The 65,016-nt window shown below is 33.7% G+C and overlaps 1 protein-coding gene and 1 long non-coding RNA gene across 2 annotated transcripts in view; one reads left to right on the top strand and one right to left on the bottom strand.

Annotated features, from left to right (window-relative positions):
- The window catches only part of LOC129314158 (uncharacterized), a 1,818-nt gene extending 415 nt beyond the window's left edge, over positions 1-1,403 (bottom strand). Inside the window, exons 1-4 of the mRNA XM_054957525.1 lie at positions 1,339-1,403; positions 909-993; positions 483-662; positions 12-133 (exon numbers count right to left, since the gene is read on the bottom strand). Coding sequence (XP_054813500.1) covers positions 12-133; positions 483-662; positions 909-971 — 365 coding nt within the window. The 5' untranslated portion in view covers positions 972-993; positions 1,339-1,403. The remainder of the gene's footprint in view (positions 1-11; positions 134-482; positions 663-908; positions 994-1,338) is intronic.
- Positions 1,404-5,099: 3,696 nt separating this feature from the next.
- LOC129313116 (uncharacterized) lies at positions 5,100-34,245 on the top strand. Its single transcript, XR_008593865.1, has 3 exons — positions 5,100-5,360; positions 5,735-5,805; positions 33,881-34,245. It is a non-coding gene; the product is annotated as an uncharacterized LOC129313116 (long non-coding RNA).
- Positions 34,246-65,016: the final 30,771 nt, after the last annotated feature.

The raw sequence follows: 65,016 nt of genomic DNA, 5'->3' as shown, positions 1-65,016 counted from the left end.
CATTGGCTAGCTCTAGCTCTTTGATGTCAACCTGTCTCAGTACAATTTGTTTTGTCTCCCCAATTTCTGGCCTTAGCATTTGCACAAGCTCTTGAGCTTCATGTAATTCTCTCTTCAACTCAACCCATTCATTCTTATAAACATAAAAAGATACCAATCAATAGCCACTTAAATAGTTCAATCTATCCAAAATAATTTTCAAAGGGCTTGTAGTATCTTATTATAACTGATCACAAAAGTACATAGAATCATTTGGAGAGGGATTAGATTAGCTATGGGTAAAATTTGAATGACAGATAAAAAACCAATTTTAATTTTGGAATTCTCAAATTTAAGAGTGGCGCAAATAAATTATCATACAGCCTTGTTAGTCTAAATATTGTGAAAATTTTAACATCAGAAATGAAGAATCCTGTAATACAATGCCTTGTAAGATTGTCTAAAACATAATTGCGGGGAGGGGGGATCAAGACAAGCCAAACCTCAGCAACATCAGCTCTGGTTGTAGTGTATTCAACATCTTTTTGAGCCTCTGCTAATCGTTGACTCGTCCTTTCAGATTTTCTCTTGGCCATTTGTGCTTCATCCTCTTTTTCTTGTTTAAGCCTTTGCACAAGCTTTCTCTCTTCTTCCAGCAGCCTCCTCAATTTAGCACATTCACTCTGTGAAGTTAGCAACAGCTCTAACTATAAGGGAGTGACAGAGTTGAAGTATCACATAAAATTCAAATGGAAAAGCAAGATACAATTATCAACACGTATACATATTTCTTCACAAATTACAAATAAATCCCCCCTTAGTCCTATCACCTCCCCCCCCCCAAAAAAAAAATTGGAACAAAATCAAAATTAAAAACTACTGACGTAATCCATAAGGAACATATTCATGAAATAAACACCAAGAAATACCTCAGCAGCAGCAGCATTAAGGGCATTGACGAACTCTACAGCCATCTCCTGAACGTGTCTCATCTCATGCAACTTATCTTTTCTCCTGAAATTCCAGCTTCAGCAATTCGATTAGCTCTTGTTATTCTTGCAACTTCCTCTTTGCCTTAATCTACTCATTCGGAAATAAAACAAAGGTAAAAGCCAATGTCAATGTCGTGAAACGAGGAGAAAAGGTCCATAAAACCCGATTTGGGTATGTACCTAAAAAGATCACGTAACAAAGTTACGAGAGAACTAATTGCACAAACACCACACCAAAAGAAAAAGGAAAAAGAAAAAACTCGATCACTCTCGTCAGTTCTTACATGTTTGTAATAGCAGAGCGCATCAAGCAAGTAATGTGGTAGAAATATTACAAATATTTAATCTACCTGAGAAATATACTCACGAAGACAAATCCGAACTTGCAGTTTTGCCGTTTCTGACACTCTTGGCCGCGAAAAAACAGTTAACTCTTCAGTAAGTGGAAAGCTTAGAGTGGATAAAGCTTCCTGTTTTTCTGGCCAAGAAATTATTGAAGCTTCCTTAGTGGTGACCGTGATCGAAGCTAGAGAAAGTAGGGAATCAGAAATAGCAAACTGTAAGTAAAAATTCCTACAAGTTTTCTTTTAGGCCTGATTCCTTCCTACAGTTTACAATTACATAGACTGCATTTTACAAATTAAATTGGGTTTAATTATTGTGACGTGATTTATATTTAAATATTGTCATATATAAATGTATGTCACTCCCTCACACACACATCCATACACACATGTATAAATATGCGATTTGATAAATTTTAAAAAATATTATAATTATAATTATAAAAAATTTAATGTATTAATATAGAAAATATTTCTAAATATTTAAAAACTTAATTTGATTTACTTAAAGAATATATATATATATATATATTATAAATAATAAAAAATATCAAATTTTAAAAGGAAGTGTGAAAAGATTAAAATTTATTCAATAAATTTAAAATGCATTAAATGTGTTAACTTAGATTTTAATTTAACTAGTATAAAAGTTTCAAAATTTAGCTTTTGGTCTAACTTTGGCGAAGAAAAGTTAAAACTTGTTTGGCAACCTGTTTTAAAAATAATTTTTTATTTTCTAAAATAAAAGATAAAAAAATTTGTTTAGTAATGTATTTTTAAAAAGTGTTTTAAAGAAAAAATTAAAATATTATTTTGAAGAATAAAAAAATAAAAAAATATATATTTTATTATTTTTTTATTCTCAAAACATGCTTTACAAAAATACTAATTTTTAGAATAATAAAATAAAAATAGTTTTAAATATTCCCTTGATTTGTCAACTACTCTTACCCAACATAGTTTGTTATCCATAACTAACTTTTAAGCCTACAAATTATAGTTTAAGTCAATTAAATAAAATCCCAAACAAGCACTAAATTAAATTAGGATGTACAAAGTATTCCCTAATTATATATACTCATTTAGTTATATCTTTAAACTAACATTAACTTTTCATATTTACCCATATTTAATAAAGCATTTAATTTAAAATAAATAAAAAGTAATTTATTTATATAATATTTTGAAAAAAAACACATTAATTACATTTTAAAATATTAAAAATGTCTTATATTTTTGAACATTCAACTTTTTAAAAGATTTAGACAAAAAATTTTAAAAAAATACCTTACATTTTTAATGAAAAAAGTATATATTAAAAAAAACAATTGCTGAATTGTTATTGAATTTTTTTATATTATTTTCAGTCATCTAATTGCACCACGACCGAATTTTATCGTACACATCAATTGATAAGTAAATTAATAGGAATATATAGAATTTGAAATGGGTAAATTAAATATATTTCAAATTTTATATATTTTTCAATCTACTTTTAATTATTAGTTATGAAACTTTATTAAATAGAAACATCCTTACTGTTAAAAAAAAAGCAGAAACATCTTTTAAATAATTAAAAAATCATGCTTTGAGTATGGGAAGAAAACTTTAATGTTGTCCAATGGGGTAGAGCTTACAAGAACAAACCGATATTACATCAATATTTCTAAATGAAGATCATTCTTAAATAGTTTAGGTGAATTTATATGAGCATTTAGAATCCTTACAAGGCAAATTACATAATAAAAATTCATTCCTATTATTGACCAATGGAAAAAAGCCATTACTCATGTTAAGAAAAATTAAAAACTATTTCATAATGAGAATTTTATTTTTAAAATTGATTATAAAATGAAACAAAAAAAAAAGAAGAAGAAGCAATCCTTCACCTAATGTGATTACAAGAATATCCAATTGTTGATTGGATTGAGGTGCAGCCTAGTTCATTAACATCAAGATTGAGACAACGTTTGGGCTTTGGCATGAGGCAGATATTAGGTCTTGAACTCATCATCAATTCAACATTTGGGAGAAAGGTTATTATGGGTATTAATAAATAATTAATAAAATTTATATTGTTCCTAATCACAATATACTCCCTTCCTAGTGTTCCTAATAAATATTCCTATATTTGAAACTTTAAACTCACCCCCGGCTGCCAAAGGCCAATAACAAAAATATAATAGGTTTATTTGAACTTAACAAAAAAAGTAATTTTTATATACTTTGAAGATTTTTTTTTATTGCCCATATGTATCCTGCTATTGGATTATTGAAGATAATCCTATTTAAAGTATAATTAGATACAAAATATGAGCATCTCTTTAAAAAAAATTTCAAATCCTAGTTTGCTAAGTTGTGAGATATTATTCCCTTTTGTTAGATTCAACTCTAGTCGTTTATAGTTTTATAAAAAGGACTACTCCTTCCAAACCAAAAATATGGGTCATTGATAATTAATTTATGATTTTAAAAAAAAATAATTAGTTGAAACTTAATTCTTAAACATATTACACTTGTCTAATTTTATCTCCATTAAATACCTTATATAAGTATTTTGATAATGATAATTAAAATTTCAATGCATGATTTTTTTTAGAAAAATAATAAATAAAGTAGGGGTATAGTTAAAAAATAATTATAAAAATTGTTCAATGTTTTATATTTTGGACTAAGCAAGATTTTTAGAAAATGCCTTATTATTAGTTTGAAAGGAGTATTTTTTATAAATTTTATAAAAATTTAAAAAATATTTTTTTATTATAATAATAAAAAAATTATTATTTAGTGACTTATGAATTTTATTATATCTTGTGGGTATTTTTTTTAAAAAAATAATTATCATTTAATTATTTTAAAATTTTATAATATATTTCAATATTTTTATATATATGACATTATCCATCATCTAATTATTATTTTTAAACTTACTCTAAATAACTATTCAAAATCAATCCTTATTCAGATTATTTTTAAAAGTTTAGATAAATATTATAAAATTTTGCAAAATTTTTTTTTTAATGAGTGATTATTTTATAAAAAGAGCTTAAACAAAGCCCATACCATATCACATGTTACAAATTATCAAGCAATATAATATTCAAATATGATATATTATAATTTAGTAAAGAAATTAAACTTCAAGCTAATGAGAAGATAGTCATATAAAAATATTAAACTTCGGGCTAGTAAATATTACTTTTTTTATTAAAAAAATATAAAAATATTTTAACTGAATTTCACTTCTAATTAAATAGTTATTTATTTTTAAATTAACTCTATTTTTTTATATATATTCTTATTAAATATTTTATAATAAATGTAAGTTATTTATCAATAGAAGTATTTAAAAAAAATAATTACATTTAAAAGATTAAAAATATCTGTATATTTTTTAACATTTACTTTTTTAAAACATATTATATTTTTAAATGAGGGAGAGTATAAATTTTATTGAAGAAATTAGACATTTACTATGATAGAATTAAGGTAACAATCCATTAAAAAAGACTTAATATGTAATAATTTGGGAATTTCAAGGTTAAAAAAGGAGAGAAAAAAGTCTGAATTAAATAAATAATAATATTTAATTAATATTAATTAAAGTAAAATTAAATTTTATGATAAGTTATTAAAATATATTCTAATTTTTTTATCTATATTATATAATAGATTATTAAATTGTATTATTGGATCTTTGTCTAAAAGACACATTTTTGTCTATTCAGCCGTTTAAATTACTGAAATGCCCTAATTGCTATTTGAGCAGCAGGATTGTTTTTAGAGCGGGGAGAGACTGAGAAGCTCCGTCCATTCTTCCGTCGATCTTCCTCCTCCGTCCTTTAACTTGTCGCCGGGGGGGGGGGGGGCGTAAGCAGCTTCCTCCATCGCTGCTGCTGCAAATTCTAAACGCATCGCTGGGTTCCTCTTCTTCTTTCCGTGTTGCGCGTACTTCTCCGTTTTCCTTCTCTTGTTTGGCGTCGTCACTGATTTGGGTGAGGGAGGGAATTTCGAAGCCTTTATCCCTCTCGTCTTTTGCTTCTTGGTGAGTCCAATCTTGAACCTCTCCCCTTGTGTCGGTTCTGAGTGGGTTTTGAGTTTAGGGTAGATGCTGAATTATTTTTTTCCCCTTCCTTTTGATTTAGTTGCTGTGCGTGTAGGGATATAGTTATTTAAATATTGGTGATTGAAAATTATTGGATAAGATATTGAAAGTTCAAAACTTAATTGGGTGATTTTAAAATTGTGCATACAAGATGTTTGTCAAAAGAGCTAAGAGGGAATCATATTCCATTTGGGTAATTATTTCTAGCTGCAATCAAATAGAGAAACTTTGAGATATAGAAGATGGTGATAACTCTGGGAAAGAGTGTATTTAAAGCTATGGAAAGTCTATTGAAACTTTATTATATTTGATAGGTCCCTAGGAGAAGAGGAACTGGTTAGTTAAAGTTGGAAGGGGGAAATTTCAGAATTTGGTGGCATATTAGGTAAGTGGATAACGTTTCTCAATAAATGAAAATGATGGATTTCCACTTACCTCATTGTCTTCATTTTGAGAAGATTTTCTTACTCTACCTTTATGGTTAAGTTCATTTAGAGTATGAAATAGTTTATTCATAATACGATTGATTTGTGTTGTTTTTCTTATGGTATTTTAATTTCCTAGTAGTATTATATGTGCATTGGATTGGACAAATCACTTTGAAAAGATTATTTATACCTTACAAATAAAATAATAGTTTGAACTATAAAGACTTTTAGATTACATGCATGCCATAAATGTTTGTAGGACTAGATTCAGATCATTGGTTGCCAATGATACTTTTATTAGCTTTGACGTACCATGATATACCTAGCTAGTAGGGTGCATAGGAGGGCTAGTCCCATATGTTGGCCAATACACGTAAAATAAAGGATGTAGTTTGGTGGATATAATTTCACGCTTGTTTATTCTTGAGTTTTATACTTGCATTTATTGTTCGTGACTTCTTGCCACGTTGGATGTTATTTACTCTCGTGGACTTTGTAACTATGCTTGTTATTTATTCTGTTCAAGTCCTAGTAGAAAATAGGTTTTCTAAGTTACATTTTAGCTTTTCACTTTCAAAAAGATGAACTGTGTTTTTTTTAAAATAAATTTTCAAAAGATATATTCTTATTTTAGTGGTTATGATTCTCCATTGTTTATTTACTAATTTGTTAATTATTGAAAATAAATTGCATTGCTATCTTTCCAATACCATTGATAATTAGATTAGTCATTATTTTCAATTTATATGTTCATGATTATCATTTATTATTATTATTATTATTACTATTTGGGGACATTATATACGGGAAGAAGAAATTTTGGCATTCAGATAGTAAAAGCAAACCTACCTTTTAGTAGACCTTATAGGACTCCTTGGGACAAGAAGTATTTTGTTACTTTTGATTACCTTGTTAATTAATGTAAATATTTATAGTATTTTGGTTTTTTCCCTAAAGTCACTCCACGTATCCTATAGGCAGATCTTTGGTTTTAAGTATTTTAGCTTTTATACACACACACATACACTCTTGTGAAGCAGAGTTTTGTATGTTGTCTGAATATTTTTCTTGGTAGGTTGTAGAGGTTTTGGGAAGTTTAATTTATAGGTATTTTGCTGAAATTTTTGATGAATTTCTACGATTGAATATTTGTTCCTATTAGCATATGCTTATTAATATAAATCAATATAGTATGATAAATTTGTAATTAAAGTGCTAGGTGTTATATGAGTTCAAGCTTATAGAATGAGTTTCCTTGTATTCCAGCTGGTCACACTTCGAAAATTTCATGTTGTGACATGATTGTGTCATCCAAGCTGTAGTTATTGAGCCGAATAATACTTGTGTATTGAGCAGAAGGTATGTACAACAATATATACATGAGCAAGAATAATCAAATCTCCGAGAATAAAGGTGACAGAATCAGAGGAGAATATTAGGGAATGAATCGCGTAAATCCCTCTATTTTAACTACCCAATATCTCTCCTAATAATAACATATATTACATTAAATAATCATTATTTCTAACCATACTCCCCCTCAAGTTGGATCGATGCTAATCATGTCCAACTTGCTAATACAATTATCAAACACTAGTTTGTGTAATCCCTTGGTGAGTACATTTGCAGCTTGGAGTCTAGTTGGTAGACAGATGAGGCACATGATCCTTCAACTTTTTCCCTAATGAAGTGTCTGTCAATTTCACATGTTTAGACCTTTCATGTTGGACAGAAATTAGCGCCATACTTACCGCAGCTTTGTTATCATAATAGAGCTTTAATGAAGGATCAACTCTGACATGTATCTCATCCATGACTCGTTTTTACCCATAATACCTCTAAAATGCCTTGAGCCAAAGCCCTTAATTTTGATTTAGCGCTACTCCTAGAGATTACTCTTTGCTTTTGACTTTTCCATGAGACTAAATTTCCCCATACAAGGAACAATATCCTGACATTGACCTCTTATCCTTGTATGTTCCTCCCCAGTCTGCATCTGGATAAATTTATATGGATTGTAGGTTTTGTTTTTGAATAACAACCCTTTTTCAGGTGTTCCTTTCAAGTATCTCAAGATTTTATATACTGCTTTCGTGTGCCTCTCCATAGGGTCGCACATATATGACTTGCAATGCTTACCGCAAAGCTATATCTGGCCAAGTGTGAGAGAGATAGATTATTTCCCAACTAAACTTTGGTATCTATCTTTGTCCACTGACTCATTCTTCTCTTCTTCCTTTTCACAGTCATCTTCTTCAAATCACACTCATCTTCGTTCTCTTTCTCGGTTTCTTCCCCTTTTCTTAACCACGACAAGTGTGTTTGTAGGTCTACCACCCTAACGTACTTGTCTCAGGAAGCAAATCAATGATGTATTTCCTTTGGGACACATTGATCCCTTTCTGTGACCTTGCAACCTCCATACCCAGAAAGTACTTCAAATTCCCAAGGTCTTTACTTCAAATTCTTTCTAAGAGCCATCTTATTCTTTTAACTTCCTCCTCGTGATCACCGGGGACAATTATGTCATCAACATATACTATGAGGATACACTTTTTTCCACTTTCTATCTTCACAAAACATAGTATGATTAGACAACCCCTTGTGTGTACCTTTCTGCCCTCAAAACTTTAGAAAATCTGTCAGACCAAGCCTGGGGTGATTGTTTTAAACCATACAACAATTTTTTCATCTTTCACACCTGATTTGTTCACCTTGCCTCAAAGCCTGGGGGTAATGTCATAAAGACTTCTTCCTTAAGATCCCCATTCAAGAAAGCATTTTTAATGTCTAGTTGATGCAAGGGCCAATCTAGATTTACAACTACAGAAATCAAAATTCTAATTGTATTCAATTTGGCCACGGGAGCAAATGTCTCTTTATAGTCCAAACTATATGTTTGAGACCCTCACCACCAATTGTGCCTTTAACCTATCTAAATTACCAATAGCATCATATTTAGGGTTAAATATCCATTTACATCTCATAACTTTCTTTCTTTTGGAAGTTCTACTATCTCCTTTTGCATCTCACTCTCATGTACTGTTTTTATTTTTTATTTTTAATAACAAAAAATATTTTTTTTAATACATTGTTAATAAGTATAATTATTTTATCAATTTCTATTATAAATTATTATCATCTACTGCTCTTAAGTCAGCCTATTTTTAATTTAAAACTGTTTGTAAAGTAACATAACTAATAAATTTTATTTTAGTTTATTTTGAAAAAAAATTCTAAAAACCATATTATAAAATTACAATTTTTAAAAATAAAAAATGAAATAGAAATTAAACAGGCCCTAAGCTCGACGCCTGAATTATGTGTGTGTAGATACGTATACATGTTGGTTCAGAAGGAATAAAAGTCTTTTTAGCAATTCACCAAAAAAAAAAAAAAATCTTTTTAGCAGAAGGAGCAATGGGAAATGCTACACGTTTCCTATAATGCTATATATGCAACCCCACACCCCCCCCCCACACAGTATTTATATATAGATATTTGTTGTTTATTTTGTTTTATTAGTATGTATTATGATATTATCTCATTTTAAATTATTTTATAATCGGGCACGAAGTGTTTAATTTGATAGTTATTTTGTTGCATGATTTTAATATTTAAACGATAATAATATATTAACATGGCACAGGCGTCTGTAAAATCATCTTAACATCAATGTAATGTCACCTCTTATTGGTTGGCCTAAAAAACATGACCTCTCACTAAACAATCCATACCTATACAATCTATACCTGCATTAATTTGGAATGCTTGCATGAACAGTGACTGGACAGTAGTAATTTACCAAAAAGCCTCCACTTTTTTCCTTGTTTATTAAAAAAGGATTCAATCTAACAACAAACGTTATATTAATGCGTTTGTGTGAAATAGAATAAGTAAATTAAGTTAGCTGAAAATTAGGTAATTACTTTATTAAGAGGTGAGTTTCGATTAAAAATGTATTATATTTTTTAATAGAGGGAGTATGTTTTTTCATGTTCAATCTTACTTGTTATTTAATTATTGTTTTGATTTGATAGGATGAGATTACTAATTATAATATTTGTTATTATTGTTAATTATAATATTAATATAAGCACTTGTAAGTTTCTACCTTCCATAGACTTATACTGAAAGGAAAATGAAGCGAAGTGTTTTGACAAAATATTTACCCATGCTTGGTGGGATGTTGAGTGGTTATGTTTAGGTGGGGGTTCATTTTTAGAGAATTCTTTTCACGTTGTGAGAAGGGTCAATTGATATTAAAGATGTATCGAAGACCATCCGAAAAAACAAAAAGTCAAGACAAGTGTAAGGTGATAGGTGGTAGAGGATACTTTTAAAATTTTGAATAAAGAGTATGTAATAGGGCACAATTCTTGAAGCATGTTGCAGTAGCTGCGGGCCTACAAGGATTAGAATATTGAATCCTTCCTTATAGCATAGACATACTGTTATAATATAGGCATACTGTTATAACATAGGCATATAGACAAGACAAGTATTTTATTTTATTTTGATCGACAGAAAGTTTTATACGTTTTATACGTCAACCAACCAATGGTTATATTTTCTATAAATTCTTCAAAGAAGTCTTCAATACTAAAATAAAGTGTATGTTAATGGTATCATAGAAATAATATCATATGTAACTATCAAAGTCGAAATTGTAATTGTATATATTATCACAATTTAATTTAATTTGATTAATTATTTAAAATATAAAAACCTGATATACATTTCATACCTGCATCTCTTCTTCCTTTATTTTTTCATTATCAAAACCAAAAAAAATTAAATATTTAAGTGTTAGATTTTAAATGTAAAATCCAAATCTATTAATACAAATACCATCTGAAATTAATTTAACTATTCAAATTTCAATAATAATTTTGTAAAATATAAGAACCGTCCAACTCCATTTAGTGATTTCAAATTTATAATGTTCTCTCTACCATAAAAGCCTACATGATATAAATTAATAAATAAATTCAAAATATTTAAAAATTATTCTCTAACATACTCCACTCTTTCTGTTAAAAATGTAAGATATTTTTTTGAGGTTGAATGTTAAAAAATGTAAGACATTTTTAATATTTTAAAGTATAATTTATATTTATTTTGAAATAAAATTTTTTATTAAATAAAGGTAAATATAAAAAGATGACCTTAGTTAAAAGATATCTTATTTATTTATTTATTAGAAAATAAAATTTAGTTAAAAATATTTCATCTATTTAAACAAAGGGAACATGATTCAACTTTTCAACACTTTAGTTTTTCATATTTTCGCTAATTTTTTTTTAAGAACCTCATATGTGCACATAATGAGGAAGGTTATTGCAATAGTGAAGAAGAGGTAGAAAAGTGAAGAAGAGGTGGAGTAAAATGAAATGAATTTTAATAGTACATGTTTTTAAGGAGTGAAATGAAAGGAGAATACCTTAAGTTACAATTACAAGGCCAAGATCATTGCATTGGTTTAAATTTTTTTTTATTTTTTGCCGACACATTGCATGAGTAATTACAAAGTGTAATAGCAACATACAAGAAGAGTGGGAGAGCATGGGAGGAAATAAAAGGGTGGGGAACAAGGGAAAAGAGTGCCAAAACATCACATGAAGACAACATGAAGTCTGGCTGCTACATAGTCAACAGGCAAATGCAGGTGTGGCACCCGTCCTCTTTCCACTTCCTTATTCACATCGTACTCTACTCTTTTTTTTTAATTTTTTATTCCCCTCATATTATTCTCTTTTAATCTACTACTTTCCCTCCCCACCTCGTCTTAATATTTAATGTTTTGCATATACGCTCCCTCTTTTTGGTTTGACTCCATGCACTTTCCTTTCTATAACCTTCCACTCCACTCACATCTTCATCTCATTCTCATTTTTATCAATTTAATATCTGTTTAAAATGGTTAAAATATATGGACGAATTAAATTAGATATGATAGTAGCATCATGCAGTTAAATTAGAGTGAGAGGTCATGTGAGGGAGTGGGGGTGGTTGTAGATGTGTCGCGTAGATGCCAATACGATGTAGAGAAAAAGAAAGGAAAGGAGATCTAAGGAAAGGGAAGGCATAGGTCTTGGAACTATTGAAGGACACTGCCACTTTGTCGTCCTCTCACTTTTGTTTTCTTCTTTCCTTTATGTAAAATCAAGGGCTGTGGCATTTTCTATTTAGATCACTTTCTTGTTTCCATATCCTATCTTGGCTTTAATTGTTAGCTACTGTAGTAATCGGAATGCTCAAGACATCACATGCAATTTTTGAAAGAATTGGAAACCCATGTTGATTATTCTTTCAATAATCCAAACATTTATTTCCAAAAATGCATTAAGATCAAGAGTTGCTTCTTCTAAATAATAATCTAATTCAGACTTTGTAATGGCAGAAGCATCATGAATCTTCACTCTAAGAAAATCCTATATTGAATTGAAATAAGTGTTGATAAATTATCAATTAAAATAAAGTGCTAAAAATAGATAGATGAAATTAAAAAACTTACACCATAAGCTTGAGATAATGCTTTTTTTTTTCATCCTTCCTTTTCTCCACAGTGTTATGTGGACTCATAGATGATTGATGAGTTGATGTTGATGACCCTGGACCTAGAGATGATTGAGTAGTTGGAGATGATTGTGGTGCATCACTCACTATTTTGTATTGATCAATTATATAAATCAACTTGTGCTTGATAGTTTCAATCTTTGCATGGCCATGCAAAGGATCAATCAAAGGATAATAATGTTCAAACACTTTAAATTTCATTCATGGATCAAGAACAGTCCCAAGTGCAAGAATCATACTATAATCACTCCAATACTTGTGAAATTTATCTTCATTTTGCTTGCCATTTCTTAAAGTATGGGGTCATCACTCATCATGTGTTCATTCAATAAGATTTCAATTCTTGCTATTTGCATGAAATAGATGTTTGAGGTTGGATAAGATGCCCCTGAAATCAAGTTAGTAATCACATCAAAAGGCTCCAATAAAGTACATATCTCCTCCGCTCTCCTCCATTTTTCACTAGAAGGACTAAACTTATAATTTTTATCAGTTATAGAAAAGCTATTCAAAGCCCGTCGATATTTAATCGCACTTTTCAACATTGCATATGTTGAATTCCATTTAGTGGGACAATCTGTTCTTAAGCCAATTGATGTGTCAACACCCCCAACTTGCTCAAACACCTCTTGAAAGTAATTGTCCTCATCTCTGATTGTTTAACATATTTAATACTCTTCTTGATCTTTTGCAATGTAGAACTTGCCACCTTCAAACCCTTCTGAACTATTAAATTTAAAATGTGGGCACAACATCTCACATGAAAAAATTCTCCATTGCATACCAACCTATTTTGCCAACTCAACCTCTCTCTCAATATTTCTTGCATGTTGTCATTTGCTGAAGCATTATCTAGTGTAATAGAGAACACTTTTTTATCAATTTCCCACTCTATTAAACATTCATGCACTTTTCTAGCTAATTCCACCCCAAAGTATGGTTGGCTCTATTTTACAAAAAGCAAGTATTTTACTATTTAGCCTTCACTTGTCATTAACAAAATGAGCAGTTAAACATATGTATCCTTGTGAAGTTATTGTTGTCCAACAATCAGATGTTAAACATATCCTACCAGGACTTTTTAGCATTTCTTGCTTCAAAATTCTTTTTTGATTGACATACAATTTCCTGACATCTGAAACAACAGTTTTTTTAGAAGGAGTAGTATCGGGATTTAAATACTGTTGTATTTTCCTCACCCATTTGTATTCAACCTAAGAATAAGGAAGGTCATTCTCAATAATAGCCATAGCAAGCATCTCTCTTAAAACTCCAAGATCAATTTTTCTAGAAACAAGCTTTCTTTCATGATTTAACATCATTACACCAACATCATGATATTTTGTAAGAGGTTGATAGGTTTGAACATGACGGCGAAGAGTAGAAGTCCCATGTGATCTACTATCTATTTTGTACAACATTCCATAACCATGACATTTTGCTTTTGGTATTCCATTAACAACTACTTTAGTAAAAGATTTCTAAACAACAGATCTTTCTTGTTTTATCTTCTTTTTTTCTTGTTTTTTCTCACGAGTGTCACCACATCCCTCTCTTTCTCCATCATCAGTGTTAGCACCAGCAACATTAACAACACTTGTATTTCCTAACTCTAACTCATTATCAGTTTTAGACTCATCTAGATCTAACTCATCATCTAGAGAATCAATCCTTTGAGAAGCAGCAGACATTTTATCTACAAAAATATAATTTATATAAATCAGAAATGATCAACTATAACCAGTCATATATATCATCTATGGTTCAGTAATTAAAGAAAACAAATGGAACTAAGGAACAAAATCATAAGCATTAAGCAATATAGGTACAGTCTATAGAGGAATGGCTTACCTGAGTGGCTGAGTCTTAAGTGCGAGACTGCAAGTGTGAGAAAGGAAGGAAGAGGAGACAAAGAGGAGACTAAGTTGGCAGAACTAGTCCCTGAAGACGTGATCGAAGGGCGACGAGGCGAGTGGAGAATTGACTTTTTTCGACTGAAGGTTGAAGCGATTTCAAATTCTGTTCACTATTCAGCAAAGAATGAGAGAAGAGCGAAGGGCAGTTCTGCAAGCCTTGACCGAAGGGTGACAAGCCGATGAGGCGAAGCCAAAGACAAGAAGACAGTAGAGATCAGAGAAGAGCGATAGAGCTAATTAGCTGAGTGAGTTCAAGGCACTAGGGTTCGTGACTTCGTGTTTGAGCGACTCTACGGCTAAGTCTGAGACTCTGAGTGTGTCTGCTGCTGTCTGCGTATGGTGTGGCATGTGCGGTACTGCAATGTTTCTTTTCTTTCAGATTGAGATTGGGTTGTGACTCGTGAGTCTCCTCGTCCGTACTGTCAACTGTGGCTTGTGTCTGTGTGGACTGGGTCTGGAAGTTTGGACTGGGCTTATGTGGACTGGATTGTGCATCGTTGATCCATGCATGCCTCCAAAGTCCAACTGACCAGACATAGACTCTGTGTCAAAGATTTTAAAAAAAATATTAATATCAACGGGTTTGTGGGCTAGCCTGTTTAGCTCGCACAATTTGATGGGTTGAGCTAGCCTAACCTATTTTTCATAACGGGCTCATTTTGCCAACCTAAACAGTAAAAAATGGTGGGCTAACGGGCTGGCCCATTGGTTGAACCCGTTTGCCTGGCTCTACTGAGAAATGTATAAATTTTTTTTAAGTAATATATGATAAAACATAATAGTTGTTATAAAAGCTTGTTTTATTATTGATAGCAACCTACATCGTAAGTGTCGAGTCTACATGGCAGATATATTATTCTAATTATGTTGAGTACAATTTTACCTTTTCTTGCTTTTTGTTATTTTACAATTTCTCATCATGGAAAAGAAGATAGAAAAAACACATAATTACATAAATAAAAATTAGTTTAGTTAGTAAATATTCAAATCCTATTTCTTTGCTATGATGCAAGAGGAAAACCAATAATATGAGTACATATTCATCCTAATTTGTAACTTAAAAATATAATTCTTTTGCTTCCATTCCTGGATACATAATAAAGAATAGCCTATGAAAAAGTACTATTTTAGTAATTAATATTCCTATTACTGGATGATACAATAGTAAAATTATATGTTTTTATGGAAAAATGTGTGACAAGGCTTGAAATAAAAGGACAAAGGTAGGGAAAAAATTAATACATTTTCATTTATATAAGTCATGGGAAAATGAATGTGTACCATGATGAAATGAAATGAAAAAAATATAACAAAATAATTTTTTATATTAAATTTGACAAGTTACTTAATCTATCTGGACAATTTTTAGAAATAGAAATTAGCAGATGGAGCATGATGAAAGATGAGTGTTGAAAAATATTTAAAATAATTATTAAAAATTAAATACTAATAAATGTCTATGAGTATAGAAAAAAATTAAATCCTAAAAATTTTAATTCTAATTATATAGCATTGTCTTTTTCTAAAATTTAATATGATTAATTGTAAATAATATTTTTAAAGTCATGTATGTGCCATTGTTTCGAATAGAATTGAAAAAAAAAAACATGTGTGACATAACTTGGAGTTAAATAAAATAGGCTTAATTATATGTGGGGCGGTTTTGGCTTGTCTCGCATAACTTAATTTATAGTTTTTAGCTCACGTAGGATCTACCCTACACATCTGATTTATTAATTTATTAATTTATATTTATTAATTTATTAATTTATATTTATTAATTTTTTATATGATATAATAAAAAAGGTAAGGAATATAGTACGTTGTAGTACTCAAATTTATAGTATCAATTTTTTTTTTACTTTGTTAGGCAACCATTTTCTTCTTTTTTATTTTATTCTTTAGATGGACCTTAGATGCGTTATATAAGTCATCCTTAGTCCTCACCTTCCTTTGTGTTGCTAAACTCCTTTCTAATTCGCTGCTTATTCGACTGATTCACTGCTCTTAATTGACTAGTCCTCCTCCTCTCTTGACCATTACTCTCTCTTCTCATTCGCTCTTCTTATATTCGACTGGTTCTCCTCCTCAAATGACAGCACTTATATGTCAAATTTCATGCAATGCGCCGCAGCACAAGTGTCATTTTCTATACAGAATTTGTTTTTGAGATTTAAAACTCATTATTTGGGTCCCAATTGATTTCTAAGCTTATGCTTTGTTTTCAAAACTCTGATTTGGAATTATTAAAGCATGTTTGAGATTTGAAGTATTGAGATTGGGATTCCCTTGAAAGTTTTTTAGAAATTCCTTTTATAAAACCTCACAGTTTGGTAATTCTTTGAGGGTTAAGCCCTAGATTACCATGATTTAGAATTAATTGTGGTTTAACCTCAGGGAGGTTATAGTTTGGCATCAATTTCTTTGGTTCTTGGAACTGGATCGTGATTTGTGAATTCGGTGTGAGCTTGCTTGTGAATGGTGCATTTACATATAGAAAGTTGGCAATTAACATTATACACATATTCTTTTCCCTTTTAAGCTAGTGTTAATTATTTTTCTTTTATGGGATAACTTCCATCTTTAGGAGGGGAGAATGGTGCAAACAAGAAATACTGCCGCCAACATTCCAGCAAATGTATCAAGATAAGTGTGGGAAGTCTTGGTATAAGAGGAGAACATTGTCCCTAGTGATTATGTTGAGATGGAACAAAGCTCAAGACAAGCCAGAGAGTAATCGAGAGCTACAACAGGCAATGAGAATATATTATTTGAGTTAAAAAGCATGATAGAAAGGATTGAACAGAGAATAGATGAGCATGATGAGATTTTAAAGAAAAGATCGAAAGAGTCAACCAAGATTGTAGAAAGAGTTGGCAGTCGTGGTGAAGTAAGATTAGAGAGGGAAATACTTGATCAACAAGAGGAGGAGTATTATGAAGAGAGTAGACCATAAAGGCCTGAACTAGTAAGGCCTAGAGGATTAGAGCAAGAGAGCTCTATTGATTTAGCCTTGAAGAAGTTGATAAAGTTGAATCCTCCATCATTTGAGGGTTCCATGGAGAATAGAGCAGCTGAGAAGTAGATAGATCGGTTGGAGATGATCTTTTTTGTTATGACCTGTACGTCTGAGCAGTAAGTATTACTTACTACATTCCTGCTTAAGGATGCTGCCAAGTAGTGGTAGGAGAGTGTGAGGTCGGTGGATAGGTCTCAATTGACATAGAGTGAGTTCAAGAGGAGATTCTTCTCCTATTATTTTCCTGCCTCTTTCAGAGCTGAGAAAGAGGCTGAGTTCCATTGGCTTCAGTAAGGGAACATGAACGAAGAAGAATTTATAACTAAGTTCAATGAGTTATCTAAATACTTGACTTACTTGAGGAATCATGATGATGAGTACTAGAAGCTAAGCAGTTACTTGAGAAGATGCGGCCTGATTACAGATAGCAATTAGCACCCTTTGATATTGTCACTTACAGTGACATGTGTAGCAAGTTGAGAGCAGTGGCTAGATAAGGTCATGAGGCTAAGGACAGCCAGAGGAGAGATGGTAGGGGCCGTTTCTCTATATATACAGGTCCTACTGGAGGTGTTGGCAAGACAGCTGGATATAGTTCTAGATTATCTAGATTGGGTAGCAGTGATAGTAAGAAGAGAAGTTTTCAGAGGTGTTCACATGCTAGAGGTTCTCAGATGATGAGTAATGCCCTCAGGAGTATGGGTGGGCAGACTCAAGCTTTGAGATAGGATTCTGCTCCTACGGTAGCAAGACCGATTAGAGCCCCACAGTGCAACAAGTGTGGGAGCCACTATGTTGGAGAGTATTAGACATGTTTCAAGTGTCACAAGGTTGGACACATCGCTCGGTATTGCCCAAAGAATGCTCTTCACATTGATCAGATGTTTGTTATTCTTGGTCGTGTGTTTGCTATGATGAGAGAAGAGGCTGAAGCTTACTTGAAGCTTATCTGAGGTATGATTTCTTTAAGCAGTCAACAAATTTCTGCTTTGTTTAATTTTAGTGCCACTCATTCACTTGTTTCTGATGAGTGTGCAAAAAGACTAAGCTTGCATGTTGTTGAAATGCCTTTCTTGATGAATGTGTTTATACTGGTTGGTGCTTCAGTGCGAACCAGTTGGGCTTGCTTGAAAGTAGAGTTGAAATTTGGTGAAATAGTCACAAGTATTGATCTAACTTTTTTGCCCATATTGGGAATTGATGTGATAATTGGCATGGATTGGTTGTCCGCTAATGAAGCGACGTTAGATTATAATAGAAAGACAATTTCATTACTGATGTACACGGAAGCTACAACGAATGATAAGACTACACCGTCTGTACCTATTACTACTCCGAAGATCCCTAAGTTCTTATCAGCGGTACAAGGAGAGAAGTTGGTGAAAGAGGCATGTCAAGCCTTTATGGTGTTCTGTTCAGTACACAAAATGTATGATGGAGTAATAGATAAGATTAGAGTTGTCAATGAGTTTCCTAAGGTGATTGCAAACAAAGTGTCAGGATTGCCACTAGAGAGAGAGATTGAATTCTCAATCGACTTGGTACCTAATACCGAGCCAATCTCGAAGGTTCTGTATCGAATGGCTCTAATAGAATTAAATGAACTTAAGAAGCAGTTAGAGGAGTTATTAGAGAAGGGGTTGATTAGACCTAGTGTTTCACCTTAGGGTTCCCCTGTTTTGTTTGTCAGGAAGAAAGATGATAGTATGAGATTGTGTATAGACTACTGACAGTTGAACAAGGTGACAGTTAAGAATAAGTATCCGTTACCCTAAATCAATGACTTGTTAGATTAATTGGCTGGAGCAGTAGTATTCTCTAAGATCAACTTGGGATTCAGCTATCACCAGTTGATAGTGAAAATGGATGATGTGCTGAAGACTGTATTCAGAACGAGATATAAGCACTATGAGTTTCTTGTTATGCCCTTCTCACTGACTAATGCACCTCTAATCTTTATGGATTACATGAACTGAATCTTTAGGCCCTACTTGGACAAGTTTGTATTGATCTTCATTGATGACATCTTAATATATTTGGTTGATGAGGAAGAACATGCTAAGCATTTGTGGATTGTATTGCAAATTCTGAAAGAGAAGAAGCTTTATGCGAAGTTAAGCAAATGTAAATTTTGGTTACGGGAGGTGAAGTTCTTAGGTCACGTAGTGTTGGCTAAAGGTATTACAGTTGATCCTTATAAGGTGAATGTGGTACTATAATGGGAAAGACTGACTTCTGTGACTGAAATCTGAAGTTTCTTGGGTCTAGCAGGATACTATAGAAGATTCATTCAGGGATTTTCTCAGATGACATCTTCTTTGACCAAATTGACTAAGAAAGATCATCCTTTCATATGGACTGATAAGTGTGAAGAGGCTTTTCAAGAGCTGAAGCAGAGATTGATGACTGCACCTGTGTTAACTATTCTAGATTCAAAATCGCCATTTGTGGTGTATATAGACATTTCACTTAAGGGTCTTGTATGTGTTCTAATGCAAGATGATAGAGTTGTGGCATATACTTCGAGATAGTTGAGACCACATAAGGAGAACTATCCTACCCATGATCTTGAGCTTGCGACAGTGGTGTCTACAATTAAAATATGGAGACATTACCTTTACGGTGCGCAATTTGAGGTATACAGTGACCATAAAAGCCTCAAATATCCAATTGATCAAAAAGAGCTGAATATGAGACAGTAGAGATGGATGGAGTTCTTGAAAGACCACAATTTTGAATTGAAGTACCATCCTGGCAAGGCTAATGTAGTAGCTGACGCATTGAGCTGGAAGACGCTACACGCAGCATTCTTGATGATGCAAGAGCACAAGATGTTAGAGGATTTCTTTAATGAGCACAAGAATGTTCCTAATTTTGTGTCATACAACTTGAATGTCACGGTGATTACAAGTGAGTTTTGGAAAGAGCTAAGAAAAGCACAATTAAAAGATGAGTACTTGTTGGAAATCAGAGAGGACATTGAGGAAAACTGAACGACGGCTTTTGGCGTCAGTGATGATAGTTTTGTGTTGTATACAATAGTATGTGTGTTCTTAAGGAGATTAGAGAGACTATCCTAACAGAAGCTCACAGGAGTAAGCTAACAATCCACCCTGGTGCTACTAAGACGTACCAAGATATGAAGAAGCGGTGGTGGTGGCCCGGAATGAAGCAAGATGTGACTAAGTTCATTTCTAGGTGTTTGACATGTCAGAAAGTCAAGATAGAACATCAGAAACCACCTGGATTGTTACAACCTTTAGAAATCCCAATGTAGAAATGGGACAACGTGTCTATGGACTTTATAATGGGATTGCCTCGTATTCAGGCTAGTCATGATGCTATATGGGTGATTGTGGATAGACTGACTAATTCAGCTCACTTCCTAGCCATTCAAGCAGATTATACCTTAGAGAGATTTGTGGAGGTTTATGTTCAAGAGATAGTACAATTGTATGGGGTACTGAAAGAGATTGTGTCAAATCGCGATCTAAGGTTCACATCAAACTTTTGGAGAGCTTTACACTAGGCTATGGGTACTAAGTTGAAGTTTAGTATGGCCTATCACCCACAAACTAATAGTTAAACTGAGAGGATGATTCAAACTCTCGAGGACATGTAAGCATATACTATTGAGTTTAATAGAAGTTGGGATAAATACTTACTACTTGTAGAGTTTGCCTATAACAATAGCTTTCATATAAGTATTCAAATGGCTCCGTATGAAGCTTTGTATGGTTGAAAGTATAGATCACCTCTTTGCTGGACTAAGTTAAGTAAGAGGAGTATTTTTAGTTCGCACTTGATGGATCAGACCATAGAGAAGATAGACGTAATCCGACAGAAGTTGTTGAGTGCTTAAAGTTGGCAAAAGAGTTATACGGATAAGAGAAGGAGACCGCTAGAGTTTGTGGTCGAAGACCATGTATTTTTAAAAATATCGCCTGTGACTGGTATTGAAAGGTCTATTCGAGCCAAGAAATTAACTCTTAGATACATTGGTCTATTTAAGATTCTAGAGAGAATTGGGCCTCTGGCATATCAGATTACATTACCCCCACATTTATCAAGTGTACATGATATGTTTCATGTCTCACAACTCAAGAAGTACTTACCTAATCCGTCTCACATTATTGAACTAGAAGAAGTAGAGTTATGAGAGAATTTGACTTACTGGACTAAGCCAAAAATGATAGTTGATATGAAAGATAAACAGCTCAGAAACTAGATTATCTGCTTAATGAAAGTGATATGGAAGGGAATGACTCCCAGTGATGCCACTTAGGAAATGGAGGAGAAAATGAGACAACAGTATCCCCATCTTTTTTAATGAGGTAAGATTTATATGATTTACTAAATTTTGGGGGAAAAATTCCTTAAAAGGAGGGGAGAGTTATAACCTCCGAAAGATTTTAACCCTGGTTTATTAACCTCATGAAGGTAATTAGTGAGTTAATGAGGTGTGTGGCTAGAGGGGCTTAACTTGGCATAATTATTATGATTTCAACCTTAGAAGTGGGTCCGAATTGATAGTGGGCCACCCGGGTAAGGAAAGAGGATGAAAAAGTAAACAATTGTTTTCTGTGCCACACATTGTGCCACGTGGTTGGTCCACCACGGCTCATAGAGGCAATTTAAACGTAATAGGCTCCTCTATGCTATACGCCATAGTAGAGGGCATCATGCGCCACAGTGGAGCGCATCGTGTGCCGTGGCACACGGCCAAAAATTATGTATCCGATTCATTCTATGCGAGAAAAACAGAAGAAAGAGGAAGAAGAAAAATGAAGAGCTCAATTTTGGCTCTACTAGGGCACGGCATTGGGTTCTATTAAGGTTAGATTGAAGCTCTCAAACACTCAAGGTAGGTAATCTAAGTCTTATTCTTCCTTTCTTTCCCTCTTTTATGATGACTTATGGTAGGATTTGAGTTGAAAAATGGATTTTTGATCTATAGGAATATGGATCTAATACCATTGGTTAAAATAAGTATAATGAAAGTTGTTTAATGTATTGGAACACCATATTGATGATTTTGGAAATGGTTGGTCTATGGGAGCATTTATTATCCAAAAATTAATATTTATGAGGTAGTTGGGAGAGGTTAATGTGCATTAATAATATTTTAAGGTGTTATTAATGATAATGTGTATTTATGGAATCTAATGAGCCCATTGGGTATGAATAGGTAGTGATTATGAGTTGATAAAATAGAATGTGTGGAGTTTTTATGTTGATAAAGCTCCAAGAGCTAGTTGATGATGATGTTCTTGTGGAAGGGTTGTATAAAGGTTTGTTTTGGCACCATTCGAGCTTGTTGAAGCTTTTGGAAGTTAGTGTAGTGAGGGGTAAACCTTTGACCTCTTAAAGGTTTGAGGTAACCAGGGAAAATTTAATTTTTATAGTTGTATATTAATTATGTTTGTGAAATGTGATTTATGGTTAATTTGATGATGTATGTTGGCAAGTGCTTGATTTGTGAAATAGTTTTTGAGAAAGAAAGCCTAATGTTTTGTAAAATTTATTGTGATTTATTATTATAGATGGAGATTGTGTTATATAATGCATCAAATTATGGAGTATTAAATTATGTGAGTTTATGTGTTATGAATCAATTGTCAAAATGCATATTATGTGAAACATGTGAATAGCATGATCATTAGCGGGAGTTTGCCTAGGGAAAGGAGTAGATTGATTGAAAACCCATGTGGTATTGGCAGCGGCTGTTGAAATCGCGAACTAGCCTTGGCACCGATTGTTGGAATCGGGAGGTAGCCCTTATCCTATGGTTGTTTCGAGACTGTCCCACTTATTCTATGAGGGACTCAAACCTAACTAGTCTCCACCGGTTTAAGAGGAGGCTAGATTAGAGGTACGACACCCTATGGTTATTAGTTTTGGGGGAAACCGGATTACATAATTGAGTGAGTTAACCTTAGGCCGGTAGCTCCTCACAAGTGAAAGGCTAGGTTAGTCCGTGAAGGATGTAGCCACAAGATAACCGTCGGTTTCGTGTCAGAGGTAACAGGAGGATATAAGGTTGGCATATGATCATGCACATAAGTCTGGCCACATGGTTGTTAGTTTTATGGTCCGACATGTGTTGAGGGTGCATGGTTGTTATTTTTGCCACCCAGAGTTATGTTTTTACAAAATATCATGATATAGTTTGTGGCAAGTCCAGTCATAGTTTTATGAACCGTGGCTTAGTGCTATGTGAAATATGTGTTTATTTTCCTAATTGCATCTATTTACAATTGATATGCAACAGTATGGGTTAAGTTAAACTTGGTTATTGAGTGGTTGTACTCATCCCTCAATTCTCAATATTTTCAGGACGTAGCTCATTGAATCTGAGTCAGGGAAAACATACAGAGGCTTAGGATTTATGGAGAAAATCCTCTATATACCTCTCTTTATTTGTTTTCATGTGTATTTGTTAATGTAATTTGCCAACTAGGACTAATTGACATGATTTATGCACTACTTACATGATTTTGTGTATAACTAGTATATTTTGTGCCCTAGGTTAATGAGTTTTGGTTGTGAATCTATGGATAGGGTCAAAATACTTGTGCAAGTAGAAACATATGTATTTTGTGAAATTTGGAATGAAATGGTTGAGTTTGTGCAATAATTCCTCCCCTTTTATGTTTTGTGAAAATTAAGGGTTGAGTGGTGGTTTTATGAAATAAGCATTTTTGATTGTGTGTGGTGTATTGCATAAGTCTGCAAGAGTCCATTGAGTAGGGTTGGATGGTTTGTGTAAGCTATTAGCATGTGTGATTGAGTTATTAGGAGATTTTATAAAAAAGTGATCAAAATGAGTTTTGGTGTCTAACTTTTTATAAAAAATAAGTTTGAATGTGATAACGGTGCCATTAGCTAGAGTTAGGAGAAAGCTCCGTGTAGACACCGAAATCACCTCAATTCAATGTCGAATGGAGATTGGGGATGTATCAGAAGTTGCCTCTCGAGTTGTCAAATGACAACACTGATCTGTCAAATTTTGTGGAATGCGTTGCAGCACACGGCGCCTCACGCCACAACACACGGCACAGAGAAAACACACTGTGGTGCACATGTCATTTTCTATACATAATTTTTTTTTGAGATTTAAAACTCATTATTTGGGTCCCAATTAATTTCTAAGCTTTTGCTTTGTTTTCAAAACTCTGATTTGGGATTATTAAAGCATGTTTGAGATTTGAAGTGTTGAGATTGGGATTCTCTTGAAAGATTTTTAAAAATTTCTTTTATAAAACCTCACAATTTGGTAATTCTTTGAGAGTTAAGCCATATATTACCATAATTTAGAGTTAATTGTGGTTTAACCTTAAGGAGGCTACATCTTAATTAACTAATACCCTTTGTAGGATCTAGGTTAGCGCGTAGTTAGGCACCATCACTCGGCTTTCATTTCATCTTGCATCGCCAGTTATGCTTACGAAAAATGGCCCACTTGAAGCTCTCAATTCTGTGGCACGGCACAACAGAGTAGCAGTGTGCTCAGTGCTTAAGCACTTTGTGAAGGCTAGGATGGTGCTCAAAGTACCCTTACAGTAGATGAGTCATAAGGGATGCCTTAAAGAAATTCCTATTGAGCGGTGGGTAGAATCCTTTGCAGATGACTTAAATTCATGACTGGGTATTGTAAGTGGCAGAGTGGCCTTACTACCATAATCTATTAAGATTCATCCCAAGTCGCTTTGATTCGTCCCTCCCACCTTTCGTATCCAAATATGGGCCGAAGGTTATGGCATGCTCGTGACGCACGCTGGCAAAGCCCTGAGGAAGATTGTCGAAGTTGTTGGCAACCTTGGGTGAAGCTCGTGGCATGTGATGGAGTGTTATGGCAAGTCTTAGCAAAGCTCTGGTAGGGATAGCGAAAGTGTTGGCAACCTTGGGCAAAAGCCCGTGGCAAGTGATGGAGCATTGTGGTAGGTATTGGCAAACCTCGAGCAACGCCCGTGGTAAGTGATGCAGTGTTGTGGTAACTATTAGCAAAGTTATGGCACGGTCGAGGCAAGGGTTAAACCTTGGGCAAAAGATGTGGCAAGTATTTGCCAAGGTCTAGACCTACCATGGGAAAAGTCAAGACAGGCCCAGGGCAAGTCTTGGCACGTCCGGATCGACTGCAAGCAAGTCCTGACACATCTCGGGCATATCCTGGCACGTCTAGGGTAAATCCTGTCATATCCAGGCACGTCCTGGCATGTTTAGACCTACCACGGGCAAGTCCTGGAACATCCAAACCTACCCAGGGTAAGTCTTGGAGTGTCCAAACCTACCACGGGCAAGTCCTGGCACGTTCGAACCTACCCAAGGCAAGTCCTGACATGTTCAAACAAGTCGTGGTACATATAGACTTGTCACGGGCAAGTCCTGACACATCTTGGTACAGCCAGGGCAAGTCCTAGCACATTTAAGCTTGCCTAGGGCAAGTCCTGGCATGTACGGGCAAGTCTTAACACGTCCAGACCTGTCATGAGCAAGTCCTGGCATGTCTAAACTTGCCACGGGCAAGTTCTTGTAGTGCCAAAAAAAGTCATACCTATTTTAAAATGAAATCTACTTATTACATTTGTAATTTTTTGGTTTTATTAACTCAAACTCATCCCTTTTGACATGTTTGGGAGTCTAGCCACTGGAGCTGCCACGTAAAGGCCACACTCTTTAGAGCAATCAAAAAATCTTAGAAAATTTTGTAGGTGTCCAAAAATTATGAAACTTGGTAGAGTTCATCCTCATATCATGCCCAACTAGCCTACAAAAAATCGTGCAAATTGGAGGTCTCTTGGTCCCTCAAATAGGGTGTTGTTTTTTTAAGCAAAAAGTATGTCTGTTCGTGCCAAAATGGAAAAAACCCATATTACTCCTTAAGGCGTCCTACCCTACTTTTTTATGAACCCTCGTGACAAACGCGCATTTAATGTTACCTTTTTCCTAAGTAAATCTATCACCAAAGAAGTTTAGTTCAAGGAGGTTGGAAGAATTTATGCATTGTCTTAATTGTTTCATAGACTTCCAGTTAACATTGCCCCCATTACTTTTATCATCACAGGAAAGAGAGGAATTTTGAGCATGTTAATGATGATATCATTTGGAACAAAAGGCGATGCATTATTATAATCTTATTCGAGACGCATTTGTTTAATTTTTTCATGAAAAAAATTATTTTGTAAATTTTATGATCCATTTAAACTTTTAAAAGATAATTAAAATTAATAAAACATATTTTGAATATTTTGAGAAGCTACCACGACTAACTTCTAAAAATAAGATGATGTAGTAGAGTAGAGAGATTTTATAAAAATATAAAGATACATAAAGATATCATTAAATTTTAAAATAATTAAATAATAATTTTTTAACAAATATTCACAAAGATATCATAAAATCTAAAAAGGATACATGAACAAATTACTCTATGAAATTTAGATCTAATAATAATATAGATTTTGAACTCGTTTCCTCAACTTAAAAAATGATAGAAAATGACTTCAAAAAATCTAGAAAAATACCTAAAAAAATATTTGGTCCTTTTTTATAATCCTTTTGGTCCTTGTTTGTAATCTTTTTATAATTTTTGAGGTTCATCTTTATCATTTTCTAGTTAACTAATTGTCAAAGTTAAATTTTATTAATGACAAGAGCCAAATTATATTGTTTTCAAAAATTGAGGGAACAATTTGCACAATAAATAAGTTTAAAATTTATGGTGTTATTTGATCTAAAGTTCAACAAGTAATTTATTCTATTCCAAAAAATGTTGGGGCAACATTGTATCTTTAAATATTTTAAGATACCAATTACACCTCGAAAAAAACTTCAAGTGGTAGATTTATACTTTAACTCTATAAAATTTTATGAACTAGATCTCCATCAAAACATATTTTATTCATTATTTTAGATATATAAGAAACAAAAAAGCAATAGAGAAGAAAATAGATAAGCATGGAGCATAATATAATTTCGACATCAAATCATTTTATTCTTTATTGCAAATAAGAAGCAAACAAGCAAAAGAGAAAATAACTATAAAAGCATGGAGCATAATGTCATAACAACATTGCATCATTTCCATCATTATTGTAGATAAGTAAACCGATGTAGACGACATAATATAGAAAAGCTTGATTAAGTAGAAATAGATTGAGACCGGGCATACAGGAACTTGAGAAAGTTTAGAAAGGTAAATTCATCAGCTCTATATTGCCACTGAGTGAAATTCACTAATTCAGACCATGTGAAATTAGGATATTTCCTTTCCCCATCGAGGCGCAAAATTTCTGAAGGTGGTTCAAGCACCTTTTCTCCATTAAGTTTCATAAAGAAAGCCAAGGACCTCCTCTCAAAGTGGTTATTTGCCACTGCCCTATTTTGACTACTCTTATACCTTCCATTTGTTATTGCCCATACAATCAATATTGAAACATACATATAATTGTGGCCAGTGTTGGTAAGGTACGGGTAAGGGGTGGAACGTTCGAGAAAGCTCAGGAAAAACCTCAGGAAAGCGTGTGGCAAGGTTCGAGCAAAGCTCGTAGCCAATGTTGGCAAGGTATGGGCTAGAGTTGGAAGGTCTAAGAAAGCTCGAGCTAAACCCCAAGCAAGCATTTGCAAGGTTGTCATAACTATTGGCAAGCCCCGGGCAAAGCCCGTGACCAGTATTGGTAAGGTACTGGCAAGAGTTGAAAGGGTCGGGAAAGCTCAAGCTAAACCCCGGGCAAGTATTGGAAAGGTTTAGGCAAAGCCCGTGGCCAATGTTGGCAAAGTACGGGCAAAGGGTGGAAGGTTCAGGAAAGCTCAAGCAAAACCTCAAGCAAGCGTGTGGAAAATGTTGGCATAGTCTGGGCAAGCATGTAGCAAGGTCCGAGCAAAGCTCGTGGCCAGTGTTAGCAAGGTCGTCGTAACTGTTGACAACCTCGGGCAACCAAGCCTATGGCCAGTGTTGGCATGGTACAGGTAAGAGTTGGAAGGTTCGGGCAAGCTTGGGTAAAACCTAGGGCAAGCGTGTGGCAAATGTTGGCATGGTCCAGGAAAGAAGGTGCAAAGTTTGGCACATCATGATAGGCCTTTGGCATATCCAGGCAAGTCTATGGCAACTCCTGGCACGTCCGGACTGGCAATGGGTAGGTCTTGGCATGTCTTGACCTGCCACGAGCAAGTCCTGGTATATCCAGACCTACCATGGGCATGTCCAGGGCAAGTCCTGACACATCTAGACCTACTCGAGGCAAGTCCTGGCACGTCCAAGCAAGTCCTGCTACGTCTAGACCTGCCACGAGCAAGTCCTCGCACGTCTAGGCCTGCCCAGGGCACGTCCTGGCAAGTCTTGGTATATCTAGACTTGTAATGAACAAGTCCAGGCACATCTTGGCACATCCAAGCCAAGTCCTGGCATGTCCAGACCTGCCGAGGCAAGTCCTGGCATGTCCAGACTTGCCATAGGCAAGTCCTGGCAATTCAAAAAAAAGTCCTACCCATACCAAAATAAAATTTACTCATTACATTTGTGATTTCTTGATTTTATTAACTCAAACTTATCCCCTTTGTTCGGCCACTGAAGCAGCCGCCCGTGGAGGCCGTACTCTTTGAAGCAATCAAAAACTCCTATAAAATCATGTGGTTATCCAAAAATTATGAAACTTAGCAGAGTTCATTCTTATATCATGCCTAAGAAGCTTGCAAAAAATCAAACGAATCAGAGGTCTCTAAGTCCCTCAAAAAGGGCATTATCGTTGAGCAAAAAGTATGTCTATTCATGCCAGAGTGAAAAAAGCTCACATTGCTCTTTAGGAGGGGAAGTCTAACACCCCCTGCCCCAGCCAGGTGGGGCCCCTTACCTGGCAGCATGGGTCCCCCATCTATTGAAGGAGCCCCGGACCTACGTGACCGGCTGGCGGTTGGTGGCAATCGGCGGCGGCCCTCCGGCAACTTTTCCAATGAACCCTCAAAATCAAATGTGGTACAGTGCGGGTTGTGTGTGTGTGTTCGAGGGTTTTTTGGTTGGTCGTTTAGAGGTCATTTAGTGCACGTAATGTCTCTTGGCTTCTTCCAATGAACCTTTTCATCGATAGTTGGTTTTCTTTTAGGGGTTCATTGGTTGTTGTTGAAGGGCCGCAAAAATCATTTTGGAAAAATTTGGTTTGCCCTCCCTCCTTCTGAAAGGGGGTTGGCAAACTAGAATCCCCTCCTTAAATGTGCCTTTCGCATGCGAGACTCCTTGATCGTGCTGGTGAACAAGCTTGCTTTATAGGTATTTGCCTAAGATTGGTTGGTAAGAAATAGCGAGGGATAGGTGTGCCCCAGTTTGTGAAGGAAATGACGGGCCTTTCTCATATTTGATTCCCGTTATATGCATGCGGATAGGCATAAGGGTTGGCATTTCATGGGCCTCCTCCAATTGCTTGGTCTGAGGCAAGTCATGATGGGATTCTTTGTTAGGAGGCACTTCGTGGAACTTTCATGCTTGGCTTTCTCCCATCCTGAGCGAGTCCTAAAAATGCATGCTTGGGCATCTTCCTCTGTTTGCTTGGTGGCTTTTACCATTGGGCAATTATTGGTCTAATAACTTTGAAGGCTGAAGAGGGGAAAGGTTTCATATGAACGGTACTTGCATATGGGCTAGTCGATCTTAAGAGACGGGAGAAGCCCATCTGATAGTGTGCGACACGCGTACTTTGAAAGGGAATCTGGTTAAAATTCCTAAACTGGGATGTGGTGGCTGGCGGCAATGTTAGGGCATGTGGAGACATCAGCGGGGGCCTTGAAAAGAGCTCTCTTTTCTATTTAACAGCCTGCCCACCCTGGAAATGGCTCAGCCGGAGGTAGGGTCTAATGGCTGGAAGAGCATCGCACGTCGCGTGGTGTCCAGTGCAACACCGGTAGCCCTTAAAAATCTAGAGGACTGAGTGCCTCCTATACCCGATCATACTCATAACCACATCAAGTCTTTAAGGTGAACAGCTTGTGGTCAATAGAACAATATAGGCAAAGGAAATCGACAAAATGGATCCGTAACCTCGAGAAAAGGATTGGCTTTAAGGGCTGGGCACAGAGGTCTCAGCCCTGAACTTGTCAGCTGTCAATGGATTGCTTGAGGTACTCTTGTGGTAAGAGCGGGTTGCTGCTTGTTGGATAAGGGATGGACTAGGAACGGGCCTTTCGGGGTCCTTTCCTCAAGCGTCGAACAGTCAACTCAAAACTAGTACGAATAAGGGGAATCTGACTGTTTAATTAAAATAAAGCATTGTGATGGCCTCTACAGATGCTGATGCAATGTGATTTTTGCCTAGTATTCTGAATGTCAAAGTGAAGAAGTTCAACCAAGTACCGGTAAACGGCGGGAGTAACTATGACTCTCTTAAGGTAGCCAAATGCCTCGTCATCTACTTAGTGATGCACATGAATGGATTAATGAGATTCCCACTATCCCTATCAACTATCTAGCGAAACCACAGCTAAGGGAATGGGCTTGGCAAAATTAGCGGGGAAAGAAGACCCTGTTGAGCTTGACTCTAGTCCAACTTTATGAAATGACTTGAGAGGTGTAGGATAAGTAGGAGCCAAAAGTGGTGAAAGTAAAATACCCTACTTTTAACATTATTTCACTTATTCTGTGAATCATCTTTTTAGACCCAAGGCTCGCCCGATAGGCTTATCCAGGATTTTGACTGGGACAGCACATCTGTTAAAAGAAAATATAGGTGTCCTAAGATGAGCTCAACAAAACAGAAATCTCGTGTGGAGCAAAAAGGTAAAAGCTCATTTGATTCTGATTGCTAGTACGAATATGAACCATGAAAGTGTAGTCTATCAATCCTTTAATCCTTCGAAATTTAAAGCTAGAGTTGTCAGAAAAGTTACTACAGGGATAACTGGCTTGTGGCAGCCAAGCATTCATAGCGACATTGCTTTTTGATCCTTTGGTGTTGGCTCTTCCTATCATTGTGAAGCAGAATTCACTAAGTATTAGATTGTTCACCTACTAATAGGGAACGTGAGCTGGGTTTAGACTATCATAAGACAGGTTAATTTTAGGGAAAATGACAATCAAGTCCCAAAAGACTAATTTTATACTAGTTAAGTCCCAAGTAATTCTAAAAGGCCAATGAAGTCCTCAAGTCCTTAAGTAGTATTTTGATATAATGGAAAAGGATGAAAATACCCTTATTTGGCCAATGAATTTGAGCTTGGTCGTTCTTTTCTCTGCCCTAGAGATCTCTTGCAATTAAGTAGAGAAGAGCTGTCCATTCCTTCCCTGTCGTACTATCAACAACATACACTGGCGATCATTCTCTTTTCTGCCTTAAGCGATCACTTGCAATTGAGTAGAGGAAAGCTGTTGATCTCTTCTTTGCCATAACCACTAGTGACAAACACCAGCGATCAAGTGAATAGGGAAGTTGTTCGTCTCTTCTTTATATTCTCTCTACTGTAAGTCTATATGTTCGGCTGGACATTGCGAGCTGGTGCTTCTCATCTTTATTGTTTAGGGAAGAGATTTTGCATCTATCATTTTGTGTGCTATTCCTCCCAATTATATTTCTTTTTTTTTATTGATTCTACCTGCATAATTTCTAGTGCATTTGCTTTGTTGTCTTTATCGATTCTGCCTGCATAATTTTTATATGGCTGTCACTATTATATGGCTATCACTATATAACATTATATACCTGAGATACGGGGCAGGTCCTGATAAGAACTATATAAATTTTTCAATATAAAAACTAAATTTTTGTTTCCATTTGTTAATATATCATTATACTCTGTTTCCATAATCACCAACTGTCATTGTTGATACCATCTTTGCTTTCATCACCATTTTTTTGTCCACCACTACTGTTGCAGCCACAAACACCATACTTATAAGCAAACCACTGTCACGGCTACCGCCGCCACCACTATCACCTTTCCCTTGCATTTTTCTAATGTTGCCTTAAATCTTTTTTAACATCACTAGTACTTTTGCCTACATTTGAATTTTGTGCTGACTAGACTTGTGCTCTTCATCTCCACTTGTTATGCAATTTGATGTGTTTTACATTGATACACCAAACACATAATAGTATGTAGATTTGTATAATGAATAGCATACATAATACTATTCTTTGCTGCTTGCTTATGCTATTAGGTCTTGTTTTATATTGTTTAGTTGGGCTATTACAAAGTGATGTGATGCCCTATAGTTGCTAAGTGTTGCTTTTGGACTAGTTTATGGATCTCTATGGTGGCTCATGGCTCTGATTTCCAAGTAATTGCCTTGGATTTTGCAGTATGCTGGATCATCTTGGGATGAGCTGAAGCACATAAGACAAGCAGTCGGGTTCTTAATAAGTGTATCTTGTATTTTCTATATGAATAATTTCAAGAGAGCTGTAGAATATAAAAAACATTAAGGAGATGAAAGTAATTAGGCACATATTTATACCATATTAGATTTCGAAATTGAAGTCATCATAGGTCCTAGTGCTACTGCATTTGCACTAATGTTATCTCTTGCCCATTCCATCGCCAAGTTCTTTGTGACTTTGTTCATAGCCCCAGAATGAAACTATGTAGATTAGTTACCTTTGCTTTTGATTTTTGATACATAGGCTACGAGTTTAAAGCATAACATAATGTAGATAGCGCATTAATTTAAGACATATAGTGTTTGAAGCTAGCTTGAAGTATTGTATCATATCTAACATAAATGATCAGATACACTACTTTGTTTTTTGAAATATGGATATTTCTTAGCTTTCTGTGTCAATTTTCTCAAGGTTATCTTGATATATATATTATAGACAAGTATGGTGAGGGATAGCAAAAATACCTTTAGATGCTGTGTAGGCAGACAAGAGAAGTAGAGCTTTCACACCAGAAATGGAGGAGATAAAAATTATGTTACCATGTCCCGTTGCTATTCAAGTCACAAAATTATTACTTATATTAAATTTACTGCCAATGCTAGCTAAATTGGCAATACTATTGATGTTATAAAAAAGAACAAAACTCAGTCATAAGTAAATCAACTATAAGTTTTAAAACCCTTGAATACTCTAGTCTAATCATGACCTTATGAATGGTGGGAATGTCAGTATTGAGGATCTTTATTGCATATCACCTTATGAATGGTGCCCTTCAAGTACTCCTAGAATTCAGAAAACTGAATTTAGGTCATTAATGGATTGGATTGCAAATAGATTCTAGAGAAACCAAGATGATTTCTTTCTTAAGCATAAATTTTCAAAAGATACCTTTAGTAATCACAGTGGCCTGATGTTTTCAAAAATGACCACTATTAGTCTGTTAAAATTGAGCATGCATCTAACTCTAGATGCAGCATCATGTGTGATAAACTAGCAATTTATGTTATCCCTTTTCTCCTTCATATTTGCCAAAATTTTAATTAATCCAATAAAAGTTTCCACCCTACATATTCACTATTCCATAACAGTGTATCTATATGTGGTTTGTTTTTTTGGGTGAAACATTTGGCTGAATCTGTTTCATTTGCTTTTGTTGCAGACCATAAAAAAGTAATTTGCAATTGAGACACCAAGAAATTATGGACAACAAGCAAGCTACAACAAAAAAGAAGTCTGGATATGACAACTTCAAGAAAGAGTTTCTACAAAAAATGAAGGAAAATTCAGTGGTCTTATAGAAGCCAATGATTCAATGCGAGTGGCGAAAATTATCTATATAACGTGTATTTCTTGCTAATTGAAACAGCTAGGCTGCTACTTATATTACTTTAATCATATGGTGATCCAATTCAATGTAACAAATGAATCATGAAATTTCTAATTTCATTATTATTTTAGGACAAGTGAAGTGATATAAAACACTCTTTGTGACTATCAAATAAGCTGAACAAGCAACCAAATCAATTATATATAGCCAATGTCGCAACTGTTTGTCAAAATTTTAGGTGGGGTAACTATTAAATTTCCAAAGAAAGTTATTATTCTAGGACAAAGCTTCAGTAATTTGCAACTGAGATATCAAATTTTACAACTTCGTTAGGAAAATTTTGTAACTGGTACTCAAAATTTTGGATCGAAAAACTATTAAATTCCTACAAGAGTTAAATCTTTTACGACATGGCTCTAGTAATTTGCAATTGAGACACTTACCAGTATATGTACGAAGTAAGAGGAAGATGGCATAGAGATGCTGTCTCAATCATAGAAAAAATTGAAAGAGATTTGTTATTTAATATATTTAAACACAACTCATTTTTTTAGGCCAAAAAAATATAGCTCATTTGAATTTATTAATAAAGTTGGAAAAAGTAAAAGGAGAAAAAAATTCATTGAAAGGCTTGTATTAAAGCCTACACATGCAGATCGTGAGCTTGTGTCGACATACTTCTACCCCTAGTTTTTACGATTCAAGCTTCTAGCTTTTCGCATTGAGATTTCAAGCATAATCAACAAATTAATATTTTATTTATATATTTGTGTATATAAATATTATTTTTATTTAACTTTTATATCACCGATTTGACTGCTGGTCTAATCGATTGAATCGTGAAAACTGTGATCCGTTATTTTTTTCAATTTGACATCAAGTCTGAATGTCAAAAAATTGGAAACTAGAAACAAAGAAAAGAAGAAAAAACAAACTATCATCTTTCGGTTAAATCACATACACTCAATTAACCTTCAAATCAATATCTTATTTAATCAAACAATCCGTATGAATTTTAAAACCTTGATTGAATTTGGCATCTTGAAAAAGTTTATCAAAAGCTAAAATGGTTGAAAAAGCATTTCCTTTTGATGTAGTAGTCGCTCTTAGTCATACATAATCTTTTCTGGATTCTCATAGACCTTGGTCATTTGTTTGTCTATTTACATTTATTGGGGAGAAAATCAAAGAGGAGTGAGAAAGTATGGAGAAAATCATTTAGCATTATACACATAAGAAGAATTGAGATATATATATATATATATATAAATTAATATTCATGACCTGGCTCTAATACCACGTGGTGACTTAATATCTCAATTCATGTAAACAAATAAAACTGAGTAAAGTATTATGTGTGCGTACATAAAGAATCCACAATCACTTGAGAAACCTCAATTATCTTAAGTATAGACAAATGTACAATCTACTAGACCCTCATAGTTTTCAAAGAGTTAAAAAATAATGGAGAAAGTAAAAGTTATCGTGTCTTTATGGTTATCGACTGATTGACTTATACGGACCAGATCAATAACCGCTATAATTAATTAATTATATTCCATTATCTTTTGACTCATTTAGTTAAGAGATAGGGAATAACTGATAATTACAGGGTTGTAGGTTGGGCCTCTATCCATTGAGCTTATTTATGTGGTCCACCTATCATGATTCACACAAGATCATAAAGACGAATTGTTTAAGCTTATTAATTAATGTAAATTCATAAATAAATATTCCAACATTTACACCACACCATTAGCGGTTGAAGTTGTGAATAAGTTACTGCCATTCGTTGCTGGAAGGAACATGAAGCTAACTTTAGCTCTGTAATAAACGGTCTGTGGCTATAACCTTGAGGTCAAGAGGAGATTTTCATTTCAAAGTTGTTGATGAGAGAAAAATGAGTTTTTTTTTAAAGAAGAGCTTGTTGGTCCAATTTAAGGCCCTGCACCCCACATAAAATCACTCTTAGATCTAATGTGTGTTTGAATTAGCTATGTACCTAATTATTTGGGCCATCCTATGCCTCCATCTTCAATCAAGCCAATGTTTACATGTCAAGAGAAGTCTTGTTTGATGAAGCCTACTTCTCATTTTCTCATACAGCCTTACCAATTATAACTACAAGACATAGTTGTTGGTGAGGAGTAAGATGATCAAAGCAGATTAGTCCGCTTCAATCATCTCACTCCTCACTAATAGCTACATCATCTTCTTCTTCCTCCTTCGGCACCTCTTAATCTTCTTCCTTTGACCAGTGCTCCTCTCTCGACTGTCGCTATTCTCACATGGGTTCTTGCTTGCCATTCTCTGACTCACTGTCACAATTTCACAGTGCTCACTGATCTCGATCACCTAATCTTTGCTTTAGCCTCCAGGAACCTCTAATTCTCTGATTCAAATGCAATCATCCACAAGCACTAATGAAAAGATACAGATCTTAATTCCCATACAATCTTTCTCTTACTTCAAGACATTATGCAGATAAATTCTCTTACCTCTTGGCAGACATTTGTTTCAAAAACTCATAGCAACTGAAACACAAATAAAAGCAGCTGTCCTTGACTGACCCGATCATTCACATCATCATCAAAGACACCAACCGTAAGGCAGTATGTGCAACTCAAACCAGAAAGATGACATCCAAAGCCAATTTGGTTGAGACAAAGCCTCACAACAAGAGGTATGACCCTAAAACCAAAGACAAAAAGAATAGAAAATCTAATTATAAACCCAGTGCTTCTAACCCTTCTTTCAAGAAAAAAGGAAATTGGTTTATCTGTGGTAAACCAAAATACTATGCAGCACAGTGTAAGAAGAGAGCGAACTATGATAAGCCTCAAAAGCCAAATACAAATTTGGTAAAATGAGATGATGACATCATTGCTGTAATGGTGTCACAAGCTCTCTTGATTTGTAATGTGAAGAAATGGGTGGTAGACTCTGGGGCTACTAGGCACATATGTGCTAATTGAGATATATTTACCTCTTATGATCTTGTTAAGGAAGGGGAAGAACGTGTTTACCTTGCTGATTCCCGAATTGCCAAAGTTCAAGAAAAAGGAAAAGTGATCTTAAAGCTCACATCAAGAAAGACTCCGGCTCTGAACAATGTTTTACATGTGCCTGAAGTTAGAGCAAATTTGGTTTTAGTTGCTCTATTAGGGAAAGTTGGGGTTAAAGTGTCATTTAAATCTGACAAGATTGTAATGACAAAGAATAATGTATTTGTGGGAAAAGAGTATTGTAATCAGTGACTATTTATTTTGAATGTTGATGAAATGAATAAAACTACATTTTTTGTCTATATAATTGATTCCTTTGATTTGTGGCATGCTAGACTAGATCATGCTAGTAAAGTTTATATAAATAGGATGTGACAACTTGGACTGCTTTCTAAAATTAAAAACAATAATTTTGGGAAATGTGAAGTGTGTACAGAAACTAAACAAAGTAAAAAGCCTCATTTTTTTAGTCAAAGAGAATCTGAATTACTGTCTTTAATTTATACTTATTTAGGTGATTTAAAATAAATCATGATTAAAGGTGGTAAAAAATATTATATCGCTTTTATTGATGATTTTTAAGATATACTAAAGTATACTTGTTAAGAAATAAAAATGAGGCTTTTGAACATTTTATTTTAGACAAAACAGAAGTTAAGAATTAGTTAAACAAAAAGATTAAAAGGATTAGATCTGATAAAGGTAGAGAATATGTTTTGTTAAATGATTTTTGTGAAAAGGAAGGTATTATACTCCTGAGTCTAATGGTGTTGTAAAAAAGAAAAATAGAACATTAAAAGAAATGATAAATTTTTTGCTTGTGAGTTCTTCTGCACCTGATAACTTATGGGGTGAAGCTTGTAATGCTCTCACTGACATTACCATACGCTCCACTACAAAATTTTTAATTACTTTAGATATTTGAGTTGAAATTGTTGAAAACATTGGGATCCCAATAAAAGATTTTTAGAAATATTTACATAGTTTACACAAGTATAAATCTTATTATATACAGTGGTAGCAATAAAGCATTGTGCATTAAAGATTTAGAAAACATGTGTATCATTGAAAAAAAAGTAAAAATTGGCACTGTGTACTGTGACTCATGCCACATGTACTGCGACATGTGGCACAGAGGCCATAGGTGCTCACTTTGTGCCGCGCACTGCTGTATGTGAGTATGTGCACCGTAGTGCACATACTTGAATTTATTGTCAAATGGCAGTTTCTAATATGAAATTCAACTGCATGCCATTTCCATGTACGAAGTCTGATTGAGATGGTTCAAGCGCCCACGCGAAGCTTGTTTTGAAATCTAACTAATGACACTAGTTTCATCTCAATTCGACATTTCTATCAAAAATTAGACACTAAAGTTTACTTTGATCATTTTCTATCAAATTTTCATCACTTAGGTGTCTCAATTCGAAACCAATTGTCATTAGCCTCTCTTTGAGCCTTGACCAAGTCTAAATGGACAAAACACACCTAATTGACCATACACATGTACAATATAACACACATACACAACTTTGGCCTATAAATAGCCCATTTCTTCCTTTTGGACTAAATTCACATTTCATTTCTTTAATCTCATATATGGCCAAAACACTACAAATAACTTCCACCCATCTCATATTCACACATAATTACATCCATCCATTAGCCCTTTCAGTCTTTTTATCATTCATACATACACAAGGGCTAGGGAGTTCAAAATCACAAAACATACCACAATCATATCTTATACACATGTACAAATCCTATGGCAACTTATACATATACAAGACTAATATCAATCAAATTCATTACACCATATCTTATAAAGATTTAGGCGAGAGATGTCAACTCAACCGATATCCTTTTCCTTTGATTCACCAATACCAGAACCTGAAAAATGTAAATAACCACTGGTGAGATAAAAATCTTAGTAACTAAATATAGCTCATTGAATGTCTATTACCACATATAACCATACCAAAGTAACTAAAATCATCATATAGCACATATATACATAGTATATTATAACTAAATTATCACTTTCACATATAAATTACATTTTAAATAATTTTACACCTTAGTATGATCAATTATCCACCGATCCTCCAAAGCTCCCTGACATAAAATTATAGGCTCTTCTAGATCAACTACTTGTTGATCCGAGCTCACTTTTAATGGTAGAAACACCAGACTAAAGGTAATCTATCCCACCTATAAACTATAGTTTTCCTTCTTCACACTTGTGATAGAAGTGTCGTTGACTCCTAATCATATCCTAGCGGGCACTAGGGAGTTGCCAGATTGCCTGGATGTCCTATGGTAACAGTCCCATAATATGTTGTACCATATTACTTATGGTAACAGCCCGTATAATGCTATACTTGATGTCTCATGGTGCTAACCCAACCATATGGATTTTACATTCACATATCTCCACTCACACACAACCCCACATATGAAGGGTGAACTCCCACCCTCTATGATCATGCTCTTTCACAATTTCTACTACTTATACATCTTTCCACAACATATATTCTTCTATATCATATACGTATATATATATATCTTTATTAAAAGCAATAACTTTTCAAATTCATTTCACAATGCAAAGTTTATGCTAAAAACCATTTCAATAACAATCATGCATAAAACTCATATATTCACAATTTATCATTTAATATTTACTTTTACATAGTTATAATAGTTAATAAATATAATAAATTATATGGTTACATTAAGACTTCTATTTAATAGAAAGGGTTACCCGTGTAACTTCAACCCTATTCAAGCTCCTTTCTCATAATTCGTGCATCACACACTATAATTTATATAGAATTGGCATTGAGATTCAATTTCTCTATTGACCAAAAGTGTCAATTATCATATTTAAACACTTAATCGCTATCAAAATCACATTTTACACTCGATTGTGTACATTAACATAAATCATCCCTCATTCAAAGCTTTAATATTTTCTAGCAATTTTCTCTCACTACTCTCTCTCTAGATTAAGGCAACTATTGCTTAAAGTTTTAAAATTTTATCATTTCGACTACAACCAGTCACAAAACACTAGTTTAGCTCTAAAGAACCTTTTTACTACTATTGGGTAAGAAATTAACTCCTTAAAACTCTCGAATTCACTCTCTATTTAGTTAAAACTAAGAGAAAATAGGGTAGATTTGGAAATTAAGGCAATATGTGACTTACCTAATAAGTAACGAGCCGGAGACACCATCTTTACTCCTGATTTAGCTTGTCCTAGCAGATTCTTTTTTCTTCTCCACACCAGACCTCTCCTCCCACGTTTTTCCCTTCTATTTTTTAAGCTAGACACATCCCTATTAATCTAATTTCTGCTCCATGCGCCGTGACACATCTATCACTTACCGCAGTGCATGGCACAATGAGGGAAATCCTCACTATGCTCACACACTCTACTTCAAGACTCTACTCTTGTACTCATATTTATTCATATAATATTCTAATGAGTCAATATAACACTTTATCACTCAATCCTAATCTCACATTAAATCACTAATCCATCCCTAATCGATCATTAACACAGGATTAGAAATTCGGGATGTTACAAAGCTATTTTGTCTGCATGTTTTTTACAAAATAGGATATCTCATAAGAAAACAAAAAAAAACACCTTATGAGTTATGGAAATGGTTTACCCAAAATTTAAAATATTTGAAAGTGTGGAGTGTCTTAGAAAAGTTTTATTGCTTGATCCTAAAAGGAGAAAATTAGTTCTAAAACTTCTAATTATATGTTTATTGAGTATGCTGAACAAAGTGCAATTTATCACTTTTTAGTTTTGAAAAGTGATGTTTTAGACTAAAACACAATTGTAGAAACTATAGATGCTAAATTTTTTGAATATATTTCTCCCTTAAAAGTTGAGCATGTTTCTAACTCTATTAAGAATTCAAAGTTTAAACAAAATTCAAATGAGGATTTGGTTTTAAGGAGAAGTAAAAGGCAAAGAAAAAAAAAAGTTTTGAAGATGATTTTTACAGTTATTTAGTGCAAGATGAACTATTAATTTTTTATGAAGCCATTTCTCCTCTTGATGCTAAATTTTAAAAAGAAGTAATTGAAATTGAAATTGATTCATTAAGAAAAGATAAAACTTGGGCTTTAGCAGATTTGGCCCGAGGAGCTAAGACTATTGGGTGTAAATGGATTTTTTTAAAAAAATATTTTTCAAATGGTTCAATTGATACATATAAAGCAAGGCTTGTGGCTAAGGGTTTTACTTAAAATAAAAATATTGATTATTTTGACACATTTTCTCTTATAACTAGAATTTCTTCTATAAGAGTTATTATTGCTTTGGCTTCAATTTACAAGCTCTTTGTTCACCAAATGAATGTTAAAACTGCATTTTTAAATGGTGATTTGGAAGAAAAAATTTACATTGTACAGCTTGAGGGATGTGTGATTACTAGGCAAGAAAATAAAGTTTATACACTTTTTAAGTCTTTGTATGGCCTAAAACAAGCATCTAAGAAATGGCATAAGAAACTTGATCAAGTTTTGACAAATGGTGAATTTTCTACTATTGAAGTAGAAAAATGTGTTTATATAAAGCTTGTGGATAATGATTGTGTGATTATATGCTTGTATGTGGATAACATGCTAATCTTTGGCTCCAGTATGTATGTTGTTAATGAAAAAAAGATTTTCCTTCTTTAAATTTTGATATGAAAGATTTGGGTGAAGTCAAGGTAATATTGGGTGTAAAAATCATAAGGAATGAAAATGAAATTTTACTTTCTCAAGAACATTATGTTGAAAAAATTCTCAGAAAGTTTGGACATTTTGAAGATGCTCCTCTGAGTACTCCTTATGATTGAAGCGCAATTAAAAAAGCACAAGGGTGACCTAGTTGCTCAATCTGAGTATGCATAGATTATTGAGAGTCTGTTGCATTTGATGAATTTTACTAGACCTGATATAGCTTATGCAGTAGGCAAATTGAGAGATATACCTACTGTCCAAGTAGTAAATATTAGGAAGCTTTGGTGAGAGTCTTGAGATATTTGAGAGGTACTATGAATTATTGTACATTGTATAGTGGATTTCCCGCTGTATTGGAAGGATACAGTGATACTAACTGGATTTCAGATTTAGAAAAGATAAAATCTACTAATGGTTATATATTCACTCTTGGTGGTGGTGTAATAACTTGAAAGTCTGCAAAATAGACAATCAATACAAAATCCTTAAGGGATTCTAAATTTCTTGCCATAGAGCTAGCTGGAACTGAGGCTAAGTAGTTGAAAAACTTCTTAGCAAGTATTCTAATATGTGAAAAACCCATACCATCAGTTTCTTTACATTGTGATAGCCAGTCTGCAATAGCAATAACTAAAAATAAGACCTTTAATGGCAAAAGTAGATATATTCGATTGAGGCATAGTATTATAAGGCAGCTACTCAAAGATAGGGTCATCTTAATCGATAATGTAAGATCATAGTTAAATTTGGCAAATTCGTTAACTATGCCCCTAGGGAAGAAATTTACTATTGAAACATCGAGGGGAATGGGATTTAAGCCTGCTTGAAATTAATGATGACGAAAACCCAACCTTTATGATTAGAGATTCCATGAAGAAGGTTCAATGGGTAAGAACAAGTTGCTTGTTAGTTCTGCTAGCACTGAATTTTTGTCCCTTCATATGGCTTGAGAAAGTGGTAGAATGCATTGAACGGAGGCTGAGCAAAAGGTCATGATGTTTTCATAGTCCTTATAGATCGTGTATTCATTGCAGATACACTTGATAAAAACACGTATATAAATATGGATTGAGGCCACTTCTATAAGATCGTGGCGAAATCTCTAGAGCATTTGTTAAAATCAGGCGTGCGCATGGTTGATAACATGTAAAATTGTCGTTATCAGTAGAGACTGTGGGGGTATAATCTGATTAATAAGACCTCTAGTGCACACTCAAGATTTATTAGTCAATAATAAAGTTACACTGACTTTTTTTATGTGCTAAGTTTTATTAGTCTAGGTTTAGTTCAAGTTAATAGACACCAAATTCAAAGTGATTATCCTCTGTGTGAATAACTCAGATGATAGTAGATCCTTTTGACATATATGGGAGATTGTTGTGTGTGTGTCAAAAGTCCCACATCGCCTAAATAAAGAACTCTCCTAGTATATAAATACTAAGGAATAAAGTGGGCTAGTAAAATGGGTTTGAAGGAGAAGTAGGCTCACAGTTGAAATAAGTCGATTCGCCCCCCACATGTAAGTTTAAGAGGCACTGAATTCCTTTTACTGGATTAATTTTGCAAAAAAAAATAAATAATTTTTATATAAATGAGCTTACCAAAAAACCTTAATTTTTGACTGATTCAAAGTTGAAATTCGAAACTCAACCATTTTTAGCCTTTAACCAAAATTCTTAAATGTTTTTTTAATCATCCTTTACTGTGTCAATGAATCGATGCTTAATAGAAATTATGTGTGTGTAACCGAAATATTATGCTACTTTATGAGTGTGTAACCGAGCCTTTACTCCAGTGGTTTAATGGCCAATGTTTGTGTCCAAGATTTGGCCTGCATGTAGGCATGCATTTAGACTAAACAACTTGCCAGCCTCTTGAGCTTTTGGGGCATTCTTCTCCTCCTCCCTTCACCTAAGTTTATTTATGTTAGTATTGTTGTTCTGTGCCCTTGCATTATGCAGAAAGTGCTTTTTTAATTTTGGAGAATTGTTGGTCTATCATCCTAGTGTGCCAGAATAGTTCTTAAGGACAATATCCTTCTAGACATGACTTAAGCAGCTTGCGTTTTGCGTCCATTTTGCCAACACTTTCTCCCTTACTTTTCATCTACGCTTGACCTTTACCGTCATTTTACTTTCTTCTCTTTCTATTTATATCTCATCTCAGCTATTATTGATCAATTTGCATTTGAATGCATTCCTCCCCCAGCCCCAACACGATTTTCTTCTTTAATTGTACAGGACTTTTAACTGGTCAAAATATTACTTCAAGACATTTGAGTTTACTTTGTTCACTTACTTTTCAAGGCCAACCCTAATTTTTCAATACAACCATTGCATTATTTAACTTCCTTTCCAAATTCGTTCTTCGAATTTTTTTTTTGACAATCGAAACTAATTCCTTAACTGTTTAACATTTTAAAGAGATTCTTTCCCTTTCATTTCCTAGACTTTTCTCCCTTATAGATTTTATCCCCTGTTCCCCTGTTACGCTGCTCTCAAACCTGACATGACATATTAGTATATTAACTCTAACAAGTAGATGAGTATGTGTTGTAGCTCTACTTTGCAAAAACAATGGATAGATATGCAAGCAGACATGATGGGAAAAAGTGGACATGAGGTGTAAGGAAATCAAAATCAAACGAGTGATGGTTAAAACTTAAACAAAGTGATTCATACTTTCATATTTTACAAGGAAGAGGCGATTGCTGGAGAAGAGTGGGGTTTAAGGGTGTCAATAATTAGGGGTATTGGAATTGCAAATGTTTTTTACTTTTGAGAGAGAGAGAGAGGGCGAATAAGAATGTGATAAATAAATAATTGTTGACTAATTAAAAAAGAATGTGGAACATGGAATGTAGGGCTGCACAAAAGATAGGACGGCACGGGACTTCACCTTAACCCGAAGTCCAGTTTCTTTCATGAAAAGGATTGGGCTAGGCAACCCGTAGTCCAATCTTGTCTAGTGATAACCCGAAGATTAATAGGACCGGACTTAGTCCATAGAACTGAAAGACTGGTCCTGTTAGTCTAGTATTCACTTAGCTTTTTTTCCCTCTTTTTATTCTATGAGAGGCTATAATCCATTCTAACATAATAAACTCAATTAAAATAGTAAAAACACTTATAATAATAATAAATCCATAATAATTTCCAACAATAAGAAAAAAATATTTCTATTATAGTCCAAATGATTTAAATTTATAACTTTTAAAAAAACAATACTAAACAAAATTCAACAACACTATATTACAACAATTTAGAAACAAACTTAACAAATCTTCATACAATCATCTCCTTAGCATTAATTACACTTTAAATATTTGTCAAAAATAAATTAATTATAATTATAATAAAAAAATTAATAGGACTGGACCAGACCAAGTGGTCCAGATGCCTAGTCTCTTATCCAATCCAACCCAAAGAAATAGTCTGGTCTTTTTAGTCTTTTTGGTCCTGAAGACTAGTGTCTAGACAGACCAAACAAGACTGAGACCATCTTGGGTTGAACTGGACCAGACAAGACTGAAAGACTTTTGCACAGCCCTAATGGAATGACCATAAAGCTAGTGGGCCCTTCTCTCCTAGTGGAATTGAATAGAGTCTATATGGTTGTCACATAAAGGTTGAATGGGACGCGACCTCACTCTTTCTCTTTCAAGCATACTTGCCATTCTCTGCTTTCCACCAAATCACAAATTCAGATCACATTCATTCTGTTCCCTCCCTCCTCGAGGGATCCTCAGTTCCTGATATGAGAGCACGCCACTGCCCTCCCTCCTCTCATATCAACCATCCCCTTCCCCAACTTGCGCCTCTCTCTTCACTGCCTCGTCCTTTCTCATTATCAATATCTCCCCTTGCTTCCCCTTCCCAGGCACATACTCCATGTCTTGTACAGAGTTTTAAGTAAATCACTCGCTCCTGAATCTTGTCCGCACCTAAGTACTGGCACCACAACGTGGACTTGGCCCCATGTAATTAATTTTCCACTGCTCTTGCAGTGTACGGGATGCGTCTGCGTGCAGCATGCCATCCCACCTTTTTCTTCATCGCGTGATTTTGTCATTGATTGATTCACAATAACTCATTATGAATGTTCTTGATCTTATTTTTCTTCCTGATTCACAATAACTCATTACGAATGTTCTTCTTAATCTTATTTTTCTTCCTGAATCACAATAACTCATTACGAATGTTCTTAATCTTATTTTTCTTCGTGTTTCCGAAATAACTTACACGAGCAATGAAGGAGAATTATGGAGCGAAACAGAAAGATCCACGTTCTAAAATCTGGATCACTATGAAGTCCAGTGCCAATAATGCTTTTTTTTTTTTTTTTGCCTTCGACATGCATTAAAAAAAATACATGTGCGCACACTTTGCCGTTAAAAATATGACTGTGTAGAAACTCTGGAGGCGTGGAATTCAATAAAACGGTTCGTTTTGAACTTTTAAATATTAATATTATATTCTTAAATGCTAATTTATTAAATTTAATTTTTTAAAAATAATAATGATCGATACAAAAAAATAATTTAAAATTAATAATTTTAAATTTAAAAAACTAAAAATATATTTTATAAAATTAGGGAATCAAAATAAAATCTCATATAAAATTAAAGGATCAAAAATATATTTTAGTTAAAAGTTTTTATACTCCATCCTATTGTAGATTGATTTTTTTATTCTCCATTTAAACCAATCCCCCCCCTCTCTCTCTCTCAGTTTTTTTATACCATTTGAGGTGCAATTTCAAAAATTTCATCTAGCAAATTATAAAAAAAAAAAAAAGTGTAGTATTTCAATTCTAAAAGACATCTCCACCGCATCAATTCATTTTTTTTAAATTGGAAAGTAATTTTGTGTTCAATGTTTTTTGTGTAGGTATACTAGAAGAACATGTTCACAAAATGTACAATTTATTTGATTTATAAATCAAACGGTGAGTTCACATGATCATTTAACATAACTTTTTTGGAATACAAGTGCTTGAAAATAAAGGGAATGAGAAATAAGGCTAGAGAAACATGTAAGGTTTGCATGATAAGAGTATATATTTACAGTGATCAAAGAAAAATTACAAGAAATAAAATATGAAAAAATAAAAGAAAAGGTGAAAACGTGTTGTTACTATTGTTCCAATAGAAGTTGGCACTTTACTGATTGCTGGAGAAATCATTGCTCTCTGTTGAATGTGTAGTGTACTAAGGGTGCTATCTCGAATTTGATAAAGGATAAAAGGAATTGCACTAGGTAAAGTAAAAGATAAGATGGAATCAATATTCTTGCAATAGGCAAGTACATTATGGGACTGAGTTGTTGAAATATTCAAAAGGCTTGTGTAATGATGTATGTGTGGTGGCTTCCTTTTTATGGACACAAAGTGACAATTTTTTATTCGCTCCATGCTCCACTTTTTTAAAGTCACTGGCTGCAATTTTCTTCCAAGTGTTATCCACTTTTTGTCATTTCCAAAGTGGTGCATCAATTAGTCTCTCTTTTAAAAATATTCATGCAGGTTTGGGTTACAATCATTTCTTTTAGCCAAATAGTTGGGCTCAAGGCAAAATTCAAATTCTAGCCCTAAACAAATTTATTTTTTAAAAAATTATTAACTTAATTGATCCATTTCAGTTTTTGTGAGTTAGTTAGAAATAACTTACAAAAAGAAATACAGAAATTGTTTTATAAAAATAAAAAAATGAGAAAAATATAAAGAATCTTGCAAAATCATGAAGCTCAATTTTAGAGAATTTTTTCCATCTTTCATATACAACTTATTTTTTCTTTGGACAATTATATGCAAAGGGTTCAACTAACTTTTATAGCTCTTCTAATTCCCATTATAAGGAAAAATTAAGGAGAAGTAATTAAGTCATTGACATTATCTTAAAATAGAATGAACTCTCAACTTTACCCCCTATTTAAATGGAAAATTTTAAAATATATATTACATTATCTCTAATAGACAGTGAGTTTTAACAAGGCAACTTATAATAGGGACTAGAAGGAGTATACATGAATATAAAAATGTCAATTCTCTTGTAACATTCTATTTGAAAATCAACATGACAATAAATCTTATTAAAAACTACTCTTCATAAATATGTATTCTCTCCAATTTTCATTATAAGGCAATTATAACTACATTGTCAGAATTAATGAGAGATAGTAAAGTTATTAATTATGTTCAAAGATAGTAAAGGAAATTTCCCTACAATCAATGCACAAGTGTAGCTTCAGTAAGAGAGAAAATAAATTCTAGAGGATTAACAATACTAATAAACAAAGAACTCTCAACAGTTGAAGGCTTCTGCCATATGGTCTATTTCTTGCTTCTCTTAATCAATTACACTTAACCAAATGTTTTCTTGCTTCAAAACAGATTTGAACTAAAGAAAGTAACATCTCAGAGTTTAAACTCAAATGCAAAAACTAAGATGCTTTTCAAAACTCAAGACTGCTGACAAAATAAAAAAAAATTTTTCAAAACACATTTTCTTCCACACTTAAACAATTCATTGTCCCTAATGCATGCAAACACATGATAGAAAGAATAAGCCTCAAAGCTGGAATGCATGTGAAAGTGCAAGAAAACGGATGAATTTTTCAAAAGACAAGACCAAAGCACACAACAAAGATTAAACCTAAGAAACAAAAGTCATAAAATCATAAAAGACAAGAAGAATGTTTTTTTTTTTCAAATTTTTTCTTTTTTTTAACCTCCTAAAATAGATCATATCTCCCCTTACACTTGAACCTCACAATGATATTCACAAATAGAAATACAAGCAAAGTATATTTTACCACATGTGTGCATAAGTGATAGCAAATAAATCCAAAAAGTGCTCCACTTGTGTGATTTGTAACAATTAAATCAATCAAAAGGGAATAAAAAAAAAGATACAACATTTGAAGAAATCATGGAGAATTTTTGTAGTGGAAGGCCTCAAGTTGTAACTCCTCTTGTGATTTCTTTGATGGGTGCCCTCATTCCCTAAAGAAGAAATCAGAAGCAAAGTGTAGAGATGTGATATAAAAGCATCTAAGTACTTAGCACACCTAGTAAAATCTAGCAAACTCAAATCATCATATAAGGAACAAGAAGTGCTAGGCAGCTCATAAATCACACCCCCACACTTGGGGTTAATCATATGATTAATTCTTAATAAAGGCATATAAAATGGAAATTCCCTAACCAAGAACTCAAATATGGCATTATGCATATAATCATGTAAGCCAACAAAATAAAACTCAACTCCACCAAGATAGGGAGAAGTAAAATCATGCAAAAAGATGCCTAAATCATTTCTAGCTTCCAAAATCATACCAATAGGTGCATAAGAATCAAAAGTGCTTGGAACTAAAGGCAATATAGTATATATGACAACATCAATTGAATTCTCAGAATCAAACAAAAAGGATTCATACTCAATATCATCCAAAGTGCAAATCATATCATGAGAATGAAAATAATCAACAACATGAAAAGAGAAACTCCCAATATGTGTAGAATCGATGTGAAATTTAGTTCCCTTTGCACTTTAATGCTTAATATGAGTCTTGATCTCCCTCTTCATTGCTTGATGTAACCTCCCTGAGGTTAAACCACAATTAACTCTAAATCATAGTAATATGAGGTTTTAAAAGAAGAATTTCTCAAAATTATTTCATAGAAATCCCAATTTTCCAATTCAAATACCAAACACAATTTAAGGATTCTAAGTTAAATTTTAAAAACAAAGTGGAGCTTGGAAATCAATTGAGACCCAAATAATAAGTTTTAAAACTCAAAGATAAATTCTATGTAGAAATGACACGTGCCTTGCGGCTTACGGCTCATGCACCGCAGCGTGTCTTCTCTGTGCCATGCACTGCACCACATTGCATGAAATTTGACATAATAGTGCTATCATTTGACAGCACAGGGAGCGGACTTCCGACGCATCCTAAATCTCCGTTCGATATCCGATTGAGGTGGTTTTAGTGTTTACACAGAGCTTTCTCCTAGCTCTAGCTAATGGCACAGGTTTTACATTCAAACTCATTTTCTATAAAAAGTTGGGCACCAAAATCTATTTCTACTATATTTCACAAAATCTTCCAAATGTGGTGTCTCAACTCAACCATACGTGCCAATAGCTTACACAAACCATCTGACCATACTCAATGGACTCTCACAAACTCGTGCAACACACCACACTCAACCAATAATGCTTGTTTCATAAAATCACCACTCAACTCGATTTTCACAAAACATAAAGGGGAAGGAAAAGTTGCACAGAATCAACCATTTCATTCGTATTTCTCAAAAATACAGATGTTCCTACTTGTACAAGTATTTTGGCCCTATCCATGGATTCACAATAAAAACTCACTAACCTAGGGCACAAAATACATTAGTTAAATACAAAATTATGCAAATAGTGCACCAATCATGACAATTTCTCTTAGTTGGCAAAGACATTAACAAATACACATGTAAATAGCAAAAGAGAGGCATATAGAGGATTACTCTACCAAATCTAAGCCTCTGTATGCTTTCCTCAACTTGGATCCGATGAGCTAGGTCCTGAAAATATTGAGAATTGAGGGGTGAGTACAACCACTCAGTAACCAAGTTTCACTTAACCCTTACAGTTACATATTAATTATAAATAGATGCAATTTGGCAAATAAACTCATATATCACAATAACACTAGGCCACGATTCACAAAACTAACAACCATGTGACCAGACTTGCCACAAAATACCATATCATGTTATTTTGTAAAAAGATAACTCAGGGTTACAAAAATAACAACCATGCACCTCTAACACGTGTTGGATCATAAAAATAACAACCATGTGGCCGGACTTATATGCATGATCATGTGCCAACCTTATATCCTCCTGTTACCTCCGACACAAAACTGGTGGCTATCACGTGGCTATGTCCTTCACGAACTAACATAGCCTTTTACTTGTGAGTAGCTACTGGGCCAGGGTTAACTTATGTAATCCAGTTTCTCCCAATACTAATAATCATGGGGTGTCGTACCCCTAATCTAGCCTCCTCATGAACCGATAAAGACTAGTTAGGTTCGAGTCCCTCATAGAATAAGTAAGACAATCCTAAATCAACCATAGGACAAGGGCTACCTCTCGATTTCAATGGTTATTGCCAAGGCTAGTTCTCAATTCCAACAGTCACTACCAATATCACATGGATTTCAACCAATCTACTCCTCTCCCTAGGCAAACTCCCGCCAATGATCATGCTATACACATTTCACACATAATATGTATTTTAACAATCATTTCTCAACACATGAACTCACATAACACAAATGCTCCACAAATTAACACATAATTCATTCCAATTCTCCACCCATAGTAATAAATCAACTAATTTCATAAAACATCAAGGGTAGTAGAATCAAGATTTTCTTTCCCAAAACCCATTTCACAATCAAGTACTTGCCAATATGCATCATTAATTTAACTCACAAATCACATTTCACAAATATAATTAACATTCAATTATAAAAATTAAAGTTCCCCCGATTACCTCAAACCTTTGAGAGGTCAAAGGTTTACCCCTCATTATATCAACTTTCCAAAGCTTCAACAAGCTTAAATGGTGCCAAAACAAACCTCTCTATAACCATATCACAAGGATATCATCATTATCTAACTCTTGAAACTTTATCAACATAAACTCTACATACACTATTTTTATGAACTCATAATCAATACCCATTCTTACGCAATGGGCTTATTAGATTCCATAAATGGACATTATTATTAATAACACCTCAAACCATCATTAATGCACATTAACCTTTCCTAACTACCTCATAAATATTAATTTTCGGATATTAAATGTTCCTATAGACTAACTACTAAGTATTGTGTTCCAATACATTAAACAACTACCATTTAACTTATTTTAACCAATGGAATTGGACCCATACTCTTATGGACTAAAATCTATCTCCCAACTTAAACCCTACCACAAACAATCATAAATAAGGGAGAGAGAGGAAGAAGAAAGTGCCATAATCTTACCTTGGGTGTTTGGGAGCTTAATCTATCAATAATGAAATCAAATGTCGTGCCCTAGCAGAGCCAAAACTGAGCTCTTTATTTTCTTCCTCTTTTTTTCTTTTGTTTTCACGCAGCTCACGAGCTGATTTATCTGATTTTTAGCCGTGCGCCGTGACACACAATGCCCTTCGCTGTGGTGCATGGTACAGAGGAGCCCATTACATTTAAATTATCTCCGTACACCGCAGCGAACTAACCACGTGCTATGATGTATGGCACATAAAACAATTATTTACTTTTTCATCCTCTTTCTTTGCCCGGGTGGCCCACATTGATAGGGACCCACTTTTAAGGCTAAAATCATAACAATTATGTCAAGTTAGGCCCCTCTGGCCACACACCTCTTTAACTCATTAATTACCCTCATTAGGTTAATAAATCAGGGTTAAAATTTTTCAAATGTTACACTTGATCTTCACCTAAATAATCAAAATAACAACTTTCCTCTACAAGATGGTTAAGAACAAGTAAAACATCAAAAGAGGATATGGCATAATCAACACTATCATCAACGGAGAAACATGGAGTATTACTATAAGCTAATGAACTAGAGCCACTAGAATGTGACACACTTGCAATGCCACAAAGATAGGTAGAATCATGCTCAAACAAAGAAATAGATTCATCTAAAGAAAATGTAAAAGTAGACAAGTCTATGGAGTCTTCATCACATGTGGTGCCTAAAGGTGTTGAAACAACCATAACACTATGTTCTTCTTCATCCTTAAGCACTTCAAGACCTGAAATAGCATAAGAAGAACTCTCCTAAAAGATGGAGAAGGATTAGGCACACTTAAGCAATAATCATAAAAAATTCTAAAGTCCATCAAACTAGAACAAGACAAGTGATGTGGTATCATGTCAAATCAAAGTGATGAACTAAAGCCATCATGATGTTCTAATGTACTATCATTACTTGTTATAATCAATAATACACAAGAAATTCTAGAATTGATGCTCAGTTCAATATATTCATCCAAAGCAAGCAAATCACTCAAAATAGCAAAGGTATATTTATGGAAAAAAGTAGACATGACATGTGCTTCAAATGGAGTGATAGTGGATGAATCATGTGTATCAATCAAGTTTTCATGCTCATGTGAATGCAAACTACCGTATTCTTTCAAACTAGATAGAATTGAAACTATCTCTTTGCAATTTAGACAAATAAAATCATAAGTGCATGAACATGTAAAACTAGGCAATCTCACAACTAGGAAGCATGGAGACCTCATCAACATGTGCATCCTTAATAATATCAATGAAATGAAGGCTATAAATCACACAATAATTTTTTATGATATCAAAAATATTAAACTCAATTTTCCTATCCAATAATTCCATGGTGAGTTTACCTTCCTTCATGTTGAAGATGGTACTTGAGGTCATCATGAATGGTCTCCTAAGATGAGTATGCCTTGCCCTCCCTCTTGAGTATCAAGTAAATAAAAGTCAATTGGAAACATTAAGTCTTTAACTTTCAATAAGAAGTCTTCTAGAATTCCCTTAAGTTTCATTGTGCTTTAATCACCAAGTTGAAGTATGACTCCATACTATTTAAGGCCTCTTATGTTGAGAGAACAGTATATGTGAGTAAGCATGACATTTTTAGCTACCCTAAGATCTATAAGAGCCTCTAGGATAATCACCCTCCCAATTTGGCAAGCAATGGTGCAAGCTTTTAGATCTATGTACTTGATTGGAAGTTGTGGCTTGAAACTAGACTCACGCTAGGACTCATTTACAAAATGGCTAATGGCTTAAACCCCTTCTTATTAATGAACAAATCCTTCAAGAGTTTAGCACATTTAGGCATGCTCTTGTTCATGTCTAGCAAAGGTATATTCACCTCAATCTTCTTCAACATCTTAAAAACATCTTGCCTATCATCATCTTGATTCTACTTGATAAATCTAGTCAAGGGTTTGGGAAATGGCATGTCCCTAGGGATAAGATCCCCAAGCTTGTATTCTTTGGGTGGCTCTCTTCTTCCCCACACCTTTTCCTCTTTAGGCTTAGAAGAATCAACTTCATTTGACTTGGAAGCTTTAGGAACTATGGCCGCATCATCTTTAGTCCCTTTTAAGCTAAATTCCTCTTGAACTTCATGAGAGTTGGAATTAGCTTAAGCTCCAATAATGTGGTCTTCAACCATAATTTCTTTTATGAAATCATCATTAGCAATAAGCATTTAGGGTTTAGACGTACTGCTATACATAAAAGAAGTAGATGGTGTGATATGAGGAATATGAGGCACACTTGAACATTCTTAAGGCACATCTTGCAACACTCTCCCACTTCAACTCAATAGCACAAATGTTCTTTAGATTATTGTTCCCAAGTTGTTGTGCAACCTCTTCTATACTTTGTTGCCTTGATTCAAGATTATCTAACCTCTTGATTAATGATACAGCATTAGAAACTTGAGAGTCAATCTTTTCACTAATGTTGATCATGGTGTTCCCCATCTTCTCAAGGTAAGAGAACATTTTCTTATCACTTTCCTCTTCTTGAATAAGGATAACTTAATTGTTCTTAGGTTGAATCACCTCTTGATTGCCTCTATATCTGAAATTAAGGTGTTGTCTCCAACTTGGATTAAAGTTACTCCTATAATTAGCCTCAAATTAATTTCTCCCCCTTGATTGTTTTGAAAACCATAGGGCCTTTGTTGTTGAAAATTAGCCTCGACATCTTGATTTTCATAAGTATGCATGCAAGTAGAAGTGGTATGCATGGTAGAATCGCACAGCCCATAAGTAGGAACTACACTAGCCTTGGACATGGAGGAGACTTGAGCTTGTAATGGACTAGCATTGGATATCTTTAGAAAATCAAGTTGAGAGTAGATGTCCTCAAGTCGAGCATTTGAAATGCGAGACGAGTACACTTGGTGAACACCCTTTGCATTTTCTCTTGAGCTATATTGTTGGTTGTTGTTGGCTAATTTTTCCAACAATGCCCAATCATCATTCGATGGAAGATCCAACAAAAAACCATTTGCAGTAGCATCTATGGTCTTCCTATCATGAATTTGGAGTCCTACATGAAAGTAATCAACCAAGAACTCCTTCCCCATATTGAGATAAGGGCACCTAGCAAGCTACTCCAAGAATCTCATCCAATATTCATATAGAGATTCTTGAGGGAATTGTTGAATCCCCATGATTTGCTTACTCAATTGTGAATATTTTGTTCTTGGAAAATACTTCTCAAGGGAATAATTTCTTATTGTTGCAAGAGTGTTAAACAATGTGATGGCCTTGTCTTCAAGTGTGAAATAGAACACTTTGAGCATAAAATTTTCAAAGTTTCCTGTTGGTGGCTTCATGGTGGAGCAAACCCTTTCAAGAATTTGCAAATGCCTATTTGGATCCTCACTTGCAAGTCTATGAAACTTAGGTAAGGCATTTATTAAAGAAGATTTAATCTCATACTCACTATGCTCTTGAAAATTTAAAAACAAGCCATAGTTCTAAATGTATCTATGGGTGTAACTATCTCTCTAATGCTCTTTTTTATAGATACATGCATATTGTCTGAAATCAAAGAATTATCAACAATGGTGTTTATGAATGAAGAAGATACTAAAAACTCAAGATATTGATATCTAAATTGAATATAATTTTCTCCAAGTTCTTTCAAGTTCTAAAAGACATAAATAGCTCAAAAAACCATAAAAATGATACTGGAACAAAGAAAAATGCTAAAAATAAAATTTAACAAAAATGTGGAAAACTAGCAGTAATGAAACATACTGTATTTTTGTAGAATTTTTTTGAACAAGAAAATGATAGAATTAGAAAAAACTCAAAGCTAAAAAAATGAAGATAAAATACCGAAACTAACATAGGAAAAATTTCAAACAAATCCAGCAAGTAGGGAAAAAGATATGCTTATCCAAAATATGGCCCTGTCTTTTTAGTGCACACTGAGGTAGGCAGAGGAGTTTGTGTGCTTCTTGAAATCACTAACATACCAGAGGTCATACAATTCAAATTTCAAACAAAAATTCCTAGTCAATCCTTCCCATTTTTTTATTTAAAGTTGGGTTTACAACATTGGAAATTCCAATTATCGCTGGTTTACTAAAGCAAAAATTCAACTAACTAAATGGCCAAATAGGTCAATGTGTTCAAAAGCAAAATTATTCCTAAGATACTCAGGAACACAATAAAATAAGAATCAAATCAAAACAATGAGTATAGTGGAAATTATACCTAACCAAAATTCGTGCACAAAATTCTAGCTAAAGCAACTTCCAGCTTTGCAAACAAGTGACCTATCCTTTGGCAAATTTGAAACCAATGTCCAGAATTGATGTTGTAATGACAAAATCTAGTAGAAACTTGATTAAAGAGATGACCAAATGCTCACACAAAAGCCCTAACCACTACAATATACTAAATTCCAAGATTAAACAAAAATGCAACAAAAATTAAAATGGCAATTGAATTAAAAATCTATATGGCTAATTGCTTCCCGACAACAGTGCCAATTGATGAAACCCTAAGTTGCTTTAGGCCATCAATGAAAACCAGAATGTATTCATGAGCATTCTAGGTCATCTCCCTTGAGAGCAATGCATACAAATTTCTAGTCCAATTGCCACAAGTTAAAAGAGTAAAGAAAATGATTCAGCTAGGTCTAAATGCAAGAACTAAATATTTCTAGTTTCAAATTTAGGTATGATTATATGAATATGAAAGATAAAGAGTCCAAGTTAGAATCCCTAGCAATTATCCTTGAATTTCATATTTGAATCCACATAAGAAATCTCAATTAACCTAATGTAAAATACTTAAAAGCCTTCAACTGTAGTACATTATTGAACTTAACGAACGCTTAAAAATTTAGGTCAAGTGAATCAAAACAAATACCATGACTAGCCTTACTCAATTCACAAATTCTAACAAATTGTAGTGGAAGAAAAACATTTAAACTAAATTCACATGAACTCATATGGATCTAGCTCATGCTGAAATGAAATTCTGAACAAGAATACTAAGAACATGAGAATAAACCTAAGAACACTCAAAGTAGTTCATGAATTTTAGAACTGAAACATAATATTCAACTTTAATTCAACATCTATAGCTTTAATATAAACATAAAAATAGAATCAAAATCCACAACCAAACATATTACACATTTGAATTCATAAAATAAGAATAAGAAGAAATCATAGAATTGAGAAAGCAAATAAGGAAAACAAATCTGGAACTCTCAAATTGGTAAGTCATCTTCCTTGGAGCTCAATATAGATCAGCTGTTAGAAATTGTATCCTAGAGCCAATCATTGTACCATGTACATTTTTATTTAATAAATTTCTCTTTTGTTATCATATCAATTACATATTCACTATGATAACTGTATTCTTGAACGAACTATAGTGATTGTCGTAAATGTCCTTAGTTGGTTATCTATTAGGGATCATAGATAAAACAAGACTAGTATGACTTTAATTAATTATAGAGATACAAATTAAAGTCATAGGCACTTGAAAGAATACAAGTTGCTAGACTGACTTGCTATGAGAAAGTTGTATGGTACAAGTCATAAGCTTATCTCATGTTTTACTATATCACTAAGTCCTTTGACTTGAGATCATCATGGATTCCTACATGATGACCACTGAACTTTGACCTAGTCAAAAGTCACCTTTAACCGGGTGATCATAAAGGCTATGATTAAGTTTAGTAATATTCATGCAGAGGAATATGAGTGGTCAAAATGAAATTTATCCCTCGTATTAAGTGAGAGATATTACTAGGCCCCTCAATGAGTAAGACTAAAAAATGTATCGTTATACTACAATGAAAAGGGTTTTTTTCTATTGCTATAGTCAATCCATTCAGAGATTAAGAAAGTAATGGTCAGGTAAAGGAGAATAACAATTCCATGTCTCACACTTGATCGAAATATCATGTGACAAAAGGAATGTGATACGGTTGCATGATTGGTTTCATTAGATCATCAATCTCTATGTGAATTGAGTAATTATAGTGTCTTGCTAGAGGCCACTTATGACTTGTGGGCTAATAGCATAATTAGCCTACTGCTAACTTCATATGGGCCTACAGGGTTGCACATAAAAACAGCCCAACTCGAGTTATAATGTTTAAGTTCACTGAATTTGAAATATGTCTAGATTAATTAGTGTAATATATGGTGAATAAATTATATATATATATATATATATATAAATATTTATTTGATAAATATTTATATATATTTATATGAAATATAAAATTCAAAATATAATTATATATATATATATATATTTGAAATATATATATATATATATGAATATGTATATGATATATAAAATTAAATATATATATATATATAATATACATATATATTTGAAATATTTATGTATATATAATATAATATGTATATGTGATATTTATTATATATATTATATTGTATTGTGTTGTGTTGTGTTGTTAGTTTTAAATTTAATTTTATATGATTGATTAAATTTAATAACTAACACGATATGAGAGAGTATCATGTTAGTTTTATAAATTTAAATTAGATATGATATCATGGATTAAATATATGAGATAAATTTAATTAAATTTTTGTGAGTTCTTTAAGTGGAAGGCAAAAATCCTAATCTATACACTATATAGAGATAGGGACGTGCTTTATGAAGAGAGAGAGTTAGAAAAGTTCTGATAGCCAAACACTTTGAGAGCCACGAAACACTCTAGAGAAAGGAAAACTAATGTTCAAAGAAGAACAGATGCTGGGAGCGTTAACATGCTGTTCAAGTTAGAGAGCTATTCATGTGGATACTGGTAGAGGGAGCAGATCTACGTTGTTAGCTCCTAAGATCCGAACTCTTGAAGAGAACACATGTCAAGTTTGAAAAATTAAAAGGTAACTCTTATATCCACTTTAACTTAAATGAGTACGTTCAATCTATATCTAGATAGAGATTTTAAAATTTTAATCTTTCACTGTGCCTTCCTATCCAACATAAGTCACTCATACTCCTCTCTATCACTTGGTTCAGTTTTTGAACTTGAGAAGCTTCCATGGATGAATGAAGATGAAGATTAGAATCTAGAATTGACCTTGAATCTGGACGAAATGGATGCTAGCGTAGAGAAAGTGTTGAACGAAATTAAGGTTTAGATGAGAAAATGTGACCTAAATATGATGAATGATGGAAGAAGAAGAATCAATTTGCAATATGGAAGATATGGGCTGGACAAACTTGATGCTTAAGGAAGATGAGAGAATCTGGAAAAGTGGCAGAAGAGAATGGTGAAGAATGAAGTTGAAACTGAAATTAAGGTGATAAAAACAATGTCAAAGGTGACAAAACCAAAGAAGGATCAGATCTGAATGCTCAATATCTAGCTGGAAATGAGCTAGAAAATTAGCACAATTTGGCTGAAAAATGAGGTAATAATGGCACCTAAATGAGCTGATGCATGGAGCATGGAACATGTGATTAAGGTATGGAGAATATAACTCAATTAGGCTTCTAATCAGCCACTATATGTCCTCTCTTAAGATCTCATTATGTCACACTTCTCATGCCTTTTCCTCCTTTGATGATGTGTCCCTCAATGCTTCCCATGCTCCTTACTATTTATTTATTTATTTATTTCTTCCTTAATTAAATCTGGAAAATGGCGCCACATCACTCTCTCATCTCTTCATTTCTTTAATTCCTCTAAGTGAATTGACTTTGATCATTAATTTCATGATTGCCCTAACAAAATATGAAAATCAAAACACAAGACTAAATAAATTTTAAAAAGAGAATTAAAAAGAAAGAGAAAAGAATTAATACCCAAGATATCAATTTATAGTTTAGAAGTGACAAATTAATCGTTAAATAATAACATTAGAGTTCACATAGTCAATATGGAAAAGACAACTCAAAATTGAGAATGAAATCCTAATATGCATAATTTGATGCCAAAAACCAAGTGTTTTAGTATGTAAAATTTGTGACTGATCAGCGAGACACAATTATGCTTGTTATATTTGTTGGCTAGTACTCAAAATCTCAGTTGAACACAAATTGTGTTATGGTTGGAGAAATGGTTAAGGCTTTCCAAATTAATCTATATAGTAATTGCGTAATTTTTATATCAGTGGGTTGTTTATTATTACTATACAAGCAACTTAGTGTTTAACTTAGAAAATTCTAAGTATCATTAACCCAATTAATTGAAGAGAAATTAAAATTAAAATTAGGCTTAAGGATTACGTGGTTAAATCAACTATAAGTCCATATCATTGATTTTACTCACATTTTTACACTATTTTTACTCCATTCATTACAATTTAGTTCATTAAAATAAACAAAAGAAAAAATAGTAATATCTATATCCATATTCCTTCAATTATAGTGAAAGTTCACCTGACATATCTATATCCATATTTTCATTTTTACGTTCAAGCATTTGCCGAATAAGGTATTGTGTTTGTCTTATACCTTAGCGAACACATGAGGACATGTTGAAAATTGCAAGTTAGTAAATGAGTAAGTGAGCAAATAAAAATAATGGCTAAAGTATAAATCCGCCCTAAATATTTTTAGGTTTGCCACGTCCAAGAAATTAACAATTAAAAAGAAAAAGTAACTAAAAAAATTTCAAGAAATTAGTAATTAAAGAAAAAAAGTAACTAAAAAAATTAAAATACTTACATAATATGTTAGTATGTGCGTAAACGTGTATAACATAATAAAAATAAATAATAATAATAATAATATCATGAATGGGACATATGAGCTAAGGGCCAATGTTCATTTCCTTTCTAAAAAATAATAATAATGTTAATTATTCTCCTAGTTCTATTAAGTGGAATATATGTATATGTATATGTATATGTATGTGTATGTGTATATGTATGTGTGTGTGTGTGTATATATATATAATTTTTTTAAAAAATAAGCAACCAAATCTCTCTCATCATTCTCTATCTTCAAAATTAGAGATGGTGGTTGATCATCAAAAATACAAAATAAAATGTCTAAACCAAAGGAAAACCTAGCCCTGTCAAGTGAAATATATATATATATATATAGTTTTAAAAATAACACACCTGTGATATGAGAGTTGAGCATGGGGGGTCAAGAGAAGAGGAGGATGTATGCGATATGACCAGTCAAACAAGAGACAACAACAAGAGTATGACATCACTGGTATGAGTAACACAGAGTTGAGCAAGAGTCGTGCAACACATAGCAAAGTAAGGGTAACCTATATAGCATCATAAAGTGCATCTAAAGTACTATTCATATGTAGTTGCATGAATAGTGCCCATCTAAAAAATAAAATATAAACGAAGAAAGGAAATGTTACCTAACAAAGTTAAAAAAAAAAGTGATACTGTAAATCAATATTATAGCATACTGTACACCCTACCTTTCTTATAATATCATAAAAAGTTAAAAAATAAAAATTAAAAAAATTAAAAAGTTGGATGAATAGTATAGATCTCACAATAATATATTATATCATTTAAAAAAAATAACAAATGAAATTTTAAAAAAAATTAGATGGGTACTATGGTATTGGATATCTATAGTATAGGTACTATAGATGAATAAGTACTGCTCCACAGCAATATATTTAAAAAATTTAATAAATAAAAATTAGAAAAAAGGAAAAAGATAGGCAGGTACTATAGATATATATTACTTACCTTGATGGTAAACTTTTTTTTTTAAAAAAAAAAGAAGTTAGATTTATAATACCTACCCATGTAATTATAATATTGATAACCCTTAGTTGTATAGACTCAAATTACAAAGTTAACTCTAATGTAGTTTAGAATCAACCAAAATCGAATCCTTCAAGGAGTTGCTATTCTAAAATTCTAATGGTTAAAAGCTTAATAAAATAATAAGTAATACTTTGTTCAAACTATCTAAAATAAAACCAATAAAAGATATTACTATTTTTTGTTTATTTTAATGAACTAAATTGAAATGAATGAAGTGAAAAAAGTGTAAAAATGTGAGTAAAATCAATGATATGAACTTGTCTTGGATGACTTAGCTACCTAATCCTTGCTCCTAATTTTAATTTTAATTCCTCTTCAATTAATTGGGTTAATGGTACTTAAAATTTTTTAAGTTAAACACCAAGTTACTTATTATCACTACTAACACTTGGCACCCACTAAGCAACTTGGCACAAACACATCTTAGAATGTAGTCCTGGCAATTTTAGTCAAAACTGGATGATTAAAGGCAATGTTATGAATAAAATAATCTAAAATTAGGCATCCACATATGGCTCTTTTATAGTTCTTGTCTGTGACATGCATAACAAAATTTTCCTTAGATCCACATACATTTAAACTATCCATTTTCCTGTAATAGCATAGCCAAAGAAATTTTCCACTAAGCAAGCCCAAGTGTAACAAAATCTTTGTAGCACCATTAAGGTATGTGAATTTCAATCCCAATAATAACATACACAAATATATGGGGAACTCATCAATGGCTTTCATAAGCTTGTTCCCAGTAGAACAATCGGTCGCATATTCCCCACAGAGTACTCTCAAAGATGTAGTAATGATAGCCCCATTTAAAGGCATCCACTAAAAGCTAAACATTCTGCATTGTGGAAAGCATGCACCTTTCTAAATAAAAATCATGTGTCATTTCTTGCTCTTTGAACATTATCTCTATAATCATGACAAGCATAAAAATGCTGTTATCAAATAACTTGTGCCACACATGGAATTCACCAGTGTTGGTGCTCCATATTGCCAAAGTTATATACACACATACTATATAAATAAGGCTGTCACCTGTAGCAGAAGTTGGCAGGACACCCATGTTATTTCCATAATGCGAACACCCACATTCCTTATTATTTCCCAGGTCTAATACTAAATTAAGGAATGGAACCAAGAGCCAAGAACAAATAATAGTGGCTGAATTTGTAACGTAGCATTCAAGTAAAAGCATAGCATGGATAAAATACCTATTATAGCACCAATTTTTTTCCTGCATCTTCAAGATGAAACACCAAAATGCAGAATAGAGAGCATCGTTGAAAGCCAACACTTAAACAAATTTCTTCAAGATTGACAAAGTTTAAATACTTGGAATGAACCACTATTACATAACAAATATAAAGGCCATTGATACATGATGATAAGCTTATTCATTCAATTACATCGCCCATAGACATTAACCTTGTCCTCAAGGTCAGAGATTGAAAAGCTACAAGACCATTGTGAACCAGCATTTGAATCAAAGAAACTCCCATGATTGTGAAATATATAGCCAAAGCAAGCATTTTGCATTAGAATGGAATAAGTCAATGAGGGCCATTTATACTTGGAAACCAATTCCCAAAATGCCACGTGATTATGTGATTGTGATATGGAAATAACCCATAAGAGATTTATAACAACACCATTATAACTCTGATGAAAAATCTAATAATAAAGAATAAGTTGGGGTGGGTGTCTCCGGTGAGGCATCCTGTCATTAAATTTTATGATGTCAAAATATAGGTAGCATAGTAAATGCTTCACAAGGTGGGAATAATGAAGATCACCATGGTTGCCTTCCAAATGTCATAGTAAAATTGAGTCATAAAGGAATAGAGCTCCTTATAACAATTAGCTATATATATGTCAAAAAAGCCCACAAGTATGTCTTAAAATGGAATGATCAATTTAATTTCTAGAGCACAAGAAGGGTTTGAAAATATTTATGGCAAGTTATGAAAAACTTCAAAAACATGAAAACTGAAGACATTTGTACATATTTCATCAAGACCTAATTTAGAGTGTAAGAGAGGGAGTGAAGCAAGGAAACACCAAGCAATACCCATGGAAATGAGGGACTGGAGCTCAAAGTATAAACACCCAATACACACAGTAGCGCCAGGGTCAAACACATAAAGAAAAAATATGACCAGTGATGGAAACCCCACAGTTGAAGCTAGAAGTTCAATGGAGAAATTAAACAAATATATGTTGTACATCTTAAAAGAGGTATGAATGCATTTGAATGACCAACATCCAATTTTCCCTCATGCAAGGCAAACGTGAAATGGTGACACATAACAGAACATATGATATGAAAAAAAATGTACTCAAGTTTCCAACAATAATACAAGCCAATAGATCCAAAATATGATATGAAAATAGAAAAATTGCAAGGAACCAAGGTCTAGATTCAAGTTACAAAGGATTAGCAAAAGAAAGAGAAGCTGAAAGCGACAGGGAGGAGAGAAGAGTACAATCCCTTGAGTTTCCAAACTTGTCCTGTTTGGTTTAAGGGGGAAAGGGAGGGGAGGGAATGGAGGGAAGAGAAAAGTACAGAAGGATAAGTTTCCAAACTTGCCCTGTTTGGTTCAAGAGGGTAAGGAAGGGGAGGGAATGGAAGGGAAGGGAGGTAAAGGGAAAGGGGGAGGGGGCATCCCCTAAATTGAGGGGGCAAAGGTTTTGGAGGGGAGGAAAAATTTTAAAAAATCTCCCCTCCCCTCCACCTTACCAAACAAGGGGAGGAGCACTTGCACATAGGTCAGTCGATTCTAAAAGACGAGGGAAGCCCGTCTGATAGTGTGTGACATGTGTACTTCAAAAGGGAATCGAGTTAAAATTTCTAAATCAGGATGTGGCAGCGAACATCAATGTTAGAGAGTCCAAAGACGTTGGCAGGGGCCTCAAGAGTTCTCTTTTCTATTTAATAGCCTGCCCACCCTAGAAACGGCAAAAGTGCTGTCATGACAGCAATAGTGTTGAAGTTGCAACATGCACAAATTTTGTTCCAACCATTGGATCTTTATATAATTTGGTACACTTGTAGTACCCTTTGAATGTGACGTGTGGGCTTTAGAATCGCTCCGATCAGAGGTAAGATGATGAAATAGTGCACTCCAAAAGTTGGTATGAATGTGCTGTCATGACAGCAAAAATGACAAATTTATAATGTTTCTAATTTTTAATCCGACTATTAGATCTTTTTGAAATTTGGTGAACTACTAGTAATCATTAAGAATGATGTGTGAGCTTTAAAATTAATTTGATTGGAGGTCAAACAATAGAACAGCGCCTCCTAGAAGTTGGCCCAGGAGGGTTGTTATGACAGCAATTTAATGTTTTGTGCCTATAGA

The sequence above is a fragment of the Prosopis cineraria genome, unplaced genomic scaffold (genome assembly GCF_029017545.1).
Source record: "Prosopis cineraria cultivar Desert tree isolate PC_DT_omini unplaced genomic scaffold, ASM2901754v1 PC6, whole genome shotgun sequence".
Taxonomy (NCBI): Eukaryota; Viridiplantae; Streptophyta; class Magnoliopsida; order Fabales; family Fabaceae; genus Prosopis; species Prosopis cineraria.
Note: the sequence above shows the minus strand (reverse complement) of the source record. Positions and strands in the feature narration are given on the sequence as shown.